The sequence below is a fragment of the Mytilus trossulus genome, unplaced genomic scaffold (genome assembly GCF_036588685.1).
Source record: "Mytilus trossulus isolate FHL-02 unplaced genomic scaffold, PNRI_Mtr1.1.1.hap1 h1tg000103l__unscaffolded, whole genome shotgun sequence".
Taxonomy (NCBI): Eukaryota; Metazoa; Mollusca; class Bivalvia; order Mytilida; family Mytilidae; genus Mytilus; species Mytilus trossulus.
The window spans coordinates 1,391,217-1,463,305 of NW_026963296.1; the positions used below are offsets into that span (position 1 = coordinate 1,391,217).

At 32.9% G+C, this 72,089-nt stretch overlaps 4 protein-coding genes and 1 long non-coding RNA gene across 7 annotated transcripts; 3 read left to right on the top strand and 2 right to left on the bottom strand.

Annotated features, from left to right (window-relative positions):
* Positions 1 to 1,169: 1,169 nt before the first annotated feature.
* Positions 1,170 to 15,985, top strand: LOC134699899 (putative solute carrier organic anion transporter family member 1B7). Its single transcript, XM_063561298.1, has 10 exons — positions 1,170 to 1,278; positions 3,218 to 3,895; positions 4,700 to 4,786; positions 5,088 to 5,291; positions 6,049 to 6,213; positions 7,079 to 7,274; positions 8,804 to 8,936; positions 9,664 to 9,824; positions 12,845 to 12,909; positions 15,055 to 15,985. Exons 1-10 carry the CDS (start codon positions 1,266 to 1,268, stop codon positions 15,378 to 15,380), a joined length of 2,028 nt encoding a protein of 675 aa, XP_063417368.1. The 5' UTR covers positions 1,170 to 1,265; the 3' UTR covers positions 15,381 to 15,985.
* Positions 15,986 to 20,614: 4,629 nt separating this feature from the next.
* On the bottom strand, positions 20,615 to 33,524 carry LOC134699945 (uncharacterized). Of its 3 annotated transcripts, none has more exons than XM_063561347.1 (2): positions 33,480 to 33,524; positions 20,615 to 21,824 (listed from the first exon to the last, which is right to left on the bottom strand). In XM_063561347.1, the coding sequence occupies exons 1-2, from the start codon at positions 33,507 to 33,509 to the stop codon at positions 20,982 to 20,984; spliced, it is 873 nt and encodes a 290-aa protein (XP_063417417.1). In that variant the 5' UTR covers positions 33,510 to 33,524; the 3' UTR covers positions 20,615 to 20,981. The 3 variants fall into 3 exon arrangements, with proteins under 3 accessions (XP_063417417.1, XP_063417418.1, XP_063417419.1); XM_063561348.1 differs by lacking the exon at positions 33,480 to 33,524 and adding an exon at positions 31,005 to 31,108; XM_063561349.1 differs by lacking the exon at positions 33,480 to 33,524 and adding an exon at positions 25,585 to 25,683.
* Positions 33,525 to 37,476: 3,952 nt separating this feature from the next.
* LOC134699952 (growth hormone secretagogue receptor type 1-like) lies at positions 37,477 to 39,308 on the bottom strand. Its single transcript, XM_063561356.1, has 2 exons — positions 39,177 to 39,308; positions 37,477 to 38,590 (listed from the first exon to the last, which is right to left on the bottom strand). Exon 2 carries the CDS (start codon positions 38,571 to 38,573, stop codon positions 37,551 to 37,553), a length of 1,023 nt encoding a protein of 340 aa, XP_063417426.1. The 5' UTR covers positions 38,574 to 38,590; positions 39,177 to 39,308; the 3' UTR covers positions 37,477 to 37,550.
* A 13,639-nt stretch (positions 39,309 to 52,947) lies between these two features.
* On the top strand, positions 52,948 to 63,555 carry LOC134699979 (uncharacterized). The gene is made up of 4 exons (XR_010103716.1): positions 52,948 to 53,178; positions 59,091 to 59,218; positions 61,085 to 61,193; positions 62,377 to 63,555. It is a non-coding gene; the product is annotated as an uncharacterized LOC134699979 (long non-coding RNA).
* Positions 63,556 to 65,765: 2,210 nt separating this feature from the next.
* Positions 65,766 to 69,933, top strand: LOC134699970 (uncharacterized). Its single transcript, XM_063561375.1, has 5 exons — positions 65,766 to 65,929; positions 66,340 to 66,386; positions 66,934 to 67,077; positions 68,955 to 69,185; positions 69,704 to 69,933. The coding sequence occupies exons 2-5, from the start codon at positions 66,356 to 66,358 to the stop codon at positions 69,736 to 69,738; spliced, it is 441 nt and encodes a 146-aa protein (XP_063417445.1). The 5' UTR covers positions 65,766 to 65,929; positions 66,340 to 66,355; the 3' UTR covers positions 69,739 to 69,933.
* The last annotated feature ends 2,156 nt before the right edge of the window (positions 69,934 to 72,089 follow it).

Consider the following 72,089-nt stretch of genomic DNA (forward strand, 5'->3'; position numbering starts at 1 on the left):
AAACCAAATAAATATTATCCTCTTGTGCTCTAATGACGAATGTAATTTGCAATGAAAATGTATGTTACAGAGTAATATTATCAAAATATGGGTACAACAGTTTTCACTGTGTCACAATCTCAAAACAAACAAATATTTAACAAAGAAGCAAATAAAAGCTTCTAATAATTAAAAGCTATTTTTTTTTTAATATATCAAATTATAGACGAAACTTATTTCGTTTGTATATGAATTAAGTCACTATGGGATAATTTGAAAAGATAATATACACGACTTTCTGCGTACCCGATTCTAAATTCAACACACGACAAATCAATACCCAAACGATAAAAGACATATAGTCGTACGAGTTAAATAAAGACAACAGTAGTATACCGCTGTTCGAAATTCAAAAATCAATTATCCTATCTGTTATATATATATATGAGAGCCGTGGTGTAGTGGTTAGTGCATCGGACTACTAACACAAAGGTTCCTGGTTCGATTCCCGTTCGGGATGAAAATTTCAGGAACTCAATTTTCGGCTCTCCTTTGACACCATTTGCGAGTATGGTCTTAAGGAAACGATGATAGTCAGTCGGAAGGGGACGATAAATGGCTGACCCGTGTTAAGAGAGAGCCATATCTCTTGCACATTAAAGACACCCTTGTAGATTTCGAAAAAGAGTAGGCTAATGCCGCTACAAGGCAGCACTCGCACCCGCAAAGTGGAAAGGGATTAATATAAGTTGCAAAACTTGTTTCCCAATCCACTATAAATCAATATGTTTAAAAACTAAATATACATAACAATATATTATTGAATTATATCTTTAGTATTTGAACCCCATGTCTAAGCTACCCTTAAAATATTGTCGTCGTGTGAATATAACAATTTAAAATCAAATGTCTGTTTAGATTGAAAATGCAAAATAAAATATTTTTACAAAAAATAGTTTCTGTTGACACACTTTTTTTTTAACATTTAAAAGTATATAGACTAAAACTGATCCTTTGCATAGATCAAATCACGCAGAAATCTTGTTAAAAGATAAATGTAAAAGACTGTCTGTGTACTCAAGTCTCAATTTAACGCACTATTAAACATTTCTCAAACTCTAAAAATACATTTTCCATTACAAATATAGTCCGTTAGTTATCTGATATACATAAAAATCATTATTGTATTAGATATAAGTGCGTGCACACTTTATATAAATTACCCCGGGGAAAAAGTGACTGTGAGCATTAGTATCTGAAATCCAGTACGGCAACGGACCACTTACATGCAGATAAAAGGTACCGTACGAATTTATTTTTTTATTTCTAAAAAGTTATACGATTCAATACAATTTAATATTTCATTTTTCACCTCATGTATACAATAAAAAAAAACAGGCAGAAACCCGGTTGTAATTCTGTTAGATGATATCCATATGTTTTAATTTTCGAACTTGTTTTCTTTCTTCTTTTTTGCAGTTTTTCATATCCGTGTATTCTCTGTTGTCCTGCTCGTAAGGTCTTCCTTATTGCTTCCAGCCATAAAAGGCATTCTTACTTTTTGATATGAGCTCTTAAACCTTCTTTTCAATTTGTTCTCTTTAAAGAAACTATTTTTTTCTTTTAGCTATTTTGTTATTTATATGGACTTGTACTATTCAATATTTGTTTCATATACGTATCACTTAATTCATACAAATAATTATAGTGTTGGTAAAATTTAACCAGCTCATGTTCCTCAGTAAACTGTTTCAAAACCATTTAATTCTAATTTTGAACACTTTGAAATGTCAAACTGACCGTATCTGTCCGTTCGAATATTTTCCAGTTAATACAATCCGGTTCAATATTTATAAATCTATACCTGTGTCTTGCAACAACTCCCTGCTGTGTATGGGTAATTGAAACCTACACAAAGTCTCCCATGATAGCCGGGTACGGTGTGTATTTACCCACATCAAAGAAAAATATTCACGTCTGAATTGCATTACTAAATAAAATTTTCTTGCAGACATTAATTGCGTCGCAATAACCAACAATTTGACTTCCCAGTGAATATAGAATATAAATACCCGTATCAATATTTTCGATTATGACATGTATATTTGTTACAAATGGTTGTTGTCACTCATGTTTTACCCGAATTAGATCTTATTTCTTCAGTCAGAAATCAAGATTGAGTTAGATTGATCGATTAATGGTAGCTTTACGTCCTACGGTTGAGTAAATAAAGGCAACAGTAGTATACCGCTGTTCAAAACTCATAAATCCATGGACAAAAACAAAATCGGGGCAACAAACCAAAACCGAGGGAAACGTATTAAATATAAGAGGAGAACAACGACACAACACCGAAACGCAACAGCACACAGAAACAGACTAAGCAACAGACAATACACCACGAGAATAACAAATATAACATTTGAGTAAGAGTTAGTAATATATCAATATTTAGCAATATAATTTACCAAAGAAAGTAACCAAAAGTTAGTGTGCAATAAATTCTAATATTGCACTTGTTCAATAAATTTCAAAATTCATGACGTCATCAACAGCAAAATCTTAGTTTAAACCAATTTTTACTGTCAAATATTATATTGCTATACTATAAAAGGGTTATTGCATGAACATTGGGGAATATTGTCCCTCGTAGAACATATATTGCACTCGCAAGCTCGTGCAATTTAAAATTCTACTCGGGACAATATTCCCCAATATTCATGCAATAACCCTATATTATCTTATAGGTATATAAGGTTTTTAAAAGGCAAGTGCGTGTGAAATTTTCCTGTACCTGACAGATATATTAACTTAATTGTTTAGAAAGGATATCAATATTTAGTCAGACTCGACGATACCACGTGTCAGTTTCACAAACTAATCTGACTTTAGCTTCTTTCGTCTAATGGTATTTGATTGCTTAACTATTCACTGTTATACATCTTCTGTTTATAGTCGACTTTCAGAACATAGCGTATTTCTTGTTATGTCGCATTGGTATCACATTACTAATAATCATAAAACTGAAATCTAAATAAAAGTATCCGATTTTTTTTTATAACAAAGCGCATCTAAACAAATGTAAAAACACTTCTGATTTTCTCTAAAAAATACAACAACAATAATACAATACAAAAACTAAATGTAATGTTAATACGCACTCCATACTTCTATTTGTAAAAATGAATTTGTAAAGCGTTATTTTCTATGATTTATTTTAATCAAAAATTAATTTCAGGATTTAAGACTGTACACACAGAAACTAAATCCGAAATTATGGAATTCGACTGTGGAATATGGAAATTTAAACCGAACATCTTGCAACCGTGTGCATCCATTCGATGGTTCACGACATTTTTCAGCGTTACTGCACTTCTGACGTCATCATTACAAATGTACATCAACTCTCAGGTAACATCAATAGAAAAACAGTTTGAATTAAGTAGTAAACAGTCTGGATTTTTAATGAGTTGTGATGAAATAGGATTTTTGACATCATCTATAATAGTTGGATACATTGCTCGTCGAGTCCATATTCCTAGAGTACTCTCGATTGCCACTGCATTTTATGGCATTTCGGCACTCATCTGCTGTATACCTTATGTTCTAACTACGTTAAAAGACAGGTCAGATAACTTTTCTAAATCACATGGACGTTTTAATGTTTCAAATCCAAAGTTATCAAAGTTTTCTAGTTATCTTTGCGCGCCAAATTTAAATATATCAGAAGACAACTCGGGTAACCCAAGCATGCGCAGTGACCAAGGCGAAGTGTATGGAAATTTGAAAGGCTGGAGTATGTTTTTAATTGGCTTGGGAATGATGCTTCAGGGTATTGGTAAAGCCCCGAGAAACTCGATGCTTGCAGAATATGTTGATGAAAATGGAAACCGAAGAAAAACAGGATTCTATGTTGGTGAGTCTAAAATTATTTGATTAATGAAAATTATGTCATTCGGGTTTTTATATATAGTAGTAACGAAGCCGTATTTGTTTTTGAGAAAGACACAGTTTTTAACGATTTCAATTAATTACACATTGATTGTTAGATTCTAGGCTCCACCATACATAAACTGTATATTTAGAGACACTTTACAAAAGTGCCCTCAAAAATGCAAAATGTCATATTCCAAGAACATTATGGCTATATTTAAAAACACAATACCAAAATATTCATTCAATAGATTTCTTAAACAATTGGCTGCATCATTTTTAATTGAGATTTGTCAACTTCGGTTTGAATTTTATTAAGCTATTAAAGTTAGTTTTGTCATATATAGCTAGCAACATGTACTGATGTTAGCTGATACATTGGCAATCATACCACTTCCCCTTATTTCATATTTGTTTATAGCATTTAATTCCGAAGTTTTAAAATGAAACCTAACACTTAATTAAATTCTAACTATAAATGAGAATTTGTATGGAAAAAAGGGGGGGGTAGGGTTTTCTTTTTTTTATTCTTTAAATTTTAAGATTGTTTTTGTCTTGTCTTTGTTTTTGTTTTGGCTATGTTTTTGTTTTGGCTATCATTATTTATTCTTCATATTGATTGCCCTACTTTCTAACCTTCCTTTTCAATCTGATATTCTCAATTTTTCATATTTTTCCCATGTAGATATTTGTATATATCACATTATCACAACAATGACTAATAGTTGTAATGTTAGAATCTTTAAAGACTCATTTATCGTTCTTTTGCAAATACATTCAATCATAGGCATCATCGCATCTACAGCAATGTTCGGACCTGTCCTAGCTTTTGGCCTTGGAAGTGTTTTTAGTAACCTCTATGTTACTTTAGAAGGTTAGTATCTGTACCTTTTTTGTTTTTCGTTTTCACTATATAGTTATTATTTTTACCTTAATCACCAGAGCATGTCATACATGTATACCTTTAAACCACTTCTTTGTATTAACAGATATATAGAGCTTATATAATTATGATGAAAAATATTAAATACACAACTTTTTGATATATTCACAAAAAGTATTATTTAAAACAGAATGTTTGTTTTCTTTATTTTTCACAAGACAAACATAATAATAGATGTCTGAAGAAAAAAATATAAAAGCAAAGTAATGATATTTGATATACATTATTATAGATGTTCCTATCAAACCACGTGATCCAAACTGGATAGGAGCTTGGTGGCTGGGGTTTCTAGTGTTTGGAATTATGTCCATAGTTTCAGCGGTGCCCATCTTTCTGTTCCCAAGAAAACTGTTAGAAAATACAAATGCATCCCCCTTGAAAATCAAGAGACGTACACATGAAACAAAACTATCTTTTCTGCACACTGAAATAAAAGGTATTGTATTTAAGATTCATATAAAAATATAGTATACAGATTGAGTTGTCATTTTAATTAAGTTATGTTTAATTACATAGATCCAGTTAATAATAAATCGTGCGAGAATTATTTGATCAGATACCGGCAACCTTCCCAAAGCTCGTCTCATTATGTTTTGTGAATTGTTTTGTTTACTGCTGTATGTCATCAAAGGGGCGAATTCAGAGTTCGAGAAAAGGGTAAAACAATGGTTATTTGCCCCGATCGTAGAGATTTGAAATTTGATATAATGAATTTAAGGCAAAATAGTTTTGTGAACAAACTTATACTCTTCTCTTCATCCATCTGCCTCTGTATTTTGTGCAGTTTCTGCATTTCCTCGACATGTGATGTATTTGACCCCTGTGTTTCTTCTTTTTCTGAGCTATTAATTCCAGAAAAGAGCTCCGACAGGATCAAAGACCTTACAATACTAATGCTGATGAAATGTTGTTTCAAAGGTTGACAACGCTTAGATAATGATCATAACTAATCAGATACGTTTGAACAAAAACTATCAATTGAATAATTCATTTAAATATTGCAACAGGTTTCGTCAAATAAAAAAATTGATGTGGTTTTATTGTCGTTGTTTTTAATGTTTGTTTTTTTTTAGTTTAGGAACGTTTTTATAATTTCATTGGGCAATACATTGGGTCGGTCTTTGTAATCTTTGAATTATAAATTGTTTAAGATAATCATTATGTTCATAATTATAATCCAATTTCTTTTACAGGACTTTTCAAGGCGATCTGCAGGATATTTTCCTCCCCTCTATTTAGCCTGACTCTATTTGCCGCTGTTTTACAATTACTATCAGTATCTACGTATTTGACATTTCTGGTAAAATATTATGAAAACCAGTTCCATTTACCAACATGGAAATCTAATTTGGTTATGGGTAGGTTTTTCTTATCCAGATAAAGGTACCAGTAGTTTACCGCTATACAAAAGTCATAAATCGATTGAGAGAAAAGAAAACTCAGGTTACACATTACTAGTAAAACAAAAAGGATACATATCAAAAATAGGATAACAAAAATTAAAAGACAAAAACACTGAAGTACACCAAGAATCAAACGGCTATGCAACATACATAGAAATGAACCATTAGATAACAACTGTCATAGTCCTGACTGGATAATGAACATCTAAAGACAAATTGGTGATTTTAACATGGTTTAGTGGCTAGCCAAACCTCGCGCTTGATAGCAATGATAAATATACAGCTTAACCAACAACGTTTACATGACAGGAAAACAGTACAAAGAAATGCAGGAACAGTCAGGACAGAGACATACATAAATAGTCTATATAATAAAACATTACAAGTAACACCTACTCCAGCAAAATACAAACAAAACATTGCTGTTTATTTATTAATTTTTTAATTATATAAAAGGAGATAACTCAGTGTGTTCTTTCAAAAAAGTAAAAAGGGAACTTGCTTTGGAATACTTCTGTTCCAACAAGACATAAGTAGTTCTTCTGGATTCGAACATTTTTAACGTATATGACTGTAATTTGTTTTAATGCATTTAGTTTCACCAGTAATAAATTAGGTTATTGTTTGTGAAAGTGATGTAGTAGTTAATTATTCGTCCTTCAAAGTTGTCTTTCGAATTTTAAGAAAAAGTTTTGTTGCCATGTTTTTTGTACATGCTACATGTAACTATAAGCTCGATCTACGATTTGTTTTAATTATATTTTATATTGCTTTTTGTTAATTTGAATTCCGTACTTATATTTTTTGTATTTTACGTTAGCTGGCTGTACCATAACTTCATTATGTATCGGAACGTTCATTGGAGGGGTCGTAAGCAGGAAGTACTCCATGTCACCATTCAAAACTATGACGTCACTTCTTGTTTGCCAAGCAGCAAGTACTATTGTTTTTGCAGCAGGAATTTTTATTGGCTGTGAACAATCAGCATTTGTCGGACCAACGGAATATGGGTATTGATTCATGTTGTATATAGTTTTTTTTTGTGTTTTTTCAAATTATCATCTCAATGACTGATTTTCTGCAAAACTCCTGAAATGTTTTAAAGTTAAACGTTCGAATATCTCGCCAATTACTACGACCGTCACACACGGAATTATCAAATCAAAATAATCGTTACGTGCTGAATAGTAGTAGAAATAGTTCATTACTTTTACTGTGAAGTCTATTATTGGTTCAATCCATTTGACGTGGTTCTGTATTAATACATCGCATCATCGTGTAATTGTGCTATGATAAGTTTTTACAGATGTACTTTGCCCATATGACTTTTTGTGTTTCGTTGTAACATGCTTGTACTGTTTTATAGTGATTAGGATTATAACACAATATTGACTGCTGTACCCGTATTTTGGACATTTTTTACCTATTGTTGAATTTTCCTCGAATTTCATTTTTTTAATACTTTTTGTTTTATCATAATGATGTTATTTTCTTATCCAACCAGTTTCCTCGTCTTTGAATTGTTATCAATTCGTTTGATGTGTTTGAGCCTTATCTTTTCCGAGCGTATATCTGGTGAGGTTTGTTAAACAAAATCCTTTTCGCAAATATTACATTTGTCTGACTTAGACGATATTAACAAACGGAAGAATAATAATACATAATGTAGTGTCAACCTAAAAGGGATTGATATCTGTAAATCGAATGACGGAAATTGTTTCTATTTCTCACTTACAACTTACCATCTTGTGAGGAATATATGTCCAAAACTGATAGAAACAAAGTCAAACAATTATAATTTTTTGTCATCTTAAATTGAATTTGTTTAACTATGAATATCGAATGTTTCTTAACATAAGTACTAGTAATCGGGCCAACAACAATAATTTTATCTTTAGTTTCTAAAATAATGGCATTTTAATTGTAATACTGTCTGCATCAGCTTGGATTTAAGCTCGCCCGTGAGGGCTCGCTTATTATTTTTGAACAATTCATATTAATAAATCAATATACAAAGAATACAATTCCGATGAGGTTTTATAGACGTTAGGAGAAAAAAAGAGTCTGAAGGGTGTCACTAAGGGAGCACGAGGTATTTACTCTTCCAACATATCATTTTGACTAAGGATTTTTTTGTTCCTGTAGTTACATGTATCAATATCCAAAAATGACGATATCTGTTATTTCTTAGTTTATATATAAACCTTGCTAGGACCGGTATGCGATATGGAAGAAAGTATTTATCCCTATTAGGTTAATTAACATAGAATAGAAACAGAGTCACAATCAAAAATAATAAATTCTGAGAAAAATTAAAAACGGAAAGTCCCTAATAAAATGACAAAATTTAAAGCTCAAACACATCAAACAAACGGATACCAACTGCCATATTCCTGACTTGATACAAGCATTTTCTTCTATGAAGAAAATGCTTGTATCAAGTCAGGAATATGAAGAAAATGATGGCTTTAATCTGGTTTTATAGCTAGCTAAACCTCTCACTTCAAATCAAGTCATATCAAATTTCAAGTGTATTTTTATTCAGCGGGATCATGACAAATGCAACATATGTGGACGCCTGTAACTGTAATCAAAACAGTTACTTTCCTGTGTGCGGGTCAAACAGTCAAACATATTTCACTCCATGCTTTGCAGGCTGTACAGGCGTAGGAAAAAGGGTATGTCAAACTTTATAGAATGGAACAATTAATTTCAATTTGATACCCTAGTAGACATCATTCTGTGTAGTCTTTTTTTGGAGAAAAAAGTTTTATGTTTTATCTACTGTGGATTCATTATTTTTCTTTGGATGTCAATTTTTGTGGATTTCGTGGGTACAGGTGACCCACGAATTCAAATGTTCATCGAATTACAATTTTTCCATAGGCTTGTGAGCAGACATTTGTAGAACCACGAACTTAAATGTCCACGAAAGTTTAAGTTTTGGTCAATCAACGAAAATTGGAACCCACGAAAATAAATAAATCCACACTACATGAAAACTATATATATGGAAAAAGTTCGCCTGCTACACGAATTGATACAGCAGGTGTTACTTAAGTATCATGCATTGCTTACTGCATCGACCCCTCTTTGCCAGATAAAACAGATAATGTTCAACACGACAGATGTCAAAACAAACAGATTCGCCCAACAAAGTCCTAAAACGGGGAACTAATTAGCGGGAGGACATCATTTCTATAGTGGGACGCAAAGTTAACGGATAATGAAACACTTTTTCTATAATTACAAATCCTTTGTTGGAACAATTACCTCGAGCAAAAAAGAAACAAAAAACAACACTGTGATCAATTTTGATCCCAACAAGATAAAAGTTCCTTCTCCAATAAAAACAGAATTTATCTCTTATTTTATTGAGGAATATCAATGTTATCTCTTTTACAGTTGTTTACAAATTGTACGGGCATTGATGATGACAAGCAAACTACACACTTTGGAAACTGTGTTTCGGACTGCAATGCCTTATATTGGTATGTGGGTGTTAACGTGGTTACCAGTTTATTAACAGCTGTTAAGATAATGCCGTTATACATTGTTAAATTACGGTAAGAATATTTAAAGTTTTCTTTACGGCAACGTTATCTTGTGTGATTTCTTTTATACTTTGCGTCCACCTTCTAAATTATACTCATTTTCAAAAGCTCGCCCGCCAATGATTTTGCATGTCTTATTAAGTTTACGTCGCACTTTTCTCTTTAATTTTAAATCAGAACTCTGTGATTTTGCAGAAAGCTTCGTGAAAGCATTTATCGTGTGAAGCGTTTACATATTCTTAGTTTATAAAATTATCGCTTACTTTTATATTCCTACTCACTATCATCAGTAGCACATTTTGTTTATATAGGGGTTGCTAACCTATATAGTTTTACAAATTATGTCCAATTATGTATTTTTCGTCCCGTTTTACCCCAGGACTCTGAATTATATATTCACGGTTACAAATAAAGAGTTGTTTTCCTCAACAATTTTTATGCTCATTGCTGAAGGCCATACATAACTTTATAGCTGTTATCATCTCTAATTAATAAAATTGAGAATGGAAATAGGGAATGTGTCAAAGAGACAACAACCCGACCAAATAAAAAAAACAACAGCAGAAGGTCACCAACAGGTCTTCAATGTAGCGAGAAATTTCCGCACCCGGAGGCGTCCTTCAGCTGGCCCCTAAACAAATATATACTAGTTCAGTGATAATGAACGCCATACTAATTTCCAAATTGTACACAAGAAACTAAAATTAAAATAATACAAGACTAACAAAGGCCAGAGGCTCCTGACTTGGGACAGGCGCAAAAATGCGGCGGGGTTAAACATGTTTGTGAGATCTCAACCCTCCCCTATACCTCTAACCAATGTAGAAAAGTAAACGCATAGCAATACGCACATTAAAATTCAGTTCAGGAGAAGTCCCAGTCTGATGTCAGAAGATAAAACCAAAGAAAATCAACAAAATGACAATAATACATAAATAACAACAGACAACTAGCAGTTAACTGACAAGCCAGCTCCAGACTTCAATTAAACTGACTGAAAGATTATGATTTCATCATATGAACATCAGGCACAATCCTTCCCTTTAGGGGTTTAGTATCATACTATCATAACATATATGAGAAGAACATAACCCGTGTCATGCCAACAACTGTTTTTAGAATAAATTTGTTTAGTTCCGACGCAAAGACCTTATCAGTGACTCAATATTAACGCCAAAATATGCAATCTTTAATGACTTGACAACAATAACTGCTTTATATAGATATAGGAAGATGTGGTGTGAGTGCCAATGAGACAACTCTTCATCCAAATAACAATTTAAAAAGTAAACCATTATAGGTTAAAGTACGGCCTTCAACACGGAGCCTTGGCTCACACCGAACAACAAGCTATGAAGGGCCCCAAAATTACTAGTGTAAGGTAGCAATCAACAGTTAGGAAAAAATACTAAAATTTGCCCTTATGAGTTTTACCATTCCCTTTTCATTGCTTTCTTGCAATATCAAGCTTACTGTTTGTGTCATATATGGGCATATGTATGTAATCAGAATCTTCCATAGATTTTATTTCCAGTATATAAAATGGTAAAATATCATTTCTTTTTGGTGTATCCATGGCAACAATCTGCATTTATTTGTTATAAAATATTGCAAAAAGGGGGGGGGGGAAGATGTCACATATTTCCCCAAAATTTGGCTAAAAGTAGAATTTCAATCGCTTGAAGTAATACCTTTTCCGAAACTGTGTACATATATCATTCAGTAAATCCAATGAAAATCATATGTCTTTCGTCTCATTTTTTTGTAAAATTGCGACAAAAACTTCGGGTAGAAAAAGAGTGTTTGTAAACAGTACATTAATTTCTGGACCGATGGCCGGTCTAGCTATGAAAATACGGACTGTCAAACAGAAAACAGCCCATAAAACATGTAAAAAATAATCTTGATGCTCTTATAAACCATCTTTGAAGGCTAAATTAACACTCATCTGTCTAAAAATTAATTTTATTACACAATAACTTTCCTATTTGAAAAATCCACAGGGGCCATAATGCGAAACTAAACTTCTAACTGTGTATTGCTACCTAAAACAATCCAAACGGGAAAACCAACGGTCTAATCTATATAAACAAAACGAGAAACGAGAAACACGTATATATTACATAAACAAACGACAACTACTGTACATCAGATTCCTGACTTAGGACAGGTGCAAACATTTGCAGCGGGATTAAACGTTTTAATGGATCCAAACCTTCTCCCTTTTTTTGAACCAATAGCATAACATCACAACATAGAAAAAAACACGATAAGATATCAATTGGCAGACTTAACTCAATCAAAAAACGTATGATTACACAATGAACGAATAAATTTGATCTGCGATATCTGAATACAAATGCACAGTTAATTAAATATTAGAGACAAACCTTCATGACCAAAAAGCTAACAAAAAAATTCAAACAAAGCCATGGCAGGACATCACTGAGAAATATTTAACCAATCAATATTCACTTTAGAAAAAAAACGGTTTTAAAAAAATAATTTTAAAACAAATGTAGTAAGAATAAGTGAAAAATTGAAGATATTACAAATAATCAAAATTATAGACTATCATATCACATTTAACTATTTTGTTATTGAGACATATGAAGAAATTGCCTGTGAATTCGTTAACTAATATTCATACAATGAACATTTATAATGCGTGAATCAAACTGTACACCCTTTTTCACTATGTGAGATGCGTCCGTTCATATACAATTTTAATCCTGTTATCTATGATGAGTTTATTATTTATTAACATGTATAATTGATATGCTTCACTGGTATAATCATATACTGACAAATGTTCTTGCCTTCATCGTTTTGGAATGAAATTAACAAGTTAATGTTTGACTGAATTGATTATATACCTTCCTTTGGTAGAAGTGTTTTGCTTGAACATGTTGAAGATAACGATAATAATTTACTGGTATAAATATGTACTTATCGTTCTTAACAGGAATGTTTAGGCTGGAGGTAAAGTTAACGTTTAATTGGGAATTTATGTAGCTACTTTTCTTTTACAGGAGTGTTCCGAATGAAGACAAAGCTTTGGCTATGGGTCTCTCGTCGTTTGTAACCTCTCTTCTTGGTAAATAACTCATTATGTTATAGATAATGCATATTTTAAGGTTTTTCTTGTCGTAGAACACACCAAGGGGTGTCAGGATTGATCAAATGAAAGAACGACCGGAGGGAGGTCTTTCTTTTAACAATCCTGACACCCCGACAACACTAAAGTGGGATATTTCTTTTTAAGCGTTCAGGTTTTAATACGCCCTGCGGCTCATTTAAAATGTGAAATAAAACTCACTAAATAATTTAGATATAAACCTTTCAAAAATTGTTATCCATACACAATAAAAATATTACTGTAACTGCATGAAGTAAGACACAAATGTATTGTTACCATCCGATAACGGTGTATGATAAATACAAGACACAATGTAAGTTAGTTATTTATTGTATCGCTTAGCTTATGGAAAAGGGGGAGGGGGTATGTTTTTTTTTTCGTTTTGTTATGTTATTTCTATCGCGGAAAAGTTGTTATTTATCTTACCATTTTACTTGAATCGAATGAAAAATTCAGAAACATTGTCTTTCGAATAGCAATAAATTTGATTAAAAGATAAAGTCAGGATAAAATTATATACCCTCCGCACCCGACCCTTTCGCGAGTTACGTTAATGTTATTCAATAGAATATAAGATTATTTTATTAGTTGATCATTTGATAGAGTAAAAGGTATACATAAATTTTAAAAAGTTACGAACTGACACAAAGACGAATATAAATACATGTAGGTCACAGTATGATTTCCTATTCAGTGTGTATCGTTCTGAACATGCATGAAATATTTGCCACTGGACGTTAAGTAATCAACCTATTCAGTTTGACTCAATAAGATTTTCAAAATCTTACACACGAATATGTTAAATCTGGATTTATTTTATGAAAGTCTACATTAAAATTCATCTGACCTATATGATAATGTTTCTTTATTATAGCGATAAATCAACAAAACTTCACGTTATTTGTTTCTAAAATTAAACTGCGGGTCTACAATGACGGTTTCTTTTACATGTATCATTGGTTGAACTTTAAAAAATAAATTTCCAACATCGGCAACAAAAAACTATTAGACGAATAAAAGTTTGAAGTAAATCATAGATTGCATGTTTATCAAGGAAAATAATGACCTTACACAGGTCATTATTTTATGCCTTGGAGCATATACCATTGAAACATGGTATCGTCCGGGTTGATTCTGAAAAAGAATGACCTGACGTTCTGAAAGAAAATAACTCCATATAGGTATATAAACGTTGTGGAAAGACTTTGTGGTGTAATGTTGTCATTTTAATGTTATAATTAACACTGCCATTAAAGCGGGAGGTTTGGCATGCCACAAAACCAGGCTAAACCCACCATTTTTTTCATAAAATGCCATGTACCAAGTCAGGAAAATGGCCATTGCTACATCATAGTTAGTTTCTGTGTGTGTTACGTTTCGGTGTTGTGTCGTAGTTCTCTTATATTTGATACGTTTCCCTCAGTTTTAGTTTGTAACCCGGATTTGCTTTTTTCTCTATCGATTTATGAATTTTGAACAGCGGTATACTACTGTTGTCTTTGTTTGTTTACTATTAAAAGAACTAAACATTTTAAACGATTCCTTTCCACAACACTAAGTCTGCAGCGAACAATAGCTATTGTGTTTATTGGATGGGACAAAAGAGCTATATAAAGTTCAACTCGACAGGTAACCTTGATGTGAGTATGTAGAAATGTTTCCCGTCGGACATTGAATTTCACTATAAAAAAATACTTAAGTTTGTCTCTTGACTGCTCCTTGGCTGACAATTCAGTGGTAAGTGGTTAAAATAATTTTACTATTTGAAATGTCTTTTTTGGTGATGTACTAGGTAAATGTCTTGGACTTAAAAATGGTGCGAAACCAAAATTTGTATGAACTTAAACGGTGTATTACCAAAATATTTAGAGAAGGCATAACAATTTATGATTATCATATCCTACTTTATTTCAAATTCCACTATTTCCAAATTTTCTTACATCCCACAATTAAGCCTTATGACACCCCCCTAATTTTTCTTTTCACCAAAGCGTGTCATTCCGTTCTACGGAGATGGCAACATAATTATATTGTTCTCATACAACACTAACATACAATAAGAATGTTTTACTTATATACATGATATAATTCATATAATTCCAGGATGGCTTCCAGGACCGCTTATTTCCGGTGGACTGATTGATTCTACTTGTTTAGTATGGAAAAAATCACATGGTGTTCGTGGATCATGCGCACTCTATGACAATGACGTATTTCGTCTGAAACTCCATGGGTATTCGTTAATTGGACGTATACTGGTTATTGTCATATTATGTTATTGTTGTTTCTACACAAGAAAGATGATCACGTGGAGCACCATACCACAACCAGTACAAAAGGAAGTTTCTGTACATGCGCAAGACAAAGATATGAATGGTAATCCAGGACATGAATTGAAACCGATGATTAAAAACACTGAATATGATTAAGTCATTAGAAAATGTAATATTACAAATCCACATCTTATTCACCTATATTTGCATACTTAGTATTTGTATGATAGTTTGTAGATTTTTTACGTTTTTTTATCAGTATATGTTTATAGAAATAACTTCCAGTTACTAGAGCTAAGATAATCTGTACCTGATTTAGTCATTGGACAATCAAATATGACAATTGCACATTTTTTCCACTTGTATTTGGAAATTTAGTATTTGTTTTAGTTTTCAAATTGTTTCATTTGATTTATCAATATATGCTTACTAGAACACACCCGTGATATCGCGGGTCCGTGACTAAATTAAAGTATATAACTATGCGCAAGCCTTATTTTAGTATTAGTATTGTCATTTGATAAAGTCATGGCGATTATTAGATACACAGTTTTCTCTGCTTTCAAATCTTACTGTTTGAACCCGTCGAACTGGAACTTATCAATTATTGGTAATATTAATTATTTGGAAAACAAAAGGTTCTTGAATGGAGTATTTTTTAATCAACAGCAGTGTCATATATAAGTTATAAATAAAGTTAAATTCTTTGATTCTCTGTTTTACGTCATGTCCGTTAACAAATTGAAAACTGTACCTATACGCCTTATTTTCAGTCCATATTTTTAGTATTCGTATTGTTATCTTAGAAAGTCTTACTGATTAAAATACTACAATAGGTAACAATTTGTGTCAACCCTGTGATAATGACCGGTGTAATACTATATAGCAGATTAATCCTGAATACACTGTTTGGTGGTGCGCGTGTCAGATGCGGAACGTACAGATAAGGTAATCGGTAACAGGTGAATATACTATTGATATCAATATCGGTATCGGACTCGACCCGGAACTTCTTAATTATTGGCAATATTAATTACGTGGAAAACGAAAGGGTCTGGAGTAGTGTAATTTTCAATCTACACCTTTGTACTATATTTGTTATATATAAAGTTGAATTCTTTGATTCGTCGTTTTCACGGGATGACGGCTGGCAAATCGGACCTCGTAATTTTAGTATTATAGATAATATTTATATAGAACATGCATGACGTTACTCGAGGTAAGAGAATCTGTACAATGTGCGGACTCATTCTTCAACTAATTTGTATTCAAAGCTCACTAAAGATAACAGAACTGTACTTTGAAACTTCAAATGCACGTTTTGTCACCATTTGCGAAAAAAAGAATTTGAAGAGCATTAAAATTTTGCTAAACATGGGTAGGGCATTCTAGTGGTTGTACAAACTCATCAAAAATATGTATCAGACTTATAATTATGTACACTAAAAATCTTTTCTTAGACCCATAAGACTCAACACTAACGTTCGAATGTCATATCAAATATGAATTTGCTAGGCCTTATGTTGGTGTTAGGCTCGAGGATGAAACTTCAACTAACATAAGTATCAGAAAAGTAAAATCTACAACTGATAATAAGAGAAACGTCCATATATAAACTAAGGTGATGTGGTATGCTTGCAAATGATACAACTATCAAACAAAGTACAAATAAAAAGACTGTAATCAATTATAGACAACCGTACTACCTTCAACAAACATACCGTATAGTCGAATTTCATAGGCCCCGACATATGGCGCAGTTCAGTTGATACCGAGAAAACTGACGATTTAATTTATGCCAAAAGAATTTACGACAGACATGAACAAACGACAACCACTGAACTACATGCACATGTACGAGATAATAAAAAGCTTCAACTTTTTCTGTTATGACATACCTATAACAACACCTTCATATGTACCATATATCTATAACTTGATACGATATTTGAGAACCAGAGATTCCTATTAAAATTCAATAACATTACGGAAAAGGTACGAAACAGTCTTACGTCACGTTTATACACTCTTAAGTTTTATACGTGTCACCATCATTTAGATGCATTCACATGTAAGTGAGAGGTTTACTATACTATAAGACAAGGTGAAAATCGTCCCCGAGGGTATCACCAGCCCAGTAGTCAACAATTCGGTGTTGACATGAATATCAATAATGTGGTCATTTGTATAAGTTTCCTGTTTACCAAACTTTGAATTTTTGAAAAACTAAGGATTTTCTTATCCCAGGCAAAGATTACCTTAGATGTATTTGGCACAACTTTTTGGAATTTTGGATCCTCAATGCTCTTCAACTTTGTACTTGTTTGGCTTTATAAATATTTTGATATGAGCGTCACTGATGAGTCTTATGTAGACGAAACGCGCGTCTGGCGTACTAAATTATAATCCTGGTACCTTTGATAACTATTTACGTAAGAAAACGTTCCCGAAAACGTTACCGAAAACGTTTCAAGAAAGGGAGACGAAAGATACCAGAGGGACAGTCAAACTCATGAATCGAACATAAACTGACAACGCCATGGCTAAAAAATGAAAAAGACGATCAGACAAACAATAGTACACATGACACAACTAAAGAATAAACAACACGAACCCCACCCAACACTAGGGGTGATCTCGGGTGCTCCGGCAGGGTAATCGGATCCTGCTCCACACGTGGCAGCCGTCGTGTTGCTTATGTGATTACAAATCCGGTAAATAGTATAATTCGGTAGGTCACATTCATGAAAGGGAAGGGGATTGTAGTTACGACGTAAGAAACATATTCGATATCAGTTGTGAAACGGTTATTCCATAACGGTCAACCAATTTGTAAGGGCGTCCGTGAAATTTACGAAGTGATGATTTCAACTTCACCATTTGGAACTCTTGGTTTAATAGCTTCCTTGTGAGCAGCAGCCCTCTAACAAGAAGAAACTGTACATTTACGCATTGATGACAGTAAACTGAAAGGTTTACTCGGTCGCCTAATAAACACTTCAAAATGGAGTACTTTATTCAAGTTTATAGACGACAATAACATCCTGTCTACATTTTCAAGATGAAAATAAACAATATGCTCGGTCCGGTTTAAATTGATTGGTCAGTATCTCATATCCACGCCAGGTTATGTAATGGATGTGAAGTTAGCAGCCGGTTTGGTATTCGATATTCGATATTCAAATTAAGTTGAAAATCATAACAAAATGTAATATTCAATAACATTGAAAGTATGATTTTTTTTTGTTATGAATAGATATATGACAAAATATTTTGGCTAGTAGCTTTTAATTGTTGTGAGTTTGTTTTAATTAACATTATTGCTGTTGTCAATATTACAATTAAGTGGACTAGTTTCATTTCGGTAAGAACAATTTATTTGTAATGATTTGAGTCATTGAACTCGCAAATTTTCTCACAGAAGGAAATACGATCAGTTGTATCTTTTAAACTGCTCCTTCTACATTTCGATTTCATTCGACTCGACTTAACAAAGTGATGGGTAGAACTCATTTCGGTGAAAAGTACAATATGAAAGCGTTTCAGAATAACTCGTACTATTCAATTTGAATTCGAGTAAACTGAGTCAATCGACATCGGTCGATCCTTAATTTAATTACCGGAAACTGTTTGGATAAAAAATACTAACCGAATGAAACATTTTGTCGATTAAACATTTCAGATTCGTAATTAGTGTGTACTTATTGTTTAATTATGTATAGACAATTTATGTAAATCTATACATTTGTTGAAAAAAAATATATTCTATCATAGGAATCTCGTTTCATATGATTTGACATCCATCATTTGTCCCTCTAAACTGGTAAGTGTTTTGCAGTATCATTCAATACAGACAAGGGAGGGAAAAAAGATACCAGAGTGCCATTCAAATTCATACATCAAATTAAAATACAGTGATAATTCCTTGGCTAAAAAAGAAAAAGACAAGAAACAATAGAATACAGGACACAACATAGAAAACTAGCATAGCAACACGAACCCAACCAAAAACTGGAGTGTTCTCAGGTGGTCGGGAAGGGTAAGCAGATCTTGATCCACATGGGGCACCTATCCTGTTATTACCAACCTTTTCAGTAGTCTTATTCGGTAGGTCTCATTCTTGGAAAGGAAACGGGATTGTAGTTACGACATAAGGAACATAACCGCTTTCATCTGTGAAACGGATACTACGTGACGTAAAACATGATTGTAGTGGAGTCCGTAAAATTTACGAAAAGAAAATTTCCACTCCACCATTTTAAACTGTTGGTTGGATAGCTTCTTTATAAGCAGCAATCTTCTATCAATGAAATCATGATAGGAAATACGAGCCCGGGAATATCGAATCAATTGAGAGATATATACTCTGTATGCAGGTGTTGCTGAAATGTTGCTACACAGAAACTAAAAGTTCACTATTGGGAAATTGAAATTATCTCTTTTGTCGTTAAGTTTGTTCTTCAATCGACCCTCATTGTCAATTTCTATAAGTAAGGCAAGACATGAAGCATACTTAACTGTATAGGTTGTATCATGTATCTCCAGTTCGATTAGATAGATGAGTTCAACATCTTCACCAAATTTTGGATTTTTTTAGTGAGAGAAGATCATATACTAGAATATAGCGGAAAGTAAAGTTAAAGGATATTGCTAACTTCTTTTCTTTCTTACTACGAAGTTTTTGTATGAAATCGGCCTCATAAGAAAAAGGGACAAGTCGGAAAGAAGAGTTGCAGAGTTGGTTCCCATAGGATTAACGATTTGTTGTTAAAAACACGTCCTCCAAACGTAAAAAATATGTTTTCTTTCAAGAAATCAAGCATCTGGATAATGTCAGTTTCACAGACTTTTTTGTTTGAATCAAACTGATCTTCACAAAGTAGGATTTATTCCTGCCTAAGACAAGATATTTGTATCTACGTTTGACATTATTTTTTATGAAAGAAAGCCATACCAACTCTGTCAATTTGTCTTTTGCAAGATGACAGAATCTTAGATTGTATGTACTCTAAAAGATCTTCGGAGTATTTACTATCCACATCTGATTCACGCCATCTCTAGAATAGGCAGTTTCACAATAACTTTGAAGGGCGTCTTTGATTGCTGATAAAATTGATGTTACTGATTTAGAAAGATGTATCGTGGAGCACTTGAAAGACCCATCAATAAACCGTTGTTTGTGAGCTAGGGCAGTAAATGTTGTTTGCTAAGTGTTTGTTTTATTTTTGCGCGAAATCAAGTAAAAGTCGTTGAATATCCTTAATTTGTATAATTTTTCATTAAATGATTTATAACAGGTATAATTTGTGTCATTTTGGTCTTTGGTGGATAGTTGTCTCATTGGTAATCATACCACATCTTCTTTTTTTTTTTTTTATATAAACAACAAATTAAACTCACAATTTTTTTGATCAATTAACGTCCTTTTAAAAACAAAAAAACGATGACGGAATAATTACGACTGCAATGAAGAGTACTTTGAAGATAGAACTTTTTTACATGATTATTTAAAGAACTTCAACTGCATACATGGGAGACTATTTTGCAACAGGGAAATGCATTGCTCTCTTAAGTCTGCACATCTATGCCAAAATATAATATTTATCCAATAAGCCATTAAAGGCAATGCAGTTTTTCTATGTTGTTTTAGCGTTACGTCAAGATCCGGGTTAGTTGATATGTAAATATATCTTAATGTCAAATTTAAAATAGATTATGATGTCTTTGATCAGAACTTATAGTCTATGACCCATGTGATTAGTCAGGTGATCTATCTAACATTTCCTCAACCGACAATTCTGTAGGATTTTTCGTCCTTAGATAGGTGCACTTTTGTATTCCTTCGAGAATTTCGGCGTTTTTCCGATCTGTCATTTGTTTGTGTTCTTCTTCCTTTATATACGTTATGATGTGGCGCTCTTCTGTAGACGTTAGTGGTATTCTTGACAACTGTTTAATAGTTTTGGGTATTCTTTGGTTTAACTCGCGTTTTAAACGTATCATCTGACGTTCGTATTTTTCCATTTCCGGTGAACTATCACGTGATCTTATACTGTCACGTGACCTTCTCATATCACTATGGCTGCCTTTTAAGCTGGTATCACTCCCCTTGTTCACCCCTGGATTGTTTGAGGTAGAACCATGTATACCTATGAAAGGTTCGTGCGAGTGAAATACATTGGCTGGGAGAGACATCCGTCTCGTTTTAGCATAAGATGGAACCAAAGGACTTGTAATATATTGCGCAACAGGAGATTCGACTTTGTGTATTTTTGAAATACTTCCTCGTCTTTCATGTAAATTGGGTTTTCGGGGACCATCAGTGTTAGTTTTAGATTCACTGGTGCTAAAACTACTGGCTCTTCTTCTAGAATCACCCATATTGTTATTTTCTGATTTTTTCTTAAAGTACGAAATATCGAAGTCCGGATCCGGTTCGTCTTGTTTGTCTTGGTCTTTTTTTATTTCTTTTACTTCGTGTTCAAGCAAACATAGACTTCCTTCTAGTCTTGAGTGAATATTTTCAAGTTCAGTTGACAACCTTCTTTGACGCATTTGATTTCTTTTGATGGCATATCTGCTGTCCATTACTATGTTTATCTAGAAATAATACATAATTATTAACATTTTGAGAAAAGATAGATATAATTAATACAAATAAAATCGCAAAAAGTATTAGACCGTTGGTTTTCCCGTTGGTTTTACACTAGTAATTTTGGGCCCATTATAGTTAGTTGTTTGGTGTGAGCCAAGCTATGCTCCGTGTTGAAGGCCGTACCTGGACCTATAATGGTTGACTTTTATAAATTATTATTTGGATTGAGAGTTGTCTCTTTGGCACTCACACCACTGTGACATCTTCATATATTTATTAAAATTTTGATCGCCAGACAAATGCGATAGACTCGCATACTTACATAAATAATTACTAGTATAATATTTTTATCCGGGATTCTTTGGTTTTTACAACTGCATGATAATTAAATTTAATTGTCTTAATTAGTAATGTTATATCAGCTTAGATTATTCGCGTATTTAATCTAGTACAATGAACATTAGATTAATTAAAGCGATATTATAGTGTATGAAAGAATGAACAGTAAATATCCAGATCATGTCCTTCGGCGAAAGACAATCTATAATTTTTTTTTGGCGACTAGGCGAAAACAATTTTTTTCTTCTAATTTTAGTATTACATATATATATAGTGGCCGCTGAGGGTGAAACAAACATTTTTTTTTCTCAGGGTCAAACACAAATTATTGTTTTTCCTCCAAAAACTGGAAACAAACTCTTTTTTCCAAAAAAATCCATAGCCCCTCCCCCCCCCCCCCCCCCCCCCCCCTCCGAAAAAGAAATGAGGAAATTTATAGAAAAGAGAACTGTTAACACACAAGAAAAAGAAGAAAAACTAGATTTACAAAAATAAAAAGGAACGAATAATGTAAATAATGGAAGTAATGGAAGTAATGAGCACTAAAATATAAAGAATAGAGAACTTTGGATGGCTATAAAACACAGTTACGATTCTATAATGAATGTCTGGAGAAAAAAAAGAGTAGGTCTTTCGTTTGTCCTCAAACGCAATCTCAGTCAAATTCAGATCATCTTTAACGATCTTGAAAACAACTATATAACCAGAACCTGCCATGAAGGTCAACTCTATTACACAGGCAAATTTCACTCTCATCAAGTCAGACTTGGGGTAATTGTAATTGTAATCGTTAATCAGCTGTAATTGATTACAATTTGTCAAGTAATCATTGTAATCATTAATCAGCCAAAAATCTGATTACATGTAATTTAATTTAATCAATTACTTTTCAAAATGCCCTGTAATCATGATTACTTTCTGATTACATTCTGATTACAATGAAAAAATTTGAATAAATGAATCTTTTTGTTATTCTTTTTTAATGAATATTCAACATGTTAAGATGGTTTGATTTACTTTATATTAGCATGTTATTTGATTTTTATACTTTAGTAAAAAATAAACTCTTACAGTATTAAAAAGTCATTGTTACCCTAAGAATAGACATATAGTACAAGTATATGTCTCTGGCCTTAGTAAAAGATATTATACATATATTCACAATTTAAAGATGTATATACATGTATATTTAATAATTGTTAAATTCAAGTAATACTTTTCTTTAACCCTGAATTATAATCTTTTTTTTAATATTGTGATTTTAGTCAAGTTTGAATTGAAAGGTAGGAAACCAATCAAGGTTTGTTTGAATTGCAATTAGCAATTGAGTAAAGTTGTAGGACAATATATTTGGTAAAAGATTAATCAGACATGTGAAAATTTATCTAATTAGCACAAACTAAATTAAAATTTGGACAAATACCATGTTAAGAATAATAAGAAAATATTTGTTAGTGTTTGGACTGGACATGTAAAAAGCAATGATGTTTAGTACATGGAGTAATTGTATTTTGTTTACAATTTGATTAAAAAATTCTGTTAAAATTTTACATAGTTTTTAACTGGTAACTTTATTTCATCCATACTTTAATTTCCATAAACTGCACCATGAAATACATGTAAAATTCTGGAAGAGGTTAGAAGACAAACAGCAAACTTTTTTTAAAGCTATTTTTAATTGAAGTCAAAATAATTCAGAGATCATTGACGATAAAGTGCAATGGGTTATTACCAATGACACAATGTTCATGTATGTACCCGGTATGTAGTTAACTTTTGTGGTTTGAAATAGATGAAGTTTGAAGTTATCCTTTTATAAAATATATCAACAAAAAAGTTATTATAAGTTATATTAAACGTTTATTCATTCACATCATTCATAATGTTTTTGTTTTTTTAATTCATTGTAATCAGATGTAATCATGATTACTTTGCCAATGTAATCATTAATTTAATCAGACACTTTCAGAAATGCTGTAATCATTAATGTAATTTAATCGTACAAATGACAAAGTAATTGTAATTTAATCAATTACATTGAAAGTAATCGGACCCATCTCTGCATCAAGTTCATGTGAATCTAAATTCATGTGAATCTCACTTGAAATTCTCCTGAATTTACCTCAAACGACCTTATACGTGAATCTCATATGAAATCAGTTTCGTGAATTTTAAAAATAGAGTTATTCAAATAACATCGAAATTTTCAAATTTAATTAAATTCATAAATATATCATTCAGATTCATGTGAAAAATTTCACATCAGATTCATGTGAAAAATTTCACATCAGATTCATGTGAAAAATCAAGTTCACATCAGATTCATGTGAATCTAAATTTACATAAATTCACATGAAAATTTGCACGTGAGTTTCATGTATAAGCTCGTTTGAGGTGAATCTCACGAGAAATGTTTCATGTGAATTTCAAAATCATGTGAAATTTATGAGAAATAATGTTGCCTGTTTAACTAATAGTCGTATAAGGTCACCATCTTCCTGTCTCACTGTACACCTATAGCTGCATTTAGAAAATAGATTTTAGTTTTGAACACGGGTCTGGTAAAGGTTTGCAGAAAAGAAAATAATGGATGAAAAATATAAATAATGAAGCAAAATATACAAAAAGAATACAGTGAAGGACAAATGGGGTGCTAAAATATAAAGAAAGGAGAATAATGTTTAAACAAAATGAATGATAGAGAATTAAAATTAAAAAAAATAACCCTCTAATCCAGACCCTCTTGGATGTACATAGAAATTAAGGAACATACGGGTCATACGGGTTACGGGGTACTACTATGTGGTTCTGTTATATGACATAAAAAGATATGACAACATAAACTATTAAAAAGACGAAGGTAATGCAGTTTGTTTGTAAACACGCACCATTTATATCTGCATTTGAGCCCCTGACTATCAACGCAAAATACTTAAAAATTGGTATTTATTGCATCTCCGCTTAGCACGCGAAATGATACTGGATTGGGTGACATATCTTCCAGCAGACCTTGTCAATTAGCACGTTATATATCTTGCTCAGAGTGTCGATCGAATATAAAACAGGTGCTCTCGTCCTGAACATGCATTCAATTTGAAATTTGCAACTGGACGTTGAAACAGACATCTATCAACCCCATAATACCGTCGGGAAAAGTGTTGTCTGTGCATAGACTGTTCAAATAGAAACAATTTCTATGTTCAGTGGACCGTCGAAAATTTGGCATTACTATTGATTCGATCATACCGTATGGAACATGTGTATTTTGTTTCAAACACTACCTTGACAAAAAACTTTAACCTGAAGCAGGACAGACGGACGAACGAACAAACTGACTGATGAACGGATGCACAGACCGAACAATATATAATACCCCTTAGTGGGGCATAACAAATGAACAAATATGAAGACAAATATAAGTCTTACCTTCGTTGTAACCCACTGTGATTATTTTGCATGGTATGGTATTATCAAATTAAGTCTTTGTATGTCAACAAGTTTTAATTTACGCATACTCGTAAATCTTCATGGTTTAAGTTATCGATACCCTATCATGATCTATTGAAGGGTAAAATGTACCCATTGGAGGTTAAATTATATGAACAGATAGATTTTAATTAAATCTGTATAACAAACAATGTTATTATTTGAAATTAAAATACAAACGTGTCTATTCAATATATGTCAATTAGAATTATTCATGCATTTTATGTTAATATTTTACAACAAACTATATGAACAAAATAATAAACTTAAGCCAAATATGCAAACTTTATATTAAGATTTTTTTTTAAATTGACGATCCTCAATGTTTTCAATCTATTTCACTTGATTCAATTCAATGACTGATTCAAGTTGACATAATGTTAGTTTTGAAGATGTTCGTCCGTCCGCACCACTTTTGTATCCGAAAATACTCCTGAAACACACGAAACACCTTTTTGAATCAAATATAGAGTCTGTTTTCTTATATGTATTTTTGCAGCTTTTATTCAGTTTACTTCTTCATGATTCTATGGAATAAGTTTAGCCTGAAATGGACTTCATCACACCTACAAAGTACACATCCGCTTCTCCTAAACCTTTCATTAGAACTTTTAAAACTATCACATACTCTATTAGATTATATATTGTCATTTTGCACATCTTATTTTATAAATGATTAATTTCTTTGTTTTCTTTATCAAACTAATTTATATGTTTTGGATCGAGTTAAGGATGAAGTCCATTTTCACTGAACTAATACACATTTTATTAAGGGGCCAGCTGAAGCCAGATGCGGAATATTATCGCTGTGTTGGAGACCCATTGGTGGCCTTCGGCTGTTATCTGCTCTTTGTTCGTGTTGTTGTCTTTTAGACATATTCCTGGCCTTTTTTTTTTAAATCAAAACTCCTGTCCTGCCTCTTTTTTTAAATTTTAATTTCATCATACACAAAAGGTAGAGTCGATTTCCCAAGAATTTATACCACGTCAGGCCTCGGCCATTTTAATTATTTTAGTACTTTCTTAACCTAAAAGCAAAATTCTACAACTATTCTATTAGCTGTTACCGTAAATTAACTCATGTTCGTTAAGGGTCATCTTTTAATATCAAATTTCAATATGGTTAGGATATTGTGCCTACAGGTTTTATATATAAAGTTTGCTTATTTTTCTTTATTTCATGGCAAATTATTCGATAAAAATAATTATTCCCAATTTAATGTCACGGAGCTTTTATGGAGACATTTAGATTTTTTGAATTGCAAAAACAGAAAACGGAAAATGAAAATAAATAATAGCAAAACAAGTAATTAAAAAATAACTGAAGATAACTGAAATAGGAAATGTTGTCCTCGAAGTCGTATGTTGGGACTAGGCAGAGGCGGATTTAGGGGGGCAGGGCCCCCCCCTCTTTTTGGGAAAAAATTTGGTTGCTTATAATCATTGAAGCGTGCCTGGAGCGGGCCCCCTCTTAGGTCAGTCAGTGGGCCCCCAATTATGAAAATTTCTGGATCCGCCACTGCTAGGGAAAATAATAAAACGTCAAATTAAATAGTACAGTGGCCTGTTTATCGATTTGTCATAGGAAAGTTATGACTATCTTAGCTAGGATGTCCTAACCGCTGAGATTACCAAAAAATGTTTTTAACGCGTACTAAATACTTCATAATATGTTAAATTATTTACCTTTGGAAAAACTTTCTTGCTTGTTCTTCCCGACATTTCGTACCATGCTTTATTAAGTGTATTCAAGTCGCTTTGAGAAAAAAAATTAAATATTTGCGGGGCCTTAACAGAAGCGAGCACCAAAATACCAAGCGTTTTGATACAACCACCATGAAATCCATTATAAATAATACATGTATCAAAACATACCATTATTGTTATTATGCAGTCGTGGCATAACCAATTTGTAAGAGAAATGTCAAAACTACATGTTATAAGCTAGAATTTGCATGTGAAAATGAAAAATTTAAATTTCAAAATTGATGACTTTTAAGTTGAATTGCATCTATTGAAATAAAATCAGTAGCTGTGACAGTTTTGAAACTAAATGTTATGTACATTTTGAGGTCATGCACTGGAATAAGTTTAATATATACATTACATACGGTACAAACTGTGTCAGATTAACTTGACATTTAAATAAAAACTAACAAATAACTCAGTACCATGTTACAATAATTAAGGATGGAGCTTAACAAATAAAACTAGATGTGTCAAAGCGACACGAATGGCCTCATCTCCAAAAGTTGAAAAATTTGCAATTTCAATAACCCATGTGAACACAAACATGATGGTAGTCTCACATATAGAAAAAAATCAGCTCAAAAAGTATGTAGATAACTTTGATTTTCAACAATTTAACAAACAATTTAACAAAGTTCAAAGCCTATAATTTTGGCAAAAATTTAGCGGAGCGGAACGAAACTTAAATTTGATCTGTAACTCGTCATGGAAAACTAGCATTCATAGATCAGCCCAATATCTGAAGCAGTTTTAAAAAGAACTCCGTATAATTTGTTGCGGAATGACGGAATGACGGAACTATACGGAATAACGGAATTTCGGACAAAGGTAAAACTATATGTCCCCGACCACTTAGTGGTGGGGCATACAAACAAATTCAATTATCTTAAAAGAATTTCAAACGCTGCTTCAGATTTGCTCTCCCTATAAAATTTAAAAGAAAATATAATATGTATTTTTTTTTCAATAATCATATTGATTTAAAAAAACTAATATTACACAGGAAAAATATCCTCATTTGAGTGATAGTTACTCATTTGAAGGACCCCCTTCCCAAGAACTGTTGTTTTGGACCAGCATCCAGGGGCGGATATTAGAGCGCCAGAAAAAATGCAAATCTATCCATGATTAGACTGGTATTTGTTTTGTAATTTTGTTGTTGGTGTTTAGTGTTTCTATAATTAGAAATAAAGGTTTAAATTAACTAGGGGTTAGATGCAGACACTGATACGAAAGATCAGATCAGTAAATTACTATAAATAGACGGACTCAAAACAATAAAGATAAATAACTATAAATAGTCGGACTTAAAACAAAAGACGACATAGTGCTGTCGAGGTGAATGTAAGTTCAAAAACAAACTATTGTGGCGGAAAAGTAATTATATACTCCCAATATATATATATTCCTAATTTACAATCGAATTCTTTTGGAAGTTCTATTGACAAAAAAATATTGAATCAGTGGTATCGGCGGTGTCCCTGTAAATGCTTAATTAATTTACTATGAAATATTAATTGATATGGTCATATAAATCATAAATCAACTGTTTACAAAAAAAAAGATATTTTCAAAATACATGTACTATGAATGACAGTGTTCGACCACATGATTAAATTGCTTTAGCTGTAATTGGCCAAATATTTCAGAACTTTGTGTCCTCAATGCCCTTCAACTTCATATTTCAATTGACCTTTTGAACCTTTATGATTCAAGCTTTTAGGGGCCAGGTGAAGGGCGCCTCCAGGTGCGGGAATTTCTCGCTACATTGAAGACCTGTTGGTGACCTTCTGCTGTTGTTTTTTCTATGGTAGGGTTGTTGTCTCCTTGAAATATTCCCCATTTCCATTCTCAATTTTATTTGTGTGGACGTTTTGCGCGCCTGGCGCGTACACAAATTTAAGGTCGTTATCTATGAAGAGTTTATTTAATACTTATTTTTATGCACTTACCCCTGTATTTAGAGTATTTTTATGTCCAATTTTTAAATATGAAATACACAAGTGCAATGCTTCGACGGTAGAGTTCAATTTGTATAAAATTTAACGAGCGTATACGTGCACATTAAAGATCCATTTAAAGAATGGCTAATACGAGACAATGTTATTCATTATTTATAATTCATTCCCAAATTGTTCGTGTTTATCCATTTGATTTCAATGCCTTGAAGTTGTTGATAGTTTTTGTTTAAATCTATTTATGACTTTTTATTGATCAAAGACCATCACTATTTCCTGCTGGCACTGAAATGACTTTTCTACGATTTTTAATAAGGAAGTGGGTCTCATTGGGGTCTAAGCGTGACGCGGGATTGCCGATTTTTTGTAAGCGTGAAACGTGAAAGTCAAATTATTGTGTCGTGAAAACGGGAAATGAGGTCTTACGGGACCCGGGAAATGACAAAACAATGAGAATTGCTTACGTACATAGTGTAAGCGGGATATGGGAATCTGACAAAACAGTAAGCGGGATCCGGGATCGGAACCCCCCAATGAGACCCCCAAGGAAATGCTATCCTTCAATAACTTTCCAATGATTCCGTTATAGGCGAGGGTCTTGATGTGGTTTAGGGAATATAGAGATCTAGGAACAAAAAATTAAAAAAAAAATGGGCAAACAATACCGCAAAATAGAGAACAGAAAATAATTGGGTGTCTTAATAGTTCGAATACAGAAATGGAAGAAAATAAATACGTGTAAAAGAAAAAAAAGAAAAAGCTATGACTCGTTCATCCAAACCCTGAGCCTCACTAAGGTAGAAAAATTACCGGGGTTGACAAGGGAGAGCATTTCACTTTTACTCTCTATTGATCAATGACCAGGACATGTCCTGCTGGTATTGAAATGACGATACAACAAATAGTTACAAAGGAAACGACGAACATCAATAACTTTCCAATTATTCTATAATAAACGGTTGTATTTTATTCTGTAGTTCCATTGATTATTGATAACTAAAGACCAATTTGTAATAATAAAACAACCTGTAATGATAAAACACAACGATTTAAATCTTGATTTCTCATTAATCATTGGTTGTATAACGTCTTGGATTATAGCGCTTTTGGTTCATCTGCACTTGATACTATACTATAATTAACCTTGTTCCTCTTGTATTTTTCTGCGGGCTTTATATGAAAAGGGAGAGACTAAAACAAAGACAATGAAAACCTTTTTATGAATAACCGACAACAGCTTTTCATAAAAAAATAAAATAGAAAGGCAAATAAAAAACATCCCACAGAAAAGAATTAAGTAACACGAACTCAATGCAAAAATAAGGAGATGTGATATGAATGCTGATGTCAAAACTATCCGCCTAAGTTCAATTTACTCGCCGCGATATAGCCTTTTATTTGTGCTGATGCAGCGTAAAGCAATCACCAATCAATCAAAATGACATCAATGTGAGCAATCACCAAACAGCCTTCAACAATGAGGAAATCCCACATCTTAGAGCCAAGACGTAAGAAGTGCATGAGTTAACTTTTGATAATAATTTTTATACTTTCCCGACTAACAGGAAAAGGGGAAGTAAAAATACCATTATCTTTAGAAAATTAAATATGTATTAAACACCATTCTAACAAATTCAAACAAGTATAACTAACCTGCCATATCTTGGATATTTATGCAATGTTTTTTTTTCCGTATTTTATAAGAACTAAAACCAAAAGCCGCATAAAATATAAGTAGAGGACAAACGTACGCCGGTTAAATACTGACACTGTATTACTTCCAAGTGAATTCATTCAAAACATTAATATAAAACTAAATTATTAATGCTTCGTTTAAAAAACTATATGATATTTTTAATTAAACCAAAGAATTCAAAACAATGATCATTTAAATAAGACTGAAGGCCGTAAGTGATTTTATCTTTTACGTTAGGAGTCAAAACATTCTCAAAGGCAAATAATATAACGCAGCTGAAGTCACGTATAGAGCATGCATGTTTACGTGAGCAGTTGGATTCTGAAATAAAACATGTGTTTAACATAATATTTACGATATCTTCATATTTTCAAATACAAAAACAAAAACAATGATGATACGATATTGTCAAGCATAATAAGTTAACTATTTGTGATATGTATTTTTTTTAATTTCGTATCGATGATATTGAGGATTGGAGAAGATTGATTTATTGATCGTTAACACATTTATAACTACAAAATGTATTGTTTTATATCGATTAGTTATTAATGGTGGTGGTAGCCAAAGTCCCAAGAAAGAACCACCGATTTTCGCTATGTTGAAGATCCATCGGTGGCTGTTGTCTCTTTCAATGTAAATATAACGGAATTTGATGAGACTGTCATTATAAAGTGAGAGGGTTAGCGCTAAAGTACCAGGTTTAATCCACCATTTTCTACAGTTGAAAATGCCTGTACCAAGTCAGGAATATGACAGTTCTTGTCCATTCGTTTTTGATGCGTTTTCTTATTTGATATTGCCATGTGATTATGGACTTCCCGAATTGATTTTCCTCTAAATTCGGTATTTTTGAGATTTTACTTTTTGACACATATTCCGTTTACATTATCAATTCTATAAGCTATTTAAACACATGACATCTGTTTCCGAAAATAAGAGAAAAAAAGCAGTTCATTTTAATAGAAGAAAGCGATTTGAGGACGATACAAACGACCTATTCCATCAATGGTGTAAAATCCAAATCTGTAAAATTGTGGATACTTCAAACTATAATCCAGACAAATATGTAGTTGTTCGTTAAGACAAAGCTGTTAAAGATATTGCCTTAATTAACAAGAATAATGATTTGGAATGTCTATATATATGTTTATTATTATCTTTAACTGTTTAAGGAGAGTATGAATATACATGAACATAAATACAAATGTGGTATAATACAGAGTCTTTTAAAAATAATGAGAATTTTTAAAAATAACGAATTGAATAAAATAAAAGAATAAATCAATATTTATATTAATGAATATTTAAATAGATCTTTGAATAAATAGATTAGATAAGTAAATGTTCAGATGAATCGAAAAATGTCTTTTAAAGATATTTGAGTTGTAATACATATCAAGTTAACAGTCATACTCCGTACATAACCTATATATAAACTTTACACATGAGTGGGTGAAACTGTCTGCATCTGATTTTTCAAGCATGAAACATTTGTCACTATTACATGATAGCAGAGTTAGTGTCAAGTATATGTCTTTCATAGCATGGAGCCTTGCGCTAAACTCAATGGGTCCAATTTAGAGAGCCGTGGTGTAGTGGTTAGTGCATCGGACTACTAACACAAAGGTTCCTGGTTCGATTCCCGTTTGGGATGAAAATTTCAGGAACTTAATTTTCGGCTCTCCCTTGACACCATTTGCGAGTATGGTCTTGAGGAAACGATGATAGTCCGTCGAAATGGCTGGCCCGTGTTAAGAGAGAGCCATATCTCTTGCACGTTAAAGACACCCTTGTAGATTTCGAAAAAGAGTAGGCTAATGCCGCTACAAGGCAGCACTCGCACCCGCAAAGTGGAAAGGGATTAATATAAGTTGTAAAACTTGTTTCCCAATCCACTATAAATAAATATGTTTAAACTAATGAGTCCAATATTAATCAGATCTGTCCAAAACAAGTCTCTTGTAGACGCTACTTTACAACATTGTATTTAAATGTACACAATTGTGTTGTCATAGAAAAACCTAGCAGTAATTCAGCATCAGGTAGACTATCTTGGTATTAGAGTATTTCCCGTTGTTATATTGTATATCTTAAGTAAGTTAACACTTATAAAAAGCTATAGGATGTTCGACTAAATATCTTTGAACCTGTCAACAACAAAAGAAGCATATAGACAAAGCATACTAGCAAAGAAAGCCTTCAGAGGTTTTTTTGCTTTCAGATCAAATACTGAAAGGTACCAACCGTATTCTTATCTTTAACTTTAAGAACGATGACAAGATCTTTTTTCACAAATAAAGTCTTAAGTGAACGCAGTTCTCTGTGTTTTACTCTTTTTCTTTTTATTTAAAGGCGATTAATAAAGATTAAAAGGTCCTTTCCTTTCTCAAATGAGAATATATGATTGATGACTGCAGAAAAATAATTACCTTGCCGAGCCGTATAATTCTAAACTCCATTTCCGAACATTGCTCGTAAAAAAAGAATATTAATTGTTATGAATATTTTGAAATAGCTTACCAGTTAGGATCTTTAATTGTTTTCCATAAATGTTTATACCTTAAAGTTTGGATACACATTTCAACACAGAGAATTCTTATATTATCTGCCTTCAGATCGAATTAATTGTAATCTCCAATCAATCAACGATCATTGAATGACGCAATGTAATATTATACACTGGACATATTTAAAAATGACAATGTACAATGGCAAATTAAGTTTAAGAGTTCTAAAGTCAACTGCATTATATTACTGTTGTTGTATTTGGTAATACTTTTCGGAATTTTGGATCGTGTATGCTCTTCAAACGTGTTTGGTTTGGCCACACATCATTTCTTTAAAAACGTGTTCATCAAGATATAGGCTGTTTAGTCTTTATATACATTGATCACTAGCATGTTTATACATTATGGAATTATATGCGACAGTCATACAAGTGAGAGGTTTAGCTAGGAATATAGCCAGGTTTAATCTATCCACCGTTCTACACAAGGAAATGTCTGTACTAAGTCAGAAATAGGACAGTATCGAATACTGAAAACGCTAACCGGTTATCCGGACTTTTTTTTCAATTTTTATAGATTTCATATAAATATGTACTGAAGCCCACCTCCGTGTGCTGGATATTCATGCATTGTTGATGACCAATTGGTGGTCTTCGGCTATTATCTGCTCTTTGGTCGGGTTGTTGTCTCTTTGATATATCCTCTATTTCCCTTCTCAATTTATTAATTATTTTAGATTGAAACACTCAACATTATTTTCTGAGACGTCAAGAGAAAATGAAAGAATCAACGTTTTCAGACATTTCAATTCTACGAGATCATGACGGTTTGTTACAAACGTCGTAGTAGATAAGGGGTATTGAATTAAAAGTCAAACTACGTCAGGAAGGATATTATAAATATGCCCTTCACACATGCTTTGAACGGTTATCCGAGTACCCGGTTATAAGCAAAACTGTACGATTTGACAACAGTAGTAATTATAATATTTGATAGAAGGAATGGTTTATTTGAAGAGCAAAAACCTTAAATAAGCTTGTCTTGTTCGTAAACTGAGTGCGAATTTGCATGGAAGGTTATCATGACATACGCAACACAAAGTCTTGTCTACGAACCAGGTATCGCTACATCTGAAATTCAGACGTTTCCTCAGCTTTCTTTTATTGGTTATAAAATTGAGAATACAAATGGCGAATGTGCCAAAAGGGACACTAACCCGATTAAAAAGTTAAACACAGTCGAAGGCCACCAATGGGTCTCCAATACAGCGATCCTGCACCGAAGGCGTGCTTCAGTTGGCCCATATACAAAAATATATATTAGTTATATCAATTGTTCAATGTAAGAGATGTCAATATTGGTAAACTTCTATTGCCTTTATTTATCATATTTTATAATCGAGTTAGTAAATTACTGATCTAAATGTTGCTCTATTAAAGTTCTGTTATTATTTTACCAGCTGACGCCGATGTTTTTGAATGGATTGTTCGTTGCTGAGTCATTTTAAAGAAATTTGCAAGTTTATATTCTGTGTTCATTCTGTCATTTGCTTTTACCATTTCAAGTGCATTGTACTCAGGGTTTCCCCTTGGTTAATTATTTTTTTCGCCACCTCTTTCGCCAAAACAATATATTTTTCGCCACTTTATCTTTTTTTTCGCCACTTTATTATTTTTTTCGCCAAGTAACAAAACTATATTTTTCGTTTAAAATTTACCTTTTTTCTAACCCCCTCTATGGCGTTGCTAACGTAATTTGTTATTTTCGCGACGTCAAACTGTGACATATCGGGAAAAGATGCATTTTTCGACTGATTTTCATCATTCAAACTGATTTAATTTGAAAACGAGTTCATGGACCCCTATTTTTCAAAACGGCATTTGGTTTCATTTTGCAGGGAGATTATGTGACCCAAATTTTATAAAACTGTAAATAGAGGGTTTTTTTTAATTGTGATAAACATGCAGTAAAAAAATACGTTTTTTCCTCAATTCATGAACATTTGATAAATATGAGTTATTTCTGATTAAAAAATTGCATATTTTTTAAAGATATTTTTAAAATACAGAAATTACCGATTATTTAACAAAAAACAAATTGTTTTTATCTTTTATAACAAAAAAGTTATGTCTTTCTTTCGAAAAAGAAATTACGGCCACAAATCTAAATTTCGAGCAAATATACAAAATTTCGACCTCATTTTACTCAAAAAGTAGCACATGAAGGTATATTTTTTATTACATATTTGATTTAATCAGGTAAAAAATAGCCTATATGCAAATTTTCATGAACTTGTAAATACAGGATCAAAACTGTATCGCATGCCCTTAATAAGATGATTTTGCCCCATAGTGTCTATTCTCTCAAACTTATTTTAGAGTCTACATGTTTATGAATAAACACTAAACATTTACTTTTAAACAAATGATTATTTTTAACGAAGAATGGAATAATATTCTTTGTATTTTAAACAACTTTTCTAAATGAGGGGACCACTATACTTTTAATAATAAAGAAGATATAAGTCCTGGAATTTAACAAAATTAATGGACATGTTTCGATCATATTATACCAGAATAGTTCGTAGGGAAAGTTTCCTCAAAATGGTCCATCTCTATTATTAATTATTTTTGCTGTATTGATACCTTTGCAGTTTGAAAATTTCGTTATTCACAGGGGTCATAAACCTTCAGTAAAAATAATGTTTGAAAGAAAACTAATTATAGATCAAAATCGTAAACTAAAAGAGAAACCGGAATTATCTAAAGTACTGTCCTCCTGAACATGATCATTACCGGATAATATAATGCCCTTGTATTAGTAGTGACAGATATGTTTAAGTACATTTTACTACTGATTTTGAGTAAGAAATGAAGTCATAATTGTCGTTTGTTTATAAACGTAAATCATTAAATATTATTTATAAATCTTTAAACAAAATCTATCTTAAAATATCTCTTCGACTCTCTTCTTTTGTTTTTACGATGTCTAAAGTAGGCGGATATTGAGCTGATCAATATACTTATACATAAGCATAAAACATAAATGCAACCAGATCAAGAGTGCTACCAGAACAAAAATGCAACTAGAACAAAATACTACCAGAACAAAAATGCTAGCAGAACACAAATGTTAGCAGAACACAAATGTTATCATAACAAGATTTCAACAAGAACAAGAATCATACCATAACAAAATGACACCAGAACAAAACTGCTACAAGAGCAAACAAAAATGCAACCAGAACAAAACTGCTACAATAACAAACAAAAATGCAACCAGAACATTTTCTTTTACCAAAACAACATTGGTACCACAACAAAAAGACTACCAGAACAAAGTTAAATGCAACCAGAACAAAAATGATACCACAACAAAAATAATTCCAGAACTAAAAAGCTACAACAAAAATCTCATATAATTAAATTTCTTAACGTTTACATCAAAATTAAAGTGTATGATAGTTATTCAGCATGGTAATGTAAACATGACAGTAACATATAAAAGAGAAGCAAAAGTTACAAAAGAGTCATTCATACTCGTAAGTTGAAAATAAACGGACAAAACCATGGTTTTAACAATAACAGACCACCAGACAAACAACATTACTCGGAACACAACATTGAAAGCTAAAGACTGGCAAACACGATCCCCACCAAAAAACTGTAAGTACTGCCATGGGAGGATAGGCAGAACCTGCTCCACATATAAACATTTAATATCAATTATACTTAAAATGTCTGGAGAGACATATCTTTAAAACAAAAGAAGAAATCTAAGAATCATTATCTGAATAATGACAAACTACACAAATGAATTTCAAACTGAAATATTAAGGAAATAAAACTATTCCGAGTCGATTTTTTAGTCAATGACAATCCTTAACAAAACAACGAGTAGTTTCAATTTCATTTACTTACTGTTTATATAAATTTAAAGAAACAAAATAATAAAACATGCTATAATAAAATGGACATGTTTTTTTTTTATTTATTACAATCCATTGTATAACTGTTTGATTTCCTTCCGGAAGGTATAATCCCGAAAACCGTATATAAAAGGATTGATCGCACTGTTAATAAAATAAGACCAAATAAAAGTGTAATATACTATGGCACCTGGCAGACTCAAATTACAATCGAAGTTAGGACTTGAAAAAAATACCAATGCTAAAATATGATATGCTAAAGCACTTAGTATATAAACCAATGTCACAAGTAGTAATGTTAATGTTGACCTTTGTATACTAGTTAGTCGTGGTGCGTTCTCTTTTGAAATATCCGTATCGGCATATGACTGTTGAAAACTTTGCCGAAAACTTCCGTGGATGCACATTTGACGCGAGATTAATGAATACACAATGGTCAGTAAAGCCGTAACTACAAAGAAATATATGAAATGTACCATATTGAAAACTGTGACTTCTTTTGATTTGACGTATCTATCTTCGATTAAACAACGTTGTCCTTTTAGTCCAGGTATTCCGGTCCGCTCAGAATATATTCCAAATAGAATAGGCGCCGGCCAGGAAAGTACCAATCCAACGAAAAGACTCATCATACACATCATCTTAGCTTGCGTCGTAGTAATCTGGGATTTTAATGGCGAAAGGATTTTTCTTCCTCTGTCAATTGCAATGGGAATAAGAGAAGCGGTTGATGCAACGTTACAAAAGTAGAGCAAGAACCGAAAGATCTTACAGAAGATTTCTGACGGGAAGGTAACGGGATGCAACAAATAGAATATAACACAAGGAGCACTAATCCCACAGTTAAACATGTCTAACATCGCCAACCATAGAACGTAAATTCGATAATTTGTCAGACGGAACTTCCGGTAGTAGATGTACAGTACATGCGCATTTCCAATAAGACCAGCAACGACTAAAACAGAAAGAAAACATATTCCTCCTAGGAAACGAAGAAGTAGTCTGTCGTTCACTTCGGCTAGTGTTACGTTCTGTTTCAAATAGAGGTTCATCATCCATTTGTGGCAGAGATCACTTTCGTTTGCCATACTGGTCAGTCTCAAATCTAAAAAAAACAACAACAAAGCTGTAAGAAAAATGTTCTAAACTTGATATATGCTTGTTGTGCTTCTTTGTTTAATGTTTGTTTGTTTTTGTTCTGATTGAGATTGTGACACGGTGATGACTGCTGAGCACGTCTGCTGAGCCAAGATTTTAACAATTTTATCTATTTAGTCTGTTTTGTTAACGTTCACGCATTGTTTTCAATATAATGAAATGTGATGCGACTGTCTTAAAATGAGAGGTTAATCGCTTTAAACTCCGGTTCAATCCATCATTTTTTACATTTGAAAATGTCCGTACCAACTTGAAGTCTTGAATATGACAATTGTAGTACATCTATTTGTTTGTTGTGTTTTATCACTTGATTTTGTCATTTGATTCCGTTTTGAATTTTCCTCTTTGTTCAGTATTTTTGTTTTTTTTTACTTTTTTCTAATATGAAAGAAAAAAAGAAGTTTGAAATTATTAAGTCGAATGCATGTTTTGGTAATAATACTTCTATCTGTGAACTTTCGCAATATTATCGATGACAGAACAAATTATCGGTAATTGTTTTACAATATTTTTAATACTAAAATACTACTTACTAAAATATTTGTTTTAATTTCCCTCAATATTATTAATAGATCCTTTAAATCATTTTTCATTTTTTTCATGACATTCAAATTGTTTCACATGTATTAAATGCATTACAATAGCCGGAAATCCGAACGGAAGTGTCTCATGTTTTCACTCTTTCCGCAATTAATGAATGAAAACAATTGTATTATTTTTATATATATTACCTATTATATTTAGTAACTATATGATGAATCCTTAACTGCAAATAGAGGTTTATATGCTAGTTCTCTGCTTAAATGATGCGTCCGCTTGTTTGCATGGTATGTTTAAGGGCATACGATACAGTTTTGATCCCATATTAAAATTTTGATGAAAATTTGCAAATACATTTGTAGGCTATTTTTTACCTGATCAAATCAAGTTATGATTAAAAATATACCTTCATGTGCTACTTTTTGAGTATAATGAGGTCGAAATTTCAGATATTTCCTCAAATCTCGGATTTGTGGACGTATTTCTCCTTCCGACAGAAATGCACAATTTTTTTGTTTTAAAAGATAAACACAAGCTGTTTTTTGTTTTTCTTTTATATAAGTATCCTATAAATCTATAATTTTGTTTTTGGTTTAGAATTAACTAAAATGTATCAAATGTTCATGAATGTAGAAAAAAAACACGTCATTTTATGCTATATATTTATCAAATTTAAAAAAATTGCATTTTTCACTTTTTCATTAAAATTGGTACAAATAATTTTCATACGTACGTATACTCAAACCGAATGCCATTTTACAAAAGAGCGGTCCATGAACTCGCTTAAAAGTTAAATCGGTTTGAATGATAAAATTCAGTCGTAAAATTAATCTTTTCCAGATTCGTCACAGTTTGACGTCGCGAAAATAACATTTTACGTTAGCAACGTCATTACCTCCCCAGTAACTGTATCGACAAATATTAGCCAAGCCACATATATACGGCACGTTGAATTTTTTTTTTTACAATAATAAACGTTTAATTTGCTCTCATGACTGAGACTGTAATTGTATGTATAGATTACAACCCTCCCCCCCTTTTTTTTTTACCTCAATTACAAATGCCACTTACATATTAAGATTTATAATCCTTATTTTGTCAATATTATTGAAAGTTATCAGATGTTTTCTATATAATTAAAAAAAAACCGACAAGCTCAGATATATCTAATTTCCCACACTTTAATCTGTGCTTTAAACTATTGATCATGTTCAGCCTGAATTTGGTACAAACAATTATACATTTTTATCAGTTTTGACACAAGCCGGAAAATCCGGACGGAAGGGTCTCCATTATTCATTTTTCGTTAGTAACAACTAATGTACATATCACAGAGTATGAACGGAAGTATACAGAATTTTGCATCGAATGCTTGTGGACATTTAAAAAAAAAAAACTTCCGTGAAGATTTGTACAGATATGGCCATAACGAGTAGTTCAAAGCGATTTCCAAAACTCCATGTCATAATTTGGAAAAATAATTAAAGAATTTATTAACCAGTAACAGTTAGGGTGTTGAAAATACCAATGACAAATTCTTAATATAAGTATATTTATAAAAGATACCAGAGATATCATTATAAGATATTTAGAGTGCATTTTTTTCTAACACAAACGATGCAAACGGCTAAGTGCGCACATGTTTTGGTCATTTATTTCAAACATACGTTTGCAAAGTTTACATAAACTTTGACAAACTATGCACTCCCTGAAAATGCGTCTGCAGTTTGTCGTTTGTCGTTTGTTAGTACAAACGCTACATTTGTTTCTTACTTCAACATGATTAACGATATATTTGTTTCTACGTTTGTAAAAAGTATGTTTACCAACAACATGTGCATGACTTATTGAAAGTTCAAACAGGGTCAGTAAAGACTTATAAAACAATGTATTTGCTTCTACTTTTAAAGCATTTAGAAAACAACAACAAACGTGACACAACATTTACAAAATTTTGGTTGTAAGAAAGGCGGCCTATATACCGGTAAAATATGATGATAAAATTGAGAATTGAAATGAGGAATGTGTCAAAGAGACAACAACCGGACCATAGAAAAAACAACAGCAGAGTTTATTATCAGATTATTACATGGCATTTTTCATATCGCATGTATTATCAGCCCTAGGTTCAATATCAGCCCAAGCGCCGCATGGCTCGAGGGCTGATATTGACCGAGGGCTGATAATACATGCGATATGAAAAATGACATGTTATGATCTTTTTATCATATGCTTCAACAGTAGAGAAAAATAACAGATTCATATATTGATCTTGTTACGTGGTTCCCGAAAAAGAATTTGAAAGAATAAAAAGTTCACGGACGTCGTACCCAAAATTTGATACATTCAATATGAAATCTTTCTATCATATGCCTCAACGGAGAAAAAAAAAAACACATTTTAATATCATAATGGACGAATCGACACAAATAAAATTCAACAATATACACAGGAAAAATTGCAACATATGTTTATCATATGTTTTCAAAACATATGAAAAACATATGAAAATCATATGTTTTTCATATGTTTAGGACAAACATATGATAAACATATGTTTACAATCATATGTTTACATATGTTTTGAAACATATGAAAACATATGTAACCAAACATATGTAAACATCTGTTTTATGACACATGTAAACATATGTTTGTAAACATAAGAAAAACATATGCTTTTCATATGTTTTCATATGTTTTAAAAAAAAATAATGAAAATTGAAGAAAATGTCAAAATTAGTATCGAAGCATAGATCATCCCAACAGCAGAGCTTTCTAATTCTGAATCATGAACAGAATGTGAAATAAGTGAATTAGTTATAATTAATAGATAATAATATGAATAAATATTCTTTATATAATTTATAGTTTGTTCTTTATTCTCAATTAGTTTTCTTTATTGATTAGCACAATTTTGGAACCATTAATATAGAAAGTTTATTGTCATGTTGGAGGACGTCAAAAGTTAAACCATACTTGAGTGATGGGTCGAAGTACCCTTTTCAAGTGACGACATAGCTCCGCTATGTCGTAGATGTAGATGTAGATGTAGATGTAGATGTAGATTACCCCATTTTTCTCTCTCTGTTCTTTATTAGTTATTATTTATTCTGCATGTTTTTTCTTATTCCCTTTTCTTAAATCCCTTATTTTGATTCCAGACCCTCGTATTACGTACATGGAACGTAGAATTCGAAAACCGGGAAAACTCGGAAATAATTTCACCGTTATCGTTTTGTGCACTATGACACGCAAAACCATGGACGCTCACGCGATCAACCTCTGCAGCAGTCTACAGCTGTGTAGTGAATCTCAGAGGTGCTCCTACTCTCAGGAGAAATATATATACTTAGCCGGAAGTGAGATCTTGCAATTCGGGGCTTCCTGTTCTAACCCATGGTCTATGTCTGAGGTGTGTTACACAGCTCCTACAAGAAGTCTGGATATTATAGAAGCCACGCTAATCTGACAGTTATTGTTGGTAAGTTATTAGCAAGCCCACACAAACACTTCACTGGTGTCAGATGTAAAAGTAACTGACACAAGTGGAAAATAGTCTTTTCAACGCGAAACGTGTCGTGTTGAAATTTTGATTTTCGCGGGTCAAATTTGTCAATTGAACCGTGTTATCCCTGTGAATTAAACATTCACGCATTATTTCCACACCATTACCAATAAAACTTTGAACCATTGAATTGAATATACTCACTTCACTTGAATAAAGGTGAAAACAAATAAAATATAAACCGTATGAACTGAATTTCAGTTTGTAACACGAAAGGGAGACAATTATAAAAACAAAAACCAGTTGTTACACCAAAAGGGAGACAATTATAAAAACAAACAAAAAGTTGTTACACGAAAAGAGACACGAAAAGGGAGACAATTGTAAAAAACAAAACCTGTTATTACACGAAAAGGGAGACAATAATAAAAAGATTGAAATTGTCTTTTGGCAAATTTTTATTTAATCTGAGTCAGTAGTACTGGCCAATTATCAAAATTCAAAAATATGATTATTGAGACAGTAGTGCTGTCCTAATGTTGTTGTTTGTTTAATTTAAACTAATAAAAGATATTAGAAATAGACATAATTGAGCAATTTGCAGATACTATTACAGTGTGTATATTTTTCTGTGGGGTATATAATAAAAGCATACCACATATTATATTCAGTTTGTGTGATATACATGTTTGTAATTAAATATTCATAATATTACAAAGCAAGAAAGATAATGGTTTGATGCTATATATATATTCAGAATAGCTATATAGTCTAATTGTGTACATTGAAATAAAAAAAAAAAAAATATATACACATACTTCATTTGTTGTACTTGGGTGTTATATTTATCTGTGTTGTGTTTTTTGATGTTATTTTTGTTGTAATTGTCTTCATTCTCTCTTTATATATATATTTATGAATAATCATATTGATTAAAGTAAATTTTTTATTTTTGTATTTTTGATTGAGCATACTTGAGACAAAACATAATAGCATTAGAAGATAAACTGAAATCTTAATAAAAAATAAATAAAAAAGTGAAACTAAATTACATGATCGTGTCAGCAGTGCTGGCCGTGTTAAAATTAATTGAGGTGTATTGAGTGAGTCAGCTGTGCTGGCTGTAATTAAAACAATTTTTTTTTCTTTTTTTCTGCCTATGTAAATATAGTTGTGAAATTGGTGAACAGTTGCAGTAAATATACAAATTAGTTATAATTGTATTTAATATTGTCTTAAAAATTATTTAGTATAGAAGTAATTATTGTGTATTAAATAAAAGTGAAGATGTCGACAATTAACATCAATACTGCGACAAAAGAAGAGTTAATGGGAATTAGAGACATAGGGGAGGCCAGAGCCAATTTAATTATAAAAGCAAGAAAAATTAAAGGCACCTTGACATTAGAAGATCTAAAGATGATAGAAGGTGTACCAAACACGATTTGGGACCCATTGATAAGGAATGGCACAGTTGAAGTTAGTCCAGAGGAAGAAACCCCAGAAAAGCAACCAACAGCACAAGGTGACACTTCTGCATTAATAAAACAGTATAAGACAAAGTTGTTAATTGCAGAACAAGACAAAGTTCATTCAAAAAGGGATTATACGAAACAACTTGAAGATTTAAAAGTAACTTTTGAAAAGCAACTATGGCGTAAGTCAGCAGAGATAGAGGAATGCCTTGCTGAACTCCAACAAACAAAAGATCATTTTCAAAGAGAAGTGGAGAAGGATCAATTGGAAAGGGAAAAAAGTCAAAAAGAGTTGAGTTTTGAAAATACACAAATTAAACAGGAAATGAGTGGGTTACAACATCAGTATGAGAGTACGATGGCAGAAAAAGAAGGTGGTTTTTCAGAACAAATGGAGAGCATGCAACGGGAACGTCAATCATTAATGGATAAAGTCATGGAACAGGCTCAAGAGATGGATAAAGAAAGAGAAAGGAGCAAGGAGCAATATAAGCAGATGAAGCAAAGGGATGCAGAATATGGCAGGAAATTAACTGCATTAGAAGAGCAATTGCAGCATTTTAAAACATCACGACTTATTTCTGAAAAACTAGCTCCAGGAGATATATTTAGGGGTAAAGTAACTGAGATGTCAGCTAGTTCCTGGTATAGTGATTCTGCAAAGCTTAAATCCAGACAAACATTTAGTTCAGATAAACTTGGAGACTCAAAAGAAGAGGTTAATAACAATGAGAAAATTTCAACATCAGGGAAGGGAAAAGATGACTCGAGCTCTAAGGAAGTCAAATACAATCAACGTTCTGGACCAACACCACCAAAGCTAGCCATTTTTGATGGGAAATCAGAATGGAAGCCGTATTTCATGCAATTTAACCATATAGCCAGGAAGTATGAATGGTCTAATGAACAAAAATTAGATCGTCTAATTGAATGCCTCAGAGATAAGGCTCTGAAATTTGTGAGTACTCGCCAAGAGACAGTTCAAAAGGACTATGACGTGTTAGTTCAAAAGTTGAGTCAAAGATTTGGGAATAAAGATTTACCTCACACCATAAGGCGTCAATTGCAGGAGGTTAGGCAGTTTGTTGATGAGTCAATAGAAGAGTTTGCTGAGAGAATACAGGAACTAGCAACAGATGGGTATCTCAATACGCCAGAGAATGTAGTTGATACTATAGCTGTTGACGCGTTTCTGAAGGGGTGCACTGACAAGAAAGCAGCGTTATTTGCCATGGAGAAAGACCCAAATACCATGGATCAAGCGTTACAATATGTTAAGAGCTCCATTCACAACCAAAAGATTTTATTAGGGTATAGAAAGCCAGAGGTAAAAAGGGTTCAGTTTTATGATGACTCAGATGAAGAAAGTACAGAATGTCTAGTACGTCAAGTAAAAACGGCAAATAGTTCTAGTATGCAAGACTTACAGAAAAAGTATGAGACTATGGAAACAAGAATGGCAACTACAGAACAACATATCTGGACCATTAAATCTGACATCAAGAAGCTTATCAACTCGATCAGTCCCAAAACCACTGCTGAACGCCAGAGGTCGCCTTCACCAAGAGGACGAAGTCCAACCAGAGATATACGGGATATACAATGCTATATATGTAGGGAAATGGGCCATTACAGTACACAGTGTCCAAAGAAAAGCTGGTCGCCAATGAGACGCAACAGGTCACCATCTCCAAATAACAGTCTTAGAGAGGGGACTTTAAACGAACAAGGACTGAAGATGTAGGTCGCTCATCAGTCCAAAAATCTAAAAAAGGCCAGTTATCTCCCCTTAGAGAATTAAAACCAGAGGTATTAGGGAAAAAACAGGTTACAATTAGTGACAGCAGTGCTGTTCATTGTAACTTGACAGACTTTAATAGTGGCCTTAGAGAATTAAAACCAGAGGTATTAGGGAAAAAGCAGGTTACAATTAGTGACAGCAGTGCTGTTCATTGTAACTTGACAGACTTCAATAGTGGTCAAAATGAAGATACAAAGAATGGTATTGATAATCCTCAATTACGTGAGGTTCAACTGTATCCCAGTGATCGAAATCCAGAATCCAATACTCTTGTGTTAGGTATTTCAATTAATGAGGTAACTGTAAACGCGGTAATTGATACAGCTGCCCAGGTCACACTTATGAGTGAAGAATTTGCAAAGAAACTTAAGCCTCCGGTAATTTTTAAAGGCTCGCTAATGTTGAAAGGTGCTGGAAAAGACAATAGCATTACAGCAAGGTATACAGAATGTGTTACAGTTAAGGTAGGGAAGACTGATACCAAGTGGAAAATTATAGTAGCTAAAATCAATGATCAAGTGATACTAGGATTAGACTTTCTTAAACATCTTGATGCCGTGATAGATTTGACTGACTTGTCAATAACAATTAGAGGTGAAAAACATTTTATTAATGAAGTAAAATCAGAAAACAGTAGTTTTAAAATTTGCCGCATAACGTTGGAAGAGACTCTTATTGTTCCACCTAATTCAACTGTCAGACTACCAGTAAGATTGGCAGAGGAATTTGAAAATGAAGTGGCTATTCAACCAAGTAAGTCTTTGAATGGGCTGATTATGCCAAATATTTTGACCAAAGCTGATTTAAGAGTACCTATTATCCTAAACAATTTGACAGATAAGTCCATAAGTCTGAAGAAAAATCGCTTCATTGGTACAGCAATGGAAATTTGTGGGGTGATAGATGAGGAAAGGTGTGATTATGAGGACAGAGCATCAGTAAGGTCAGTTAACACAGTGGAGAGGGAACTTAGAGACTTAAAAAATGAATGGGATGAAATGTATTCCAATTTTCCTGTACAATTAAAACCTTTATTAGATTCGTCAAAGGATAATTTAGATTTAAGCGAAAATCTGAGATTGGCGTCACTATTGCTGGACTTTAAAGATACCTTCTCAAAACATGACCTCGACATTGGATATTATACCAAGGTTAAGCATAGGATCGACACTGGAAACTCAGCTCCTGTAAGAGAAAGAATGAGACGAACACCACTAGGGTTAGAAGAAGAAGAAGAAAAGCATCTCAAAGATTTATTAAATAGAGGAGTCATACAGCCATCATCATCAGAATGGAGTGCAGCCCCAGTACTAGTTCGCAAGAAGGATGGGAAGATCAGGTACTGTATTGATTACAGGAAACTAAACTCTATAACGCGAAAAGACGCATTTCCGATTCCAAGAATAGAGACCTGTATCGACACTTTAAGAGGTAGTAAATTTATGTCCTGTTTAGACATGGCGTCAGGATATTATCAGGCTGAGATACACGAGGATGACAGACACAAGACAGCATTCATAACTAAATATGGACTTTTCGAACACATAAGACTCAGTTTTGGATTATGTAACAGTCCTGCATTCTTTCAGCGGATGATAGAGTTAATTTTGACAGGTTTGACATGGAAAATATGTCTAGCGTACATTGATGATGTTATTGTTCTGGGTAAAGATTTTGAAGATCATCTTGTAAATTTAAGAACTGTACTAGAAAGATTCAGGGAAAATAATTTGAAATTAAAGCCACAAAAATGCAAATTTTTCCAAAAAGAAGTTATTTTCTTGGGTAAACTGGTTAATGAGAAAGGAATATCTGTTAATCCCTCTAGTAGAGAAGTTATATTGAATTGGCCAGTTCCTCTGACGAAGAAAGCTGTTGAATCTTTCCTTGGGTTTACCAACTATCATAGGGAGCATATTAAAAGATTTGCCACCCTTGCTGAGCCTTTGTATGCTCTGACAAAGAAGAAAGTAATTTTTCAATGGGAAAAGCAACATCAGATAGCTTTTGAATCATTACAACAGGCACTTGTCAACTCAGTTACATTAGCATATCCAGATCCAAAGGAAAAGTTCATTCTAGATACTGATGCCTCCCACACCACCATTGGAGCAGAATTATTACAAGTAATTGATGGAAAAGAGTATGTAATATGTTATGCAAGTAGGGTATTGGCACCAGCCCAAAGGAAATATTGTACCACTAGGAAAGAACTGTTAGCGATTGTAGTATTTACCAGACAATTCAGGAATTATTTATTAGGCCAACAATTCATCATAAGGACAGATCATAACAGTTTGACATGGCTACTAAGGTTTAAAATGATCGAAGGACAACTAGCCAGATGGTTAGAGGAATTGTCTCAATATGACATGGTAATACAACATAGAGCAGGGAAACTACACACAAATGCAGATGGACTATCAAGGAGACCAGATGATTTAGATTCTTGTAATTGTTATTATGCTGGTGCAGATATAAAATTGCTACCTTGCGGTGGTTGCTCATATTGTACTCGAGCACAAAAAGTCTGGAGTTCCTTTGAAGATGATGTCGATTATGGAGTTCCATTGTCTGTAAGGAGTGTTTCAGAGCAAGAAGAAGATTTGGACGAAACCAATTTAGATAGTTTAGTGAATTGTAATTGGATAAGCGAGTCTGAAATTACCAATATGGGAGCTGAACAAAGGAAAGATCAGGAACTTAACAGATTGATAGTATGGTTAGAGGATAAAAAAGAGCCAGAGGAGCATGAATTGTATTTATGTAGCCCTTCTATTAAACATTTATGGAATTGTAAACATCAATTAGTACTTAAGGATGATATATTATGCTATAAATGGTTAGATCCAGTTCAGTCAAGATTGTTATTAGTTGTTCCAAGATCTTTAAGACACAAAATCTTAGAGAATTGTCATGATGCTAAACTATCAGGGCATTTTGGACAGGCAAAAACTATTGAAAGATTAAAACAGAATTACATTTGGTATGGTTTAAGGGAAGACGCGAGAAATTATGTGAAGTCTTGCCATACTTGTAATGTCAACAAAAAAGCCAACGTCAAACCAAAGGGGCCTCTAGGTCAATTTCACGCAGGGATTCCTATGGAAAAATTGCACATGGACATTCTAGGACCACTACACGAGAGTTCTTCTGCTAACAAATATGTATTAGTGTTAGTAGATCAATTCACAAATTGGATGGACATGTTTCCATTACCTAATCAAAACACAATTACTGTGGCTAAAACATTACTAGATGGGTTCATTTCAAGATTGGGATGTCCAGTCCAAATTCACACCGATCAAGGGAAAAATTTTGACGGTCATTTGTTTCATGATATTTGCAGACTGTTACAAATCGTCAAAACTAGGACCACTCCATACAGACCATGTTCTAACGGACAAGTTGAGCGATTTAATCGAACCATTTTACAAGCCATCAGATGTTATTTGAAGGGAAAACAGAAAGATTGGGACCTTCATTTACAAACCATTGCTGGTGCTATACGATCAACTGTGAGTAGACAGACAGGGTTTACACCTAACATAATGATGTTAGGTCGGGAAGTACTACATCCAATCAATTTACTAACAGGAACTTGTTCTGTCAATTTTGAAGCCAAGGAAACCGTTCATCATGTAATTGACCTGAAAAATACTCTCCAGGAAGCTCATAAGTTTGCGCGGGAAAAATTACAGGCAGCTCAGCTTCGTCAGAAAAGAACTTACGATATAAAATTATATCATAAAACTTACGAAGTAGGTGATATTGTTTTCAAGTTGGATTCAACATCAAAAGTAGGTCAGAGCAAGAAACTCAGGGCTCCCTGGCAAGGACCCTATGTAGTAATCAGAGTTTTGTCCCCTGTGTTGTATGAAATTACAGGTAGAAAGAAAGAGATGGTAATACATCATGATAGGATAAAACAATGTGACGACGGAATTGTTCCATTGTGGATAAAGAGACTTCGAAACCGTCTGTTTGGTCAGGGTGTTCCAAAGGGGAATATAGATTCAAGAATAGAAGAAAACGAGTTGCCTGAGGGTTGGTCAGATTATTTATTTTCACCTCCATATTCAAACTGTGACAGCAGTGCTGTCCAATTGAAAAGCAATAGTGACAGCAGTGCTGTTCTCTTGTCTCTTGATGAGGATACTTTAAAAGTACCTGGATTAGATTTAGACAGTGAGAAGGATAGTAATCATGGTAGTTTTGATGATCCATTGGATTTGGCTAACATGAGTAGTGACAATAGTGACAGCAGTGCTGTTCTCTTGTCTTCTGATAAGAATACTTTAAAAGTATCTGATAAAACTGGAACAGCAGGCAGAGAAAAAAGAAAGAGGTGTCTGCCAAGCTATTTGTCAGATTATGTGGTGGATGTAGTTAACGAAGAGATTTGAGTGACAATGTTAATCACAAATGTTTTTAATTTTTTTTTGTATAGTATGTTAAAGTATGTAATATTTTCTATTATTTTATTATTATTTCATGAATACACACAAAGGTAATAGTGTTTGCTCATTTTCAAAACCTATATATAAAAAATTAAAATTAAATACAATAACTAATGAGTAGGCTCATTCAGTATTTTCCAGACTGCATGGTATAATGAGTGAGGAAGAATTGGATTATGAGGATGACCAGGATCATTTAACTGAACCTAAAAGGCAGGTAGCTATTAGAGGTGAGGCTACAAATGTCCGCTTGAGATACAGGGAGTGTGATATTTGCTTTCACACATTTACCAACCCAAGAAGACACACCATTCAAACTCATCTACCATGGTATGTGGCGCCAGAGACTGCCTGTTGGATTTGTGGTACTCAGGAACAGACAGCCAATTTCCTGAACAAGCACATAACTCGCTGTCATCCCACAAATGCTATTGATGCTACCTTTAAGAACAGAGAAGTGATGTACGCTGAGCTAATGAACGGTCTTTTACGAGAGTTAGCACGTTCATTAGGTACTTCCTACCCAGTAGGCCTTGAAGAGAAACTGAATGCCATAATGAGAATTAGGACACAATTGCCGCCTACAGAATTCCATATTTCTGAAGTTAAACTCGTGGATTCTTTCTTGAAATTGAATTGTATGGAACCTGCTGCTGATTACAAAATTCCTGCCACTCCACTTATGGAAATCTATCATATTCTTCACTGGAAAATACTCAAAAATCTCATTGGTTATTTGAATTCAGACGAACAACTTTGGTTTTTAAAATTCGAGGAAAGGAAAAACAAAGACGGACTTCACATTGGACAGTTGAGCACAAAGTTATCCGGACCACTACCCATCATAGACGCTCACTTCCATCTAGACCAACTATGTAGGCAGATGGATAGTGGAGCTTTCCAGGATCTGGATGACCTTGGCTCCCAAAGCATGTATAAAACGCAATTAAAATATGCCATTGCTAACTTTGTTTTTCCGTCAGCTTGGCCAAACTCCTCACAGCGTACCGAATTCAGGAAAGATCCCCGTTTAAGATTCACCTTTGGCATTCATCCTAAAATTATAAGCTCATCATCAACTTCATCTTTGGAACACAATTGGACTGATCTTCAAAATTTATTAAATTCAACAAAAACAGTGGCAGTGGGAGAGATTGGTTTAGATGATTCTACCAACCCTTCAAGGAGAGATTTCGATCGACAAATTACATATTTTAGAAAACAACTTTATTTGGCAGCAGCATTGAATTTAACTATCGTCATACACTCAAGAGGAAAACCATCACTACATGAACATGTTTTGGCCATTCTAAGTGAAATATGCAAACCAGACCAATTAATTCATTGGCATTGTTTCACCTGTTCCACTCAACTGTACTCAGCAGCCGTCAGTCAGTTCTCTAACATTGTTTTTGGCATAACTCCATTTATTTTGAAGGACCGATACTCAAATATTGTAGAAATTGTGAAAACTTTTGGCATTACACGTTTAGTTTTGGAATCAGATGCTCCATATATCCCACTTCATTCTCACACCATTGGAAATCCTTACTCCGTTCATGCAGTAGCACTTAAAATATCTGAACTTTTACAACAACCCATTGAAGATGTTTTCAAAATTACTACCGAAAATTCAAAGAAAATCTATAAATTACAGTGATATATAAATACTTGTGACTTCTTATATATATATGTACATATTTTTTATGTGGACTTATAGTAATATTACTTCTTTAAAAGGATTTAAAGAATGTGTAAATGATGGATATTTATGTGTATATATGTAATTAAATTCCTTGGTGGAAGGAATGAGATAGGAGGATGAAGAATCAGGAGTAATTTGTGTTATGCGGAATTCTAGTGTGCGACAGCTGTGCTGTCCATCTAGATTTTGTGTAAGGATAGGAGGATGAAGAATCAGGAGTAATTTATGCTATGCGGAATTCTAGTGTGCGACAGCTGTGCTGTTCACCTAGGATTTTGTGTAAGGATAGGATGATCAAGAATAGGAGTAATTCATATTATGCAGAATTCTAGTGTGCGACAGCTGTGCTGTTCACCTAAAGTTTTGTGTAAGGAAGGAGATCGGAATGGTGAAAGAACGTTCACAGCCACACCTGTCATTCCTACAAGTCATTAACATTTAATAACATTGAATTATAATTTTAATATTTGGAAATTCGCAATAACGTGTTATGTATATCAAGACATGGATAAAAATGAAAATTCTGTGGATAGGAACATTACTGCAATTGCCTTCAAAATTCCGAGAATGGTCAATAAAAAGAATATGACAGGGAGGAGTGTAGTGAATCTCAGAGGTGCTCCTACTCTCAGGAGAAATATATATACTTAGCCGGAAGTGAGATCTTGCAATTCGGGGCTTCCTGTTCTAACCCATGGTCTATGTCTGAGGTGTGTTACACAGCTCCTACAAGAAGTCTGGATATTATAGAAGCCACGCTAATCTGACAGTTATTGTTGGTAAGTTATTAGCAAGCCCACACAAACACTTCAGCTGTTTATTTAAGTTTTAAGAATGGACAGAGATAGATTCTACTTCTTCTTCTACTTATAAACAGATAAATTGAATTGGGTGACTTGTCGATTAACTAGACGAAACCTGGGAACGAAACATAGAAATGAAAGTCTAGAGAAGGTCAACGACAACGCAACGAAAGTTCGAAATGTCGGAAGTGTTTTGTTTTCATGGATTACGTACATTTATGTACCTTAAAAAGGCAACGAAAGGTAAATATAATTATGCTCCTTTTTTATATTATAATTGGACAAAAGCAGGAAGATGTGTGTGCAAATTTTTCACAAAAAAACTATTTGACTGTTGATTGTAAACCCGACAACGATACTTCTTCTTCTTCTTTCAGTAACTTCCTCCTGTGGTTAGGAGCACATCAATTTCTTGATTTTACACAATGGGCTTATATTACACGGACTTATACAGCTAAAATCACTTTGTTATTTCACAGTATAAAACGCAATTGCATATATTAAAAGACGATGGGCTTATTTTACACGGACGATATTAAAAGTTATTCACTTTGATACTTCGTTAAAAATAGTCTAAAATCTAAAATGACACTGATTCACTTAATGATATTAGTAAAACCGTGGTCTGACACTATTAAATATGTCTCTATATTCTAGAAGGCATCAGCTACCACTTTGATACGGCAATTGTCTGTATATTCCGTATATTATTGATAATATCAACTTATTCCCAAGTACATATATATCACAACTGTCCTCCATGTACTTCTCACTTCTAACTGTTCTTTATGTTCACTATTTTATGCTCTGAAAAGGATCGAAAGAAAGCTCAATTCCATGTTATTGTTAATGGATGTATATATTATGATAGAGCATTAATCTGACTTAACCTCTGTTGATGTAATTTATCACACAGATTCCTAGAAATTGTTTCAACCATATTTAAAAAAATGTTGTCGTTTGGAAGTATAGAACCCGCTAGTTTTCTGCAGTCAACAATTAATTGGCTTCATGTTTCCCTATTTTGAAAAGTTGTTTTCCACTGATCAATCCCAATTTTATTTATAACAGTCTGTTTTAGTGGGGCATAAAAAGTTCTACGGACCCCTTCCAGAGATGGACATCTAGTTAGGAAATGTATAAGATTTTCTTCCTGGAGTTTGCAGAGGGGGCAAATTGGGTCTGTACTTCCTATATTAAATTTAGCTTTGGTTGCTTGTAAAAGGTAGGTCCCAGTTAGTATTCTAGCTTTTGTTATGGCTTTCTTTGTATCCCCTGGAATTTCTGTTGCTGTTTTCCAAACTGGATGTATTTCTCCTATATTGATAATGTCAGTACAGAGCCTAATCAGGGTTGATTTTTCTTTACTTAAAGACCTAAATTTATTACTCCAAAATGTATTGATAGCATGTCTAACGGATTGTTTCCATTTAATTTTTGTTGGAAGAAGTATTAGAAGCTCATCAATGCTTGGTAGGCTATATTGAAGCAGGACATTTTCAGTTCTGTGTAGAAAAGTTCCATTGCAGATTTCTAGCCGATACTGACGCAACAAGATATCCTTAAGATTTTGATTTTCAGACGCTAGGATTGAATGCAGAAGGCTTAATTGTCTTTTGTGAAGCTCAGCCTCTATAGGGAGGGCACCCAGTAGTGAAAATACTGCAGCAGAAGCTGTTCTTGTTGGAAGAGCCTGAATATTTTTTAAGAAGGATAAATGGAAGTCACTCAAGTCGTTGATTTGGCTGTTCGTAAGAGGCAAAACTTCTAGGCTGTAGAGCAGACGGGGTAATATGTAGATTCTATAAATGTTATAGGAAATCCTTGGATTCAAGCCATTTGTACCATGTACACCTGTTGACATAAGTGAATAGGTTGTTCTTCGAGCTAAACTAATGCGGTCTTTCACATTTATTATATTTTCGTTTTTTGATGATCTTATAATACCTAGATGTGAGGCCTTATCTGACTCTGCAACAGACTTATCCCCAAGAGACCAGGAGCATATGGATGATTTTCTAGAATTTGTGGAGTTTTCATTTTGTTTAATGAGAACACTCTTTTCAGGGTGGATATTATATTGATGTTCTTTCGAATATGAGTCTACTACATTGAGCATGATTTGCATTTCTTCATCCGAGTTAGATAAGAGTAGGATATCATCTGCGCAAGTAGGAAATCCTGCATAGTTTGTGCCTAGGTATAAACCAATATTTGAATCTTATAACTGTCTTAAAAGGTCTTCAATATAAATTTTATAGAGATGCGTGGACAGGATACCACCTTGACGGACTCCCTGTTGAACTGGAAAGCTGTTGCTATGTTGGCCTTTCCAGTTAACCCTTGAAGTAAGGTCATTGTACATTTCGTATATAGTTTCCCAAATCTCAGGAGGAATGTCTTTTTGGAACAGTTTATCAAGAAGGATGCTGTGGTTGACTACGTCGAAAGCTTTTTGAGTATCCAATGCTGTCAAAAAGAGAATTTCCTTCATCCTTTTTGCATTCATATGTGCCTAAGATATCAGCAGAGCAGCCATGGTGGGGGAGAGACCGGAGGTAAAACCAAATTGTTGAGAAGATACATTCGAGATTGGATCTATAATTTTTTCCAGAAGTGCATGTTCAAATAATTTTCCAAGAACAGATGAAACCGTTATACCACGATAGCTATCCATAATTTTGCCGTCTTTTCCTTTTTTACAAACTGGTGTTATTATGCCAGATTTAAAATGTTCTGGGGTTTTTCTGTCAGCTAATATTTGATTAAAAAGATTCTGTATATATGGGATGATTACTTTATCAGCCAATTTTAAATGCTCTGCAAAAAGGCCATATTCATCTCCAGCTTTTCCTGAATTAAGATTTTTAATAGATTGAATTATTTCTTCCTCTGTAAAATTAATTTTAGTTTCTATATTATTTTCTGAGAGTTCCTTAATTATGTTACAACGGAGCTGGCACATACGAAGATATTCCTCATTGAAATTTGTATCATCTTTTGGCGTGGCTAGATTTTTATAGTACTTGGCCAGGACTTCTCTTTGTTCATCTGGGCAAGTAATGTCTTTTTCTTCATGACGAATGACTTGGGTTATAGAGGTTTTATTATTGCCTAGATTCCTTTTTATGAGTTGGAAAAAGGTTTTTGATGAGGGTTTCTGTTCTAATTGACTAAAAAAGTTTTCCCTTTCCATAGCTCTTTCCTTCCGGATCATTTTCCTGGCATTATATTTAGCTTCCTTAAGTTGTTTAAAGGAGTCATCTAAGCCTCTTTTTCGACCACCAATATCCCATATCCTGTGTTTTTCTTTACTGATGTTTAGCAAAATTTTGGTTTCGGCCGAGACCTTCAGTTTGGGGCCATTTAGTTTAATGATCCTTGACGGAATAGCACATTTTTCTGCTTTTTTTAAACAGTATATTAAATTTCCAACCAGTTCAGTAGAGGTTAAATTTGAAGATTGGTTTTCTTGAAGTGTTTCTTTTAATTTTCCTTGGTACTTATTTAAATCCGCCCTATCCCATTCAATTTTAAACTTTTCCCCTGAATTAGAACTTTTTTTAATGTTGTTAGGTTGTATTTTAGCTGCCAGGACGCAGAAGACTGGAACATGAGTTGATAGATTGTTTCCACAAGTGTTTTCTATTAAGATTTTATCTACTATATCCAAATCCTGAGTCAGTATATAGTCAATTTGAGACGAAGATAACCCATTGTGATGGAAAAAAGTATCGTTATCCAAATGATTGCCTTTATTTATCCATTTGCCTTGAGTTTTGAATGCTCTTAAAAGCTTATCATGGGGGTTTTTCCTTGATGTTTTGAGAGTTCCGTTCAGGTCGCCACAGAGGATATGAGTAAGATCAGAATATTTTTCGGTTATATGTGACACTATGTCTAGATGTTCTCTATAGCCTAGTTGTGAATTTTGTGCCAGGGTTGGCATGTATGTATTTATGAGACATACTGTATGGTTTTCTAACTCTATCTTTATAGCCATTACTCTTGAATTACCATCTGGAAGTTTATGAATAAATTTATTAAGAGAAGAAGGCCACATGATTGCTGTACCTGCTTGTCCTCTGCGTGCTTTAAAATTAGGAATTGGATCATTGTCGTCATGGGAGCGTGAAAAAATGGTGTGTAGAGGAAAATGCTTTTCGAAGAAATTTGTTTCATATCCCCAAAGCCAGTGTTCTTGTAAACATATAATAAGATTATGGTCTTTAGCAAGGTCTTGGAGATAGTTAAAATTTGATTTTATCCCTTCAATGTTGAGAGTCATTATTCTAAGTCCCGGGTGCCTGTCCACTGGAGCTGGTTTATATTTGGTGGTTTCTTCGATGGAGGAAGATATAAAAAATGATGTGTAGGATCGGTGTGAGCGACATCTTTCTCAGGAGACATAGCTTGTATTGAATCATTATGCAGATCTAATTCATTGACTGATTTTTGAATTACATTTGTTGTTATAGGATGACTGGTTGATGTTTTGATTTGGTGGTCATTTTGGATATTGGATATTGTTCTCTCAGTTGATGATTGAGTATGATGGTTAATTTGGGCCTCAGTCAGTTTAGCTTGGACTTCCCATGCTGACTGAGGAACGATATTGTAATGTATATATATCCGATGGTAATCAGTAATTGCATTTATTAATCATCTGTTTCATTATCTATCATAAGGTTATTTTTAAATACATCCCAAATAACCATATTTGTAAACTCTGTAGAGATTAATAGTTAAATCAGAGTATATATGTCTCTGGTTAAATTTTAAAAAAAGGGGGGGGGGGCATCAATACTGAATGAATGGATAGATGTCAGTGAGGTTCTATTAATACTCCCATTCTTTTCATATAATTTAGATTTATAAAATGTATGCCGGCTTTTCATACATTGCATAGCCAAAGATAATAATGTTAATGAAATTTTTTTCCCAAATTTTAATTATGATCAAACTGAGACTACATTTTGTACAATAACACTGTTACACCACAGCTCGGGTGGATTTTGCTTTGTCCACCCGCCCACCATGGGAGTGGGCACCCAGTGGGCAAAATTTCTAGCTTGTCCACTCTACCCACCCATAGGAGTGGGCATGCCATTTCTTTTGTTTAATCAAAAGACTGTTTCAGGGTTTATCTAAGTCAGCTATACCGTGTGATGCGTTTTCAGATTCATCACTTGACAACTTCCTGTTTACTGAACACTTGCATATTTTTACACTATTAATATTATCCACTTGAGGCGGGGGTATCATCAGTGAGCAGTACATGTAGCTCACAGTTTCACTTGTTTAATTTGAAAATTAGTTATAAAGGCTGTATATTTAGTTACTGCACATACATGTGCATAGTTTAAAAAATTCCATAATGCCTACCAAAAACAACAAATATATGTTACTCTTAAAGAAAATTTTAGAAACAAAGAGTAGACAACTCATGAAATTATCTGGCATAACAACATGCATGTTATTTTCACTAATAACTTATTTAATTTAAAAAAGAACATGTGGTATGATTGCCAATGAGACAACTGTCCATAAGAGACCAAAAAATTAGATGACAGAAATTAACAACTATACTACTATATGACTATAGGGCACCATACAGCCTTCAACAACGAGAAAATCCCATACTGCATAGTCAGCTATAAAAAGTCCCTAAATGACAATGTAAAACAATTCAAAAGAGAAAACTTAGGGTCTTATTTATGTACAAAAAATGAACAAAAAACCAATATGAAACACATAAAAAAACGACAACCACTGAATTACAGGCTCCTGAATTAAGTTATCCCCTTGACCGCATGTACATTTGTACTGTTAACTGATGAAAAAGATTGGCATTAATTTATTTAGTCAGACTGAGAGATCAAATTTAACCACTTTGATACACCATTGAATTCATACAACAGGCATATGGATTTAATAAGATGGATTAGAACATTCAAATGATTTAATACTTTTATATATAAATATAGTATATAACTAGTATTATTTTTTTTCAGGGCAAGTCTAGATCTTTTGGTCTTCTTTTTAATAATCAAAATAAGTCAATTTTGCCATACATGTGTACAACATGTATAAAAATATTTAAGGCAATTTGTCAGATATTTTAATTTCATTTCATTTTACATTATTTCTTTTAGCATTTTCTATGGAAGTACATGTACTCCAAGAAGAAGAAGAAGCTAAGCAACAGAATGCAATTTTCTGAGGCATTGATTTACATGTATGTGCATATAAAGAGCAGCCGGCAATTATTTCATGACGAGAGGTATGTACATGTAATAAAAAAGGATAACTTTGTTTGAATATTTTGTTTTTGTCAGACTATCTACATGTTACACATTTTGATTTTCGTGTAAGCAGTGAAAAAATATTTTTTTCTACTGGACCATTTTATCAAAAATAGCATTGGAAGCTCTATATACACTACATTGCTTGTTCTTTTTATAAGACCACACACAATTTTTGGGGATTGTATAATGGAAAGGTGTCTGCTGCGTCCGAAGACACATTGGTTTCCAAAAATTTAAAAAAGGTTTAAGTGCATTAATCTTTATGAATTTTGTTTAGAAGGTCCAATACCTCCAAAAAAGGTTGGGATGATTTTGTGGATGATGGTCGGAAGTCCCAACCGTTTAGGAATTAGGGGCCCAAAATGGGCAAAAAAGAAGCATTTTCATAGTTTCAGAATAATAACTTGTTTATAAGTATTTCAAGTGCTCTGAAATTGTACCACAATGTTTAAAACCACAAATGAAAGGTTATGATTCAGTTTAGGGGTTATAATGGGGCCAAAGTTTAGGAAAAAGGGGTAAACAACAAGCATTTTTCTAGTTTCCAGTCAATAACTTGTGTGTAATTGTATAGATCTCCCTGAAATTGTACCACAATGTTCCATATATAAACAAGGAGAACTGAAGGCTGGGATAGAGTTTTAGGTTAGTTGCCCAAAATATGTAGGAATTAGGGGCAAAAAGGGGCCAAAAAGAAGCATGTTTCTAGTTTCCAGACAATAACTTGTGTTTAAGTGACTCATAGGCAGATTTAGAGGGGAAGCCCATGTGGCCCTGGCCCCCCTTTTCTGGTAAAATTTTGGATGATTATATAGGGAATTACTGAAGCATGTCCGGATCGGCTCCCTTCTAAGGCAGTCAGTGGGCCCCCCACTTATGGATAATTTCTGGATCCGCCACCGAGTGTATGATTGGATCTCTCTGAAATTGTACTACAAGGTTCCATACTACAAAAGAAAGGTTTGGATTGAGTTTTAGGGTTATTGCTCCGAGGGGGATTTCAATCAGTTGAGGGGGATAGTTCGTTTCATGCAATAATGTTCAGCAAAGTAAGATCTACAAGGGTCAACATAACCAAAATGTTCAATGGACCCCTTAAGGAGTTGTTGCCCTTTATAGTCATTTTTTAACAACTTTCTTGTAAATTTTGCAATCTTTTCTTCTTTTGTGTTTTGAGCAAGAACTAAAGAATATAAAGAGAAACTTAACAGCTAGGCTTAACAAGCACTACAAGATCAATAAAATATGTTTACAGAGTTTTGCCTCTTGGAAATAGATATTGTAAGGAAAATTGCATCTCACGCATGTCTACTTTTCTTGTAGATTATTTTCATGATTTTTATAATTTATGAAAAATGTTAAAAAAAGAACATACTTATTTGTTGTGGTTATTGCTTTTTGACAGCAAATTTTATATATATCCATCAATTGGTGAGGTACATTGAAACACTGTTCTTTTATTAAATGCATGAAGTATACAGATGGTAACACAAATGACAACATGTTATGTTCATGAGTTTAATATTTATAGATACACATGATAAATGTTGTATTTCAACAATTTTGCCTATGAAACAGCAAATCAAGATTTAATAAACCGAAGTTAATGCCCAAATGGATTTTTTTAAACTTAGGCAGAAGAATAGTTTATTATCATGATTATATATATACATGATATATATGAGAAAGTTCATGCTATTACATATATTTGTTGTTTGTTTATAAATTGTTTCCATTTTTTGTTTCCTCTAGTAAAACTTAAAAGTATTAATTAGTTCATACTACATGTACATCTAGTTTTTGTCTGGACTTTTGGATTAACTTTAAATTTAGAATTTTAGCTTGTTACCAAATGAAAGGAAAGTGCAGTATTAAAATCACTGAGGTACATGTTACAACGTACATGTAGGTGCAAATCTAGATGTCCTGTAGAAAAAACCTGGTATCAAAGTCGGTCTTCACGCCGAGTGGCAGCCCTGGCAGCCCAGGCTGGTAAAATTGCTCTCGGGCCTGTAAAAATCAGACCTACAGGCCAACAGAATCTAACTAAAAAATTTCAAAAATTGAGCTCTGGGCCTGTAAATTTAGCAGTTCAGCGTGAAGACTGTCAAGTTGAAAGTAAGTTCATATGTAGAATTGTATTTGATTTAAACAATTTAATGTTATGTATTCAAAACTTTTTCAAGTGTAATTGTACATGTATGCAGTTGTTTATTTTTCTGTCTTTCTGATGTCAAGTATGCATCGAGGAATCCTTACCAGTCTCATCTGCTTCTGCTGCACACCGCATGAGAAATGAGAAGCTCAAATAATTATAGCATTTGCATCACAGACCGTATACACATTATGAATTGTATATTTTACAAGATCAAAAGTTGTTCTCGTCTTCAATATACATTAAATATTTGCCACTGTACATTAAAATAAATAAGAAAAATAAATTTAATAATATTCTTTTAACCGTAGAATGTTTTTAAAGAACTAGAATATTGATATAAGGAGATGGGGTATGATCCTCAATGTGAGAACTATCAATTAAAAAACTAAAGAACAAAGATAAAACATTTACTGGTCACTCGACTCACTGTTAGGCAATGAACAATAATCAAAATCCATACCATAAAGTAACCTTCAACTTGTTTAAGAATGCAAAATATGAACCATTTGAAAATTAAAACTACATATTGTATGACAGACATTGGTTAATATGTTTATGGAATGATTGTAAGGTGTTTATATATGTCTTGCATGTACAATTCTTGCCAGATTTTTATAAAACTTATACTTTACTTTAATATCAGCAATATCTTGGTCAAGTTCATATCACTACTTTTGACAGATTGACTATTTTCAAAAGAGTTATGCCCCTTGAAAATTTTGAATAAAGGAAAATGGCCTTGTAAGCGCTCTCATTGGTTCATTTTTTATAAAACACATAGTATACTGTAATACTGTCCTTGAAAGTCTGTTTAAAATATTTCATATACAAGAAAAAGAACCTTTTTTCAAAGCACACCTTTTTATTTTTAATTTTATTGAATTCAAGTGCCTTTTTTAATTATTGCTCCTTGATAGATGCAATATGTGCAACTCAGTGGACATTGAAACTCTATTCTGTTATTTTTATTTTCAGGAACTGAAAAGTAAAGAAACAGAACCAAAGAACATTCATTTTAAATTAATACAATATTGAACTCAAAAGTCAATCTAGTTGTCTTTCTTAATTATAGATATAAGAAGATGTGGTATTAGTGCCAATGAAACAACTCTCCATCCAGGTCATAATTTGTAAAAGTAAACCATTACAGGTCAAAGTACGGTTTTCAAAACAGAGTTCACATGAAACAGCAAGCCCTAAAGGGCCACAAAAGTGGCTGCATACACTAGCACCTGTAATAGCTACATGTAGCAGTGTAGACAATTACATATCAATGTGTATGGTGATATATATAGCAATAGAAATATCACATCCATCAGAGGGAAATAGAATATAGACAAAAGAAATACCTCATACATCAGATTAGAATAGATTATCAACAATAGAAATGGTATATGTCACAGAGACAAACATATGAAAATAGAATATAGACACTTAAAATTTGGTATGTCATAGAGATGAAAATAGAATATAGACAATAGAATTAGGGTATGTCAAAGAGGCAAACATAGAATGGGGTATGTCAAAGACACAAAACTATGAAAATAGAATATAGACAATAGAAATGGGATATGTCAAAGAGATAAACATATGAAAATAGAACATAGACAATAGAAATGGGGTATGACTAAGAGACAAAAATATGAAAATAGGACATAGACAATAAAAATGGGGTATGCCTAAGAGACAAAAATATGAAAATAGAGGCATAACAACTTAATAAAAAAAAGTTTTACTAGATATAGAATACAAATTATGGAGCACTGACTGATAATTATTTTTCTGCATAAAGGAATGCTAATGTATACAGTTGCTTTTTATTTGTTAGAGCTTTTGATTTTGCCATGTATTTCCTGTGGAATCAAGTATTTGGGGTTATTAAAATCGTCATATTGAAGTATTTACACTCAAAATGAGTTCCAGACAGAAGAAAAAAGATGATGAAGAAGAAAAACATCAACAACATTCATACCATTAAAAACAAACCAAACAAAAATACATATACAGTACATGAAAAAATAAATGCATTTTAAAAATTAAAAAAAAAAACATAAAAAAAATATATATTTAGGACCAATATAAAAACATATGAAAACATATGTTTGGGCCGAACATATGAAAACATATGTTTAGGCCAAACATATGAAAACATATGTTTAGGTCTGGGATGAAAACATATGAAAAACATATGTTTATAAAAAACATGAAAAACATATGTTTTTCATATGATTACATGTATGAAAAACATGTTTTTCATATGATTTTATAAACATATGTTTTTCATATGTTTAACATATGTTTTTCATATGATCAAAAACATATGTTTTCATGTCGGGCCTAAACATATGTTTACATATGTTTTCAAACATATGAAAAACATATGTTAAACATATGAAAACATATGTCGCAATTTTTCCTATGTACGTAATGAACATTGTTTGGAAAAGTCAACTTTTTTAAAGTAACTTTCTAAATTGTATTTCAGAAAAACTTTAAAAAATGCATTTATTCAATAATTTTTTTTTTTATTTTTTTTTTATCTAATTTTATCATTTTACACAATATACTTTCCAGTATTCAAATAATTGTTTTGTACACTACTTAGTAATGTTTTTCACTGAAAACAAAGCATTGAGGTGTATTTTCCGGAATTTGCCGAGTATTACCGGAATGCCATGTGATAACGTTACGGAAAGGCATGTGATAACAATCGAAGCATGTGATAAACTTTTCATATCAGCCCGCTAAGCACCAATTCGAAAAATAAGGAAAATTCTTTAATTTAAGGCTATTATCATACGGTAAAAATCATATGTTATTTAGTCTAAGTATATGATAATACAAAGTATCAGTACCAATAGGGTATGAAAATTGGTTATATACAATTTTGTTTTGGAATATCCTCTATATTTTACGGAAAATGTTGATTATTTTATAATGTACTCGTTAAAACGAATTGCACCCTTGTAGTGATAACATAATTCCTTACTTCAATATGAAGACCAATATTTCCGTACGATGTTTCTGTTGATGTGTTTTAATAGTTTAATTCAATACGGCAGACGTGCGTTTCGTGTACATAAGACTCATCAGTGGCGCTTAGATAAAAAAGGTAGAAAGCCAAACAAGTACAAAGTTGAAGAACATTGATGACCCTAATATTTTTTGAAAAAGTTGTGCCAAATACGGTCAAGGTTGTCTATGCATGGAATCAGAAAATCCTTATTATTTCGAATAATTTATACTTTTGCAAACAGTAAAATTATACAAATGACCATATAATTGATATTTATGTTAACACTGAAGTGCTGTATACTGGGCTGGTGATACTCTCGGGCCCGAAACGTTAACCGGTATTGACATCGACCCATGTAGTGCTTTTAAATAGTTATCAAAGGTACCAGGCTTATAATTTTATATGCCAGACACGCATTTCGTCAACATAAGATTAATCAATGACGATCAGGTCCAAATAGGTAGAAAGCCAAACCAGTACAAAGTTGAAGAGGATTGATAACCCAAAATTCCCAAAAGTTGTGCCAAATACGACTAAGGTTGTCTATGTCTGGGATAAGAAAATCCTTAGTATTTCGATTAATTTATACTTTTGCACACAGTAAATTTATAAAAATGACCATATAATTGGTATTCATGTCAACACCGGCGTGCTGACTTCTTGGCTGATAATACCCTCGGGGACGAAACGTCGACCAGCAGTGGCATCGACCTAGTGGTGTTAATAGTTATCAAAGGTACCAACCAGGCTTATAATTTGAAATACCAGACGCTCAGATCAAAATAGGTAGAAAGCCAAAGTCTGTCACACGGTGGGAAATTACGTTTAAATCATTTTATATTGCTTTAGGGCTGTACACACACATTTTGAAATAATAAGCCTTTGTCACTTTAGGAATGGATAACCGTAGCTGTATTTGGCAATTTTGGTTCTCAATGCTATTCAACGTAGTACTTTATGAGGGCTTTTTTTAACCTTTTGATTCGAGCGTCACTGGTGATTCTTTTGAAGACGAAACTGGCGTTAATACAAAATTTCAATTTAAACAACCTATGACCAGTTCATTTCGCACCGAAAATCCTTATAGAAAATGCAAGTTTTTTTCCGAACTCATTTTAAAGATAAAAAAAAGTCATTGAGATTTTGGAAAAAGGTAAATGTTTATTTATTGAAGTCGAGGTAAGGGTTTACATATAAAATCACAAATATTTGACTTTCACAATTGCCAATATTACACATTGTTTAATTGTGTACTTTAATCCAAATCTTAAGTTGAAATTGTGTTTAATTAAACGGTAAAAATACAATGAAATGTTATGCTTCTTTGATTCTATATAATCCTCATAGAGGATTATCAATACTAAAGTTGATATACATGTAGTTAACTTGTAGTAATCAAGAACATAGGAATTATATGGTGTGGTCTACGTAGTGAATTGTGTGTAAAATAATGTAACTGGTATTGTTATTGCGAAAACACGATAGGAGTTTAGAACACTCATCTCCGCAAAAGTAAGTAAAGTCATTTATTTTCGGAAAATGATTGTGGAATAAAATTTGGTACTTGATTCTTCGGTGCATGTATTTTCTTAAGAAAAGCGACTGTTATTTGAAATAAGAGGAAAGAATACCCCAATGTTATACCACAGCAAGTCATGGGTTTCCTCAAGCTAATTTCTAAAAAAAAAAAAATCAAGTTTTGTTTTTCCCATTTGAATGGGTTTATACTAGTCAGTTTGGGGGATCTTTATAGCTTGCTCTTCGGTGTGAGCCAAGGCTCATTGTTGAAGGCCGAACATTGACCTATAATTGTTTACTTTTACGAACTGTGACTTGAATGGAGAGTTGTCTCATTGGCACTCATACCACATCTTCTTATATCTATATGCATTGAATATTGTGTTATTTTCCTCCTTTTGTAGCGATTTGTAAAACAGAATGAGTTCTTTGGATGAAGACGATCATGCAGGTAATTTAAAGATATGAACATTAAATTCAATGACATATGTATAGTGATAGTCTCAGGTACAAAGGTTAAACTGCTGCTCTTTCTCAAAAATTAGCATGAGTCTTGCATATAAACGCCGTGTGTCTTGTTTATAAAGCCTTTGTCTCTTTTTTCTTCTGATTTTAACATGTTTTCGGTAAGAAAACAACATGTATGAGGATCTGAATGTTGTTTACAGTATGTAGTATGAATATGTGCTCATATATTATATAGACATGATAGAATAGAGGGAAAATGGGCAAAAAAAACCCCAAGAAAATAATAGAGAATTGGAAAAAATGAAGAAAATAACCTTAATGAAAATAAATAATAAAAAATGGGAGACCATGGACCATTTTGCATACGAATAAAAGATATTTGGCCAGAGTAAATGAGAAAGTTATACTAAATAGAGAAAATGACCGAACATATTTAGGAATAAAAAAACGAAGAACACCCATTCCACATACCCTTTTTATTTCATGAGTTTGTAGTACATTGTAATACGTATCACTGTGTATATTTCCAGCTATCGCTAAAACATATCATTCCATGGATGAAAATGGCGACGGACGTGTTTCTATGGCGGAAGTGAAAAGAGCATCAAAAAGAATTGGCATCGATCTATCTACAGACAAATTAAAGCAGATGATGAGAGATGTTGATAAAAATGGTAGTACAATTTATGAGAACAAAAATACAATACAAGTTTAGACCCCGCCCTTTTTACCGGCTATCTGTATGTCAGATCTACACAGTTTACAATCTACACAGTTTACAATCTACACAGTTTACAATCTACACAGTTTACAATCTACACAGTTTACAACCTGAGGTACACGATTACAAAATGCACAGTGAACTGTTAAGCAAGAAATCCAAATCTAATCGCTTTAAATATCTATCGAAAACTTCGTACGGGAGGTTGTTCGAACTCAGACTTTAAAGTTGGTATCTTTTTGCTTCTCCGCTAAGCACTCGGTATTTTGAGTAAGATCAGACTGGTTGCCCGGAAGTCAAAATAATGTGCCCATGCGCAGTTTGTATGACTATGACATTAATTCTTGTGGACTATTTAACAGAGTTAATTCGTATAATATGGATAAGGGGACGACCATTTGATATTCTGGGGGGGGGGGGGGGGGGGGGCAGGAGGATTTGTTTTTGATCGGTTATTTATTTTTGTAACCTGAGAGGACAGATTATTCATTTTCTGCACTATTGAAGCAAGATTTTTCATTTTCATTAAAGCAAGGGACTGATTATTCATTTTCACAACAATATTTATGATATTCAAAAACATACAATTTTTTTAGATATTTGTTAGTTATGAATAAAACATGTATAGTCAAGTCATAATTTACCATTTAATCAGAAAAGATCATTATCCCCTGCAGAAATTTTAAGATTCAAGATTTCATTCATAACCATGATAACCTCAGACACATACTTGCATGTGTACAAGAGGACATTCGACAATATAATATACAAACATTTTAAGATAATACATAGCGATACAGGACGAACGAAACACAAATACATACATGTAGTAATAATAATATTATAAAAGACAATTTATAATTTTCTTCACCAAATACTGAATCATTTATGTTCCCAAGCAATATACATGTATTGCATACATACATACATAGTATTAAAGTTGAACTAGTTTTACCTAGCCTCTTTGAAAAGTATTGTCAAACAAACTTTGTCGAGCGGAGCGAGGCAAAATTTTTTTTGAAGGGTTTTGGAACCACTGAAGGCAAAAGAAGCTATAGACCTGCTGAGTTATTTATTTTCAATACATTGCAAGTCAGGTTATTTATTTTCAATACATTGCAAGTCAGGTTATTTATTTTCAAACTACCACAGAACAAACCATTTATTTTTGTGATTATCAAGGCTGAGTTATTTATTTTCAAAATCCTCCTGGCCCCCCCCCCCCCCCCCCGAATATCAAATGGTCGTCCCCTAACTGGCTGCAATATTAGAATATTTCAAATTAACTAAAGGCATTCTGTAGGTATGTTATTTTCATTGATGATTCAAATAAACTTTTAAGACAAACGTTAACGTCATTATAATTTATGCATTCGCCAAATAACCTATATCAAGAATCTTTAACGAGCAAACTTTCAAATAAAATGAAGAGCTATGAAGGTCAAATTACTTTTCCAATATCTGATAAGTATTGCTGCAGGAAATTTCCAATTAATCGTACTTTTTTTCAATACTGTTTTGCGTAAATTGTTCTGCATCAATGAATTCCGAAATACATACATAAACTGATAAGGACTAAAGATACCCGAGGGACATTCAAACTCATAGATCGAAAACAAACTGACAACGCCATGGCTAAAAAAGAAAATGACAAACAGACAAATAATAGTACACGAGACAAAGCACTAAGCAACATGAACCCGACTAAAAACCGGGGGTGATATCAGGTGCTCAGGAAGGGTAAGCAGATTCTTATTATTACAAATGAGCTTTAAAAGTATATCAAATTTCATAACAAAAATCTCGATCTCGTACATGCATTTATTTCAGGAGATGGGTATCTGGACTTGAGTGAGTTTGAAAAGCTGATCACAGAATATATGAGGAATGACCCCAATGATATAAAGACAGCACGAAAAATATTCCAAGCCATGGATGTTGATAAAGATGGGAAAGTAACGACTTCAGAAATTATGAAGGCCATGAAAGTCTCTAAGTCAGATGCTAACGATCTCCTAGCGGAGGCAGATTCAAATAAAGACGGAAAAATGTCATTTGATGGTATGTTTTGCTGTTCGTTTTTTTATTTGGTTGGGTTGTTGTCTCTTTGACACATTCCCTTTTCCATTCTCAATTTTATTTGTTTCAGAATTAGAATTTACAGAATAGAGATTAGATGAAGGCAACGGCGGATCCATGGGAAGGTTCTGGGGGTGGAACCCCCCTTTCTTTACGATCAATGCGTTTGAATGTGTAAATTTGGTTGGAACCCTCCTCTTTATCCTAGGTTGGACCCCCCTTGAAAGTAACAGGATCCGCCCCTAAAAGGGCAAACAAATATGAAGATAACAGAAGAATAGGCAACTCTACATACTAATATAGCTATACATAACACTTTGTCTGTAAATTTGTTGCATATAATATCATGATATTTGAAAAAAGTACGGCCGATTTGCAACAAAACAACAAAAACAGGTTAACACAAAATGTTTGACATCACTTGCATTCGATAGTATTTGTGTGAGTGCGTTAAATTTGTTATAAACATTGTTACCTTAACTTTTTTGTATTCTTTTCAGAATTTGTCAAAGTTATGAAAGGACAGACCGGATAAATGGTTCGTTTTTTGTCATGTTCCTGTTTGTCTAACAGACAGAAGAATGATCTTGTCTGAAATTCAGCAAAAAGAGATGGACATTGTAAACTTTTAAGACAAATATTATGAATGAGCTTGTTCAAAAGAGTTATGAATGATACGTGTAGATATATGTATTTTGTGGTAGTTATAAATGACCATGATGACATTTGCAGTAAAAGTAACTTCAGAAAATGGAAAATTCAAAAATACAATTATTGAAATAAAGTATATAATAATTATGATATTAAAAATTTGTTGCCGCTTTTTTTCAAAGTGAAGCATACATGTACATCATGTAAGACTCATCTGATGCTCTTCGTGTTCTTTTCGACAAATAATGACTTTTCAAGGATACTCAAGACTCATATTTAAGAATCTAAAATATAAATCTAGAAAATAATCATAAATAGTAGCGAATATGAATACATGGACAAAACGGGTTTGAATACATGTGATATCAAAGTTATTGTTCTTATAGTTTCCCAACAATTTCATGATGTCGTTTTTGTGATTTTTAAGCAAACAAAAGCAAACTCCCCCACCCCACACCTCGAAAAACAAACACAAAACAGTTACAAGAGGTAGAAAAAACATTCCCACCAAAATACACTTCAAATGTTTTTTCTTATTATTAGCCTTAAGGCAAAAGTTGTTAAAGCAATCGGAGCCTACCGCGTATTCCGTTTGTTTTAATGTGTTCCCACAGTATGGGAACGGAACTGTACGGTTTTCTAATATTTTTGTCATTCGGGAGACTGTCAAGCGGTGCTCCGACATTCGAAAAATAACAAGTTGCTTGATGGAAACTTTGACGAACTCTTATGTTCCTATATAACGTTTCTGCTTCAAGTTTTGATAGCTAAAACATTCTTTATGTAAATATGAACCAATAAAATAATAAGAAAGATATGCGCCTCAAAACGTTTTCCTTAGAATGGTGAAGCTCCGTGTAAAACGATAAAAATTGTCACACAACAGCGATCAAAAATGTCAAATAAACATCGAAAAATCATTGTTTGCTACCTGGATTTTCACATGTACCTTTTCTGATATATAGTCTTACCTGTCTGAAAGTTTCAAAGCCATTGTCCCAGTAGAAATCCAAATATATTCATTTTCTCCATGTCGGATATTTTTATTGACTGTACAATCGCTCGCAAGTTGACTGTAATATCACTCGGAGCCTTCCTGTAAATCACTTGGAGCTTTCCTGTAGAATTGCTTGGCTAAATTCATTAAATACAAAAAAAAGTTGCATATGCATTGTATTGGTTGTGTATTGCTGTCCTATTTGTTCATCTGATCTATGGTATTTGAAGTGAAAATAAGCACAAAACCAGTCATTTTGACAATTAAGATTCTATCAAGGAACCCTATTAAGGTGACTATATCAGAGACAAAAACAAAACGTGTACACTACACATAAAAAAAAAGATGTGGTATGATTGCCAAAGAGACAACTTTCCACAAGAGACCAAAATGACACAGAAATTACCAACTATAGGTCACCGTACGGTCGTCAACAATGAATAAAGCCCATACCGCATAGTCATCTTTAAAATGTCCCGAAATAACTTCGGAAAACTAACGGCTTATTTATGTACAAAAAATGAACGAAAAACAAATATGTAACACATAAACAAACAACCACTGAATAAGTATACAAGACAAAAAGAAAAGGACAGTACAAAATATGTAAACAATCTAATCTTAAATAAAAATGAAAATAATCCTCGTACAAATTAAATATTTATATATACCGAAAAGATTCTCTGGAAAGTTAATTGGCATATTTTGAATTTTACTTAATATATTATTCACCAGCAATTTTAGAAAAATAATAAATACATATTTGAACAATACAACAAAGAATTTTTTAGCACAGGATCGGGATATTGTAACTTGATATGTACCATAGTTTGTTTGAAAAAGTGTGAGGGAATCGACACATACACCACAGTTCCATATCGACCCTCTGATTGGTTTACCAGAAGATTGAAAATGGTCATGTGGTGTATGTTAGATACCTCACACTTTTAGCAAGAAACTACATTGTAACACATTTTCTTTCCTGTGATATCAGTTGAGAACTTTGATACATGTCATTTACCAAATAAAAAAGTGATTGGCTATATGTGTAGATACACCATAGGATGAACTAAATTTCAAAGCAAAGCTTTATCGTGAAATTTAGCCTCTCTTATGGTGTATCTACACATACCTAACACTTTTTAATTTGGTATAACAAGGAATTCGAATGTGGAATTGTGGTAGCTAACCACTGACCGAAGAAAAGACACGTTTATGTCAATAAACATGATATTAAA

Bases quoted from the DNA above. Each gene is read 5' to 3' on its own strand.
- LOC134699899 (XM_063561298.1), top strand. The intron at 4,787-5,087 runs GTTAGTATCTGT...ACATTATTATAG, and splicing joins CCTCTATGTTACTTTAGAAG to ATGTTCCTATCAAACCACGT. The intron at 5,292-6,048 runs GTATTGTATTTA...TTTCTTTTACAG, and splicing joins TCTGCACACTGAAATAAAAG to GACTTTTCAAGGCGATCTGC.
- LOC134699945 (XM_063561347.1), bottom strand. From the start codon at position 33,509: ATGGAGTTTAGAATTATACGGCTCGGCAAG. The intron at 21,825-33,479 runs GTAATTATTTTT...TATTATTTCTAG, and splicing joins GAATTATACGGCTCGGCAAG to ATAAACATAGTAATGGACAG.
- LOC134699952 (XM_063561356.1), bottom strand. From the start codon at position 38,573: ATGGCAAACGAAAGTGATCTCTGCCACAAATGGATGATGAACCTCTAT.
- LOC134699970 (XM_063561375.1), top strand. From the start codon at position 66,356: ATGAGTTCTTTGGATGAAGACGATCATGCAG. The intron at 66,387-66,933 runs GTAATTTAAAGA...GTATATTTCCAG, and splicing joins GGATGAAGACGATCATGCAG to CTATCGCTAAAACATATCAT. The intron at 67,078-68,954 runs GTAGTACAATTT...CATTTATTTCAG, and splicing joins GAGAGATGTTGATAAAAATG to GAGATGGGTATCTGGACTTG.